Here is a 72,089-nt window from a genome sequence, read left to right as displayed (position 1 = left end):
ATGGCCCATTAATTCTAAAAATGGCCCATTGAATTTATTTTTTTGGGGCCCTGGGCCCATAGAGAATAAATTCTTCCAGATCACTGCGTCGGTATAAGGACATCATTCGTAAATATAGCTCAACATGCAGACTTCTTATACGTTCAGGTATTTCACATCCAATTTTTTATGGAAATATTCTTTATAAAGCACAAAAATGTCAGTATTCACCTCTGAAGCTAACAAAACCGTTAAATAGACTTATTAAGAAGGGATATAGTTACGATACTGTTGTCAGGTCATTAAATATTGCATATTTTGGCGTTAATATTGATTCACTTATAGGGTCTTTGCATCGGCACTAAACACATTTATTTAAAAACCAGTTGTTGGCATGACACGGGTTATGTTCTTCTCATATATGTTTTGATGGTATGATACTAAACCCCTAACGGGAAGGATTGTGCCTGATATTCATATGATGAAGACATAATCTTTCAATCAGTTTAATTGAAGTGTGGAGCTGGCATGTCAGTTAACTGCTAGTAGTCTGTTGTTATTTATGTATTATTGTCATTTTGTTTATTTTCTTTGGTTACATCTTCTGACATCAGACTCGGACTTCTCTTGAACTGAATTTAATGTGCGTATTGTTATGCGTTTACTTTTCTACATTGGCCAGAGGTATAGGGGGAGGGTTGAGATCTCATAAACATGTTTAACCCCGCCGCATTTTTGCGCCTGTCCCAAGTCGGAGCCTCTGGCCTTTGTTAGTCTTGTATTATTTTTAATTTTAGTTTCTTGTGTACAATTTGGAGTTTAGTATGGCGTTCATTATCACTGAACTAGTATATATATTTGTTTAGGGGCCAGCTGAAGGACGCCTTCGGGTGCGTGAATTTCTCGCTGCATTGAAGACCTGTTGGTGACCTTCTGCTGTTGTCTGTTCTATGGTCGGGTTGTTGTCTCTTTGACACATTCCCCATTTCCATTCTCAATTTTAATATTGATATTAAAAGACCTTCGAACACCCCTTTTTGCTAGGAGGTCTTTTAATGTCAATATTAACTTAATAATTGAACTAACTTTTACTGACTTCCAAACCGTCAAAACATAAGAAAAGAACACAAAAAACCACTTGCAGATGCATAATTCCCCTGAATTGGACGAGTCTAAATATATTCAATTTAAATGATAGTTAAACAGTATTCAGACTGATATATATTCAAATAACAGTAACCAAATTAAATTGGAAACGGACCGATTAAATGGCAGTACATCATTTAATTATTTATTTATTATAATTTTTGTAGCATTAAAATAATACCATAGGATAGTTTTATAAAATTAAGGGGTAAATTTATATTTTTGAATTCCAATTTTTCAAAATAACAATTTTTTATTCTATAAATAAGTAAATCAAAACCCTATACAACCCTCATTTACAACTGATCAATACATTTCTGCACAAAAACTTCTAGTTATATATATTTGATGTTTTTAATCTGTCAGTAATCATGAAATAGATTCGTAAAGACCAGACCATATGAAAACAGTAAGTAAACTCTTCCAACAATTAGTTAATTAAACAGCCCACTTCTAATCGAACAGACCTTGATGCATAATGTCCTTCACAATATTCAGGTAAATGTTCATTTTGGTTTTGATTCTGTAATTTCCTACACTACGTTACATGCAAATGTAAATAATTAGTGTTGTCTGTTCAGTCAAATTAATTGATAAATCTCGTTTTGTTTGTTTTATCTTTAAATAAAAAACTATGCCTGTAAACTTCAAAGAATAAAATCGTATCAAATAGCCTAAATGTCACATCTTTAGCAACAAGTTATGTAGGTTTGAGTGGCTCAATCAAAACGTGTATAGATGAGATATTTTCGCAAGGTTGAGCATCCTTCTTAAATTGAAATACAATGTATTATAGGAAAACAAACACTTTTATTTTCGTCGTCCGTCATTCCCATTTCGTGTCTAAATAAAGCATAAACACCTTAAAAAAACTTTTACCTTTCTTAGTTTTATAATCGCCTGACATAATCATATCTGATAAATCATAATAAAACAGTAGATAAGAACCATAGTAAAAAAACACATTTATAAATTTGTTTTTATAAGAGTTCAGTTATGTAATAAATTGGATAAAATAAAAATAACAAAAAACATATGGCAAATTTTGCACTATTATTGAGTGATTTAAATGGAAATATTACGTTATAGCATTTTACAAATTCTTGTCTTCGGGTACTATGTACATGGAATAATTGATGAATTTGATTGATTGTTGTTTGCTTTACGTCCATCGGCGAATATTTCATGCATGTTCATGACGATAACACATAAATTTTAAATAGAAAAAGTAGGTCTTGGAATTGGAGGTCGACAGTGAGGTTGGACGTGAAACTTGAATACCACTGGAAAATACGGGTAAATTGAGTAAGGACAGAAATTGAGCCGTGTAACAACTGCCCACATCCGGACCCCTCAAATAATTGGTGCAAGAGGTTTTTTTTCGCAGAGAGCGTTGATCCATGCAATCTACTCTGAAGTCGGCCATCGATATTTACGTGTAGTGTCCAATATCATTTAACGCGTCTAATTTAGGTTAGATAGTTTTAGCTCGCTTAGTAACTGTGAGCATTCTGTGAAACTGTATTGTTTTTTTTGTATGATATTCCATACCACCGCTCTCCTGGTCGGTCACGTGTGAGTGTGTTCACCTCGAGCGGGAGGTTGTTGTTTCGAATCCCGACCGGGTCAAACAAAGACGTTAACATTGGCATTTGCTGTTTCAACGCTAAACACGCGGCATTTAAGAGTAAGAGCACAGACTGGTCGGCTCGGAGTCAGAAATGTGTCCGGGTAGGGTGCCTTTTCTTCCTGCAAACTGTTAGCGTGTGAACTTACACGTTAAAAATCCGGCTCAGCGTGTCGGTCCAGCACAAAGCAGGGTTAATATTCATATTATATTTACATTTTATCGTCCTGAATATGCATTTCATTTGCCTCTGGACGGCATCCATAATCATCATTTTTTTACCGTTACTATACAATGAAGTATTTTTCTTCTACTAGTTTATATTAAACCTTCTTTAATTTCCACCGATCGAAATTAAAAAAAAGGCAGGTGATATTTTTCAACCAAACACTTGTGCCTGTTGGGATATCTTTGAACAAGATTATTAAATTAACTCTGTAATTTTGAGTCATGGGACGATTTTGAGCTTATTATTCTGTATGGGCATTTTTTCTATTACAAAAGACTGTATGTTGACTCTTAATGTTATGATTTATCTGTGTCGATCGTTGGGTTGTTGTCGCATTAATGTATACCTTTAACCTTTATCTCCGTTTATTCAAACCCAAAGGATTGACTTGGGTATAGAAATATTGACATCTCTAGACTTCTCCCGTCGACAGTATACCCTTGCTAAAGGGGTGTGTCCGTTAGGCTGTTCGGATGTATAAATACGCAGCTTCGTCTAGTCGAAATATTAATGTCGTATATCCTATGCCTGGAGTAGTGAGAGTTTCACGCTAACTATATGTTAAAGAACAATTTGAATATCTCTTTGAAGGGGAAATACGATTTACGCACACGTTAAATGATTGAAGCCTCCAAACAACAACAAAGGTCAGCTAAATCTTCAAATAAGTCGCATTGCTGATTTTAAAACATTGTTTGCGCCTTTTGCAAGGAAAATTGTAAATGAAAAAAAAATTACAATAACAAAACAGATCAGTAAGACAATATTAAAAAAATAAACGAAACGGACAAAGTAAGTTGAATCCGTATATAAATTGTTGCTAACATTTTTTTTTCATCCATTTTTGTTTTTCTGACAACTATACCAGATATAAAAAAAAAACTTGAAACAGCAAATTTTGTCACCTTAACGAGACTGCTTTTGCTGAACGCTTCAATATATGAGTTATTGTCACTCAATGAAGATTTTTGTCTGGATATGATACAATGTAACCCCTGATGTGGACTACGTAATTTAATGTTAAAAAAAATTAAATGCAGAGAAACATGAGGAAAGAAATGCTAAAATTTACGCTTAAAAATCAAATATATATAAAAATTGGAAAATTTAGCCAATCATCAACTGAAGACTACTGATTATACATCATTAAATGAAGCTGAGTAATTGATTGCTCCCTTTATGTCTAGTGGCAAATATGTCATGCATATTCACGACGAGATGCAAAATGGATCGACCTGTAGCAAATGATAACAATTTTAGAGTGACACTTTAATAAGATAGAGCGTTGGCTAGAGGTAAAACGTATGCCGTACTAGAATAAAGTTGAACCATGATCAAAATCGTTAAGTTAAGCTATTAGCCCCTCCTCCATCCTCTTTTTTCTCCACGGTAGACGAATGCCTAAAACAAAACGACATGAATTAACAATCAATAATGGCCACTATAAGGAAATGAGATATGGACTTATTTTGTAAATAAATCCCTATTGCAGCCAACATTTCACGGTTCATTTTTGGGACAGGTTTCCACTCAAATACCGTCTGATTATAGATCGGAAATATTAAATCAACTACAAGTTCTTTGATTCTCGGAAATTGTAAATTATGGTATTTTGCTTGCTGTTATTTTTCCCCGATCCTGATTAGGACCCCCTGATTCTAAGGGCGTATCTAATTAGTCATGCCCAAATAACTTTTAGTAAATTGAACCTCAACTAAAAGACCTACAATGGGTTAATAAGTTCGAGGTACAATAAGTAAACAGAAGAGATCCTTTATGAAATGAGATCGTCCCAGGTATCTTAGATAATTATTTTGCGTTGAATAACAATGAAAAATGCACGAACAGGTTTGTAATTTTGTCAAATGACTTTTATGACTTATTGAAGTCTTCTATGAAAAGAAAAGTGGGTGTTATAAGGCAAAGTGTTTTACCCTGTTTCATAGAAAAAATTCCAAAACCTGACTTAAGTACATCCTTAAATAGCTGATAAGTCTCTAAATCTAGCTGGCACTGAAATTCTACATATTACTCTTGTTGTGGTTTGGATTATTTCCTCTACTTCAGAGTTACTTTTATCGAAAATATCATCAGTCATATTTTTCCAATATTATTAGTTACATAGTGTGCTAGTGACCTAATACGATATATATGGGGTCAGTAAATTCCATATGGGGTGAGAGCGAGCTCACCCCATATGGAATATACTGACCCCATATATATCGTATTAGGTCACCAGCACACTGTGTAACGAATTTATCTTATCGACTAACATGTGGTATTTAGAATATTGGCCTATTAAGAACCTACTTCCATTGGTCTATATAGAAACAAATGCCAACAATAACAACTTGTTAGCTTTAAATGTGTTTTATGAATTTATTTCAATCGTTCATCATCAATTTCTTCGTCTGTTGAAACCTTTCAGATTTTTCCTCAACACCGTGTTGTTTTTATAAATGGACATAACACTACTACTAACCGTGTATGGAAATAAGCCCCGCCTACTAACCCAATATGAAATATACACGGTTTCCATGCGGTTGCTTTTTAACCAATCATATTCCTAGAAATGTATAGGAGGTAAGATAAACTATCATCTTCTCCCTCACTTACTAATTGAACATTCTTTTCATTTGATGCAATATCCTCATCACTTGATTTATTTTTATCATTACTTAATACAATTTCCTTTTCACTTGATTCATTATTATTATCACCTTTACTTTCTCTGTCAGAATTGTCTTCATGATATATAGATTTACCAATGTGATTAGTTCAGTGTTCTCAATAAATTTCTGAATAAGAGGAAGAATAATAAGTATTTGAGGCAATCATGAGGGTCGCAAGGCCCGAACCGTGCGTCACAAGCTCAAAAGGGGGTATCCCCCCTCTCGCTAAGGTGGGGGTTCGGGAGGATTAAACCAGCGTTTATGTAGATGTTGTACAGATCAATCAGATTTAGCGGAGTTCGTGAATTAAAATTGGTACTCTATTTGAAATCAAATTGTTTCCATGTTTTTGTATACTACTATTAACTCAACCAACAAGCAACAAATCAATTTTTTTACCTCTGGCCACGGCAACAGGAAGTTTTCGTCTGTTCTTAGATTTTCTCCAGTTGGACACAGAAAAACTAATTAGCTGATCACATTCATCAGACCACAAAGCAGGCCTATTGACAACTACATTCAGCAATACGTTGGACATATCATTCTTCAAACGGTTTCGAAGATTATTTTTTTATTTTTTTGACCCTTGACGATCCCCTTTATTAGGCATAAGATACTAGAAGTGTTAATATTACTTCGACCAGTCCTAAAAATCTAAGTGAGGTACACATATAACTATATACATGTTTACATTTCATTACTTCCCTTAAACACCATTCAAGTGCAGTCATTCCTTCGATCCCAGGAACTATGCGCTTTCTTCTTTAACAAATGAAATTTCAATAAATTCCACTCAGGCGTTAATTCTTCTAATTTGGAATCTGCCGTATGAAAAAAATTGTTCATGAATAATAGCGATTGATTCAACTCCGTAATTTCGAAATTTCTAGGCTCTCTTCACTGGAATCAAGAGTGGATTGAAGATATTTAAGGCCAATAAAATAGGAATATCTGGGAAACGTTTTTCAATGTTGTCAATAACGGCTTTTATGTAATAACATAATGTTTAGCCAAGTTGTACCTCTGCATGACTTCCAATACGTATGTCAAGGAGCTCTAATCTACCACCAAGTTTGAGTTCCTCTTTGGCCGCATTTATTTGAGATTTGCTTTCGGATATCTCCTTTAATTCTGATATTGCACACTCTAACGTAGGACTGACTGCACTGCAGTTAACATACTATTGTTGAAAGAGTCATTCTTCCTAGAATGGGCAAAATAGCATGCAGAATAAACACTAAACCAACAAAATGAGCTTCATTCATTTGTTTAAACAAACCATATGCTGCACTGTCACTTTCTGACAATTCGTTTAGAGTTTGAACAAATGGTATAAAGTCTTCCATAACCGCATTAATTGATGCCTCAAAACTCACTCATCTTGTCTTCTATGCCTTTTTCAGAATTTTGGTACATTTTTGCTTTACATTTGCTTCAAATAATATCTGTCTATAACCTTCAATGTGGCGCAAAAAGCATACCATTTTCATGTAGTGAAATAACTTCCATAGGTAGGGCTTGTGTGCCTCAATATTGCCTATTCATTTCAGGGCAGAATTTGTATCCGTACAAGCAAGGGCCAAACGATAGCAAACACAATGAGTTGCTTATATGTTTTTGTTTTCTCTTTTAAGTATAGCTTACACGTTTGCCTACATTAACGCTAGCTCCATCAGTGCATAATCCAGATACTTTATTCACATTTGATTTCATAGACTCTAAATTTTCCATCAACACAGTATACAAAGTTTTTGAATTTGCGGAGTCAGAATTCTCAGGTAAATTAGCAGTAAAGAGAAAAATCAACCTTCGCAGATTTGGAAACTGGATTCACATACCCTGAATGTATGTTTTCATTTGTTCTAAAGAAGATAAAAAATCAATCATCAATCCATAACTTTCTGTAGCTTTTCAATCAATACACTTTTTAAAGTATCAGAAATAGTTCAGGTAGATTCACTGTAGACCACCATCTTGGATTGTACAATAGCAGTACACAATCGGTCTAGTTCTTTGCCTAAATCTGCAAATTTTGAAACAGATTTGCAATTTATGTGTAAGAATGTTTATTTTTATAAAGAAAAATAAATGATTTATTGCATAATCCAAAATGTTTAAACAAATACCAAATATTTGTTTTTTTTTAGAATAATTTTTTTAACTTAGCTATTTAAGGGGAGATAACTCTTACAGTAAACATTTAATACTGGAATAATAGTGAAATTTTTATTTTTTACTTGTAGCAAGAAAATAAGTTCGGTGACACCCTTTTTTCTTTTTCTTTTCTTAAAGCATATTATAAACCTATCTCTTCATTTTTTATTTTAAAATTCTATCTCATAGATTTCTTTTTATTCACAAAAAAGTGTTTTTAATGGACAATCTATGTAAATTGAGCGATTTTGCACGACTTGTAGCTTAAAAAATAGCAAGGTGATCCATACTTTTTATTATATTTTTGATAAAAAGCATGGTAATTTTGGCATAGTATGAGAAAATTCTATCTGAGGAAATATATACAGATGATCTACCTTGAAATAATTTCTTTTTGTGATCCGTCTGACCTATGATTGAAGTACTTCAAATCGTGTACCTCAATTTGTTCTACAAATTGTAGAAATTTGTTAATTTTAATTTAGCAACCATCTGATCCATGACGAATAAAAGTGAATAAAAAGCTTGGAATAAAATATTATTCTGATTTTCTTTTTTATGATTTTTTTCTTTCTGGAATACTGACACTCCAAAATCTTGTACTTGGTGTTTCTACAAATACACTTGATTTGTTTCTCATGTTTTTCATATTGTGCTTTTTACATAGTAAACTGTAAATACCCTGGTCTGCAACAAATATGAAGTTCCATAACCTTGTCACATGGCAATATGACAAATCTTTTGATGGTAGCCATGAATGCTCAAATTTTTCCAGTGATTGAAAGAGAAAAGCTTAACAACAATTGTTTTGGTGAATTTTATTCAAGTCCTCATTTGGAAAAAGCTTTTCTATGATTTCACGTTGCTCTTCAAAAATTAAAAACTCCAAATATTTTTCACGAATTTTAAATAAATCTATGAGTCAAGCTGAAGAAAAATTTAAATACATGCGTGTTTCATGTTTCCCTATCGTCCATATTTTTTTTTCTCAAAAACGCCTACCCTATGGGAGATCTTCAGATGTCATACCCATTCAATGTAAAAATTAAAACCCATAACTACCTACCCCTTTTTTTCTGACATGAAACAAGGATATCCACATATTCTTTTGTTTGGCCTCACATATATGTTATCAGCCCTTTATTCTATGTATAGAGTACGATGCAGTCCCTCACACATTTTGTAGCACTTAACGAAAAGAAGGAATTCCGTTCAGAAGAAGAAGTAATTGATGTTCTGTACAGTATCAAAATTATTTCTCATTCATGACACATGTGATTTGTAGTGTTTTAATTGTAATATATTTTTTTGTGTATTGACTTCCATAAAAGGACACACTTAAATTACTGTAATTGTAATAAATAATTCTCATCAAAATTTACAAGACTAAACATAAAATTTCTTTTTATTCGCCAGTTTCTGTAACTTATATATGAAAAGTATTGTTAAAACTCAGAAGTGACGAAATTATGTTCTTGTACAGTTGCATTTAGTGCTTCCGTCTGCTATATCTAAAAGGGATTTGCCTTGTCTCAATGCCATTTACAACTTGTCTTTTACTTAATTTTACAACTATATTCTCTATAATCTGACCTTTACTCTGCTTTCGAGCCGCCGGCGCCGACCGGTTAAAGTAATCAGTTATTGATCTTTTGGACATACTTTGTCCAAAAACATTTTTTGTAACTTTCACTACAAACTGCTTGAGTCTGAAAAGAACATATTTGTGCTCGAGCACAAATTTTACTTGACAAAACTCGACATAATCTTTACAGTACTTAACTGTACTCGACTTTGGTCTCGACTTTACTTAATTAGTCTGATTGATTACTTGATAATCTTGGTACAGTCTGAGTACAGTTAAGTGCTGTCGAGATTATGTCGAGTTTCAAGTTAACTCTGTACTCGTCGAGCACAAAATATGGTCTTTTCAGACTCTGAGCAGTTTGTAGTGTTTGTAAAGTTTAGGTTCTTTCAAGCGCATGGATGACGAAAAAACTGGTTCTGCGGGCTGCTCTCACTACCGTTGATTATACTGAAGACTCGGGAACAAGGCGTTAAACAAAAGATGACTACCTATCCCGACCTCGTCGCCGATATTTGCAAAAATCGTTTTATAGATCAGAAATTTTATAGCCGGCAATAAAAAGTTAAAAGACAGCTGCCGGCTTTTATTGAAAACACTGAATCATAAGTTTCGGTTTTTTTATTGTCTCTTTTGAATCTTAATCTTTCTAGCTTATGATGTTGAATGTATTTGTCAAGAACACTAACATATTTTTTTCTATTTTTCTTTCTTCAAACCCCCCAAGGGTGACTGGGGAATAGAAGTATGGTCGCCATTGGTCTTCCTCCGACCGGCAGTAAAACCCTTGCTAAAGTGGGGCGTCCGTTTGGCTGTGCGGGATGTACAAATTTGCAGCCACGTCCGGTCAGAATGGGGACGTTAAATCCGATGCCTCGTGTAAAGAGAGTGCTACGCTCTTTGCACGTTAAGAACCCTTGCAACAACTCTTTGAGGGGTCCGTAGGTGACCTGTTGCAAGGCTAAATTTCTGTCCCTATCCAATATACCCTCATTTCCCGTGGCAGTCTAAATTTCTCCGACCTTAATCCCGGACGCCCCTATTACAGAACCTACATATTGTATTTATTGTTAATTTGTTCTCGTCCTGAATATGCATGAAATATTTGCCACTGGACGTTAAGCAACCAACAATCAATCAATCAATCTTTCTTCAAAGAGTTGCTTCCAGTTGCATTGTTCATAAGGAATGCCAATATCATCATTTTCTTTTTTGACTTACCACTTGTCTATTTTCTTTGTCATTTCGCGAATTCTAAGTGTCTCTTAATGTCTTAGATATTGTCTAACCAATGTGATGTCCACTATATTTTCAGAAAAAAAGGAATTTCCTCCTCCATATTTGATGAAATCTTGCCTTCTGTAAATTTCGTTTTAAATTTACTTTTGGTTGAAAACCGTCAACATCCCTGAGCAAAGTATCTATGAATAATGGTGTTTTACTCTGTGGCAAGTACGTGTAATGAAATTGTGGCAGTTTGTCATAGTCAAGATATGGTCGTGGAGATGGTGCACATAAAATTTCTGTTCGTGGCGGGTTATTTAGACAATAACTACATATTTCATTTACTTTTTGAATTTATATGTTTTGGAGTTTAGTATGACGTCCATTTTCACTGAACTAGTACACATTTTTATTTAGGGGCCAGCTGAAGCCCGCCTCCTCCCATTGGTGGCCTTCGGCTGTTTTCGGCTCTTTGGTCGGGTTGTTGTCTTTTTGACATATTCCCCATTTCCATTCTCAATTTTATTCTCCTTTTTTTATATTCAAAACATAAATCTGCCTGATAACAATGATAATTGATAGATGTTTCGATCTTTTGGAAATAGTGGTGACCAGGAATCTTTTTTTTTTTGTTGATCTTGGAGGCCTCAAAAGATTTTATAATAAATCCTTTGTCTTGGAGAAACTGGCATTCTGCAATAAAGATAGAAAAGTTTTAGTCTGTTAATAAATACAGGCTAGATGATACATTTTAACCTTTTAGTCATAGAATAATACCTTAAAATATCAGAATAATGATATGGAACGGTGAATACACCAACAAAGATATAACGAATAGTCATTGTGTCGTGACCATAGATTTATTACATTTTTTTGTCAGTGTCATTCAGATTTCCATTTTGAATTCTACATGTTGAAGACTTTGTGGTGACATTTTAATGCATATTTCTGTAGTTTTTTATGGTAGTATACTGGAACATTTGTATCATTCCCAATATCCTTACTTGTTTTATCTATGTGCCTATGTATAATTGTGTTTGAAAAAATCATTTATTGTGATGCTATTGTCTTTTCCCTTCTTTCGGTTCTGTCTTCGTGATTTAACAGGAATGATAGACGTTAGTTTTATAATACAATCCAGGCTTATTGGTTACATGTGGAATCATAAAACCTCCCGTAGGACCTTTCTGATCATCTGTCCTCAGTTTCACTTCATTTTCAACAGTCCAGGCATTCTTTTCCATGATACCTTCTTTGTAAAGCTATCTTTGAAATAGAAAGCAGAATCCCGAACTTTCGATGCAACAGACTGGACACCATTTGAACACATGCCTCTATCCTTTTCATCCTGAATTGTAAAAAGGTATGAATGTTCATGAACTATTCTCATATAGTCAGCTGCCCACAAACTGTCATTACTTGGAATGTAATATTTCGGCAGTAAAATTACAATGCTTTGATCATCTGCCTTTATCAACTATTCTTCACCTGAAAAAGTTATAAGTAAATGAAATTGATATCCATCTCATGTGTGTATCAAAATAGTTTTTGAGACAATATGAAAAAAATGATAAACTTTTGCTATGTGTATCATTATAGGTAGTCTACTGGGAGACTGAACCCATCACCTGGAACACATGATTTAATATACAACATCGATCATGCAGTTTTCAAGATAAACAAAATAGAACAAAACATACCCTTCATGTCATAGTGACAATCTACGTGTATTTATCACCATTATAAGGTTTATGCAATAAACGTTATACTCTTTAACATGTTTAACAAAGTTGTAAATTTTTTCATGAAAAACATGGCAGGTAGCTTATTGCACAACACTGCGGTATAACCATTGATTTCTTCAGTATTCCGTGTCATTATTCTGTAAGAACTTGGTGTCCAGAAAACATCAGGCTGTGCAAAGTCATGCCGTGGAAGCTTTCTACAATGTTTTTCATCTGTTACATCTATCATTGCAATTTGCTATTTATAAATTATATCAGGCTTAGCCCATGTTTTGGTTTACGCATGTTAAGTTTTTGTTTCGAGAAAACAAAGCCGTTTTTCAAAGCAAATTGCAAAAAATTAAAATTAATATATAAATACTTAATATATATCAAAGGTACCAGGCTTATAAACAAAATTAGGCCTTAAAAATATATCTGTGTTTTGGGAAACCTCACTATGCCTAGTGTAAAAAACAAATTGGCTCATTTTGGACAAGCACTGTTAAAGTCAGAATTTTCTCCTTACTATAAACCAGTCAAAAAAATTGAGAGAATGAAAAATTGTTTAACTACCAACCCTATCTTTTTAAATGCAAGTTATCAGAAACACCAATATTTTTTCCTTAGCCTAAATAACAATCAGCAAGACAAGATCTGCATTGGTACAGAAGCACAACTTTAATAAAAACTTAACCACCAGTTCAAGAGTTATTGCACTGAAATATCATACGTCTTTCTTTCTCTCTGTTTTGCATTTATCCTTTAAACTATATGTGATGCTCAAGATGGTTTTCATTATTGATTGATTGGTGTTTAACGCCACTGTCAGCACTATTGTGCTATTTCAAGGCGGTCAGTTTTTATTGGTGGAGGAAGCCGGAGACACGGAGAAAACCACCGACTTTTGGTAGGAGAACTGACAATTCTCGTCAATTAAGATTAGAGTCGAGTGCACCTGCACGAGCCGGGCTCGAACTCACAACCTTAGTGTTGACTTACTAGTGATTACAGTAGTTGAACTACTTAGACCACTCTGCCATCGAGGTCACGTTTTCATTATTAAAGGATGGTTATCTTGAAGCATAGGATAAGGGCATCTACAAATGTATACAAATGTATAAATATAGTGATACAGCCAAGACATTTCACTTGCCACTTACCATCTGTCCCAGGACGCAAGTATGCTTTGTCATCCATGGAAATCTCAAGGGAAATATTCCTTATATCTTCTGTATCAAACATGCTTTGGCGGTCAACTTTGACATTGGCCCTCTGATGGTGTGTTGTTTCATTCACGTAAGACTGTTTTGGATGGGTTTTTGAACAGATCAACCATTTTCCTGTAATGAAAAAAATATGTATATAAAAAAGAAAGGAAGCAGTTACAAACAAAAGCTTGTCCCCTCGTCCATTCTTATAGAACTTTTGTTGAGATATATATTAAATATGTAGAGAATAAAGATCAAGGTGACCGTTATCGTGTATATATTTTAGCACACAGATCTTTGTTATCCTTATATGACTGGTAATACTGAGATATTGAACTTAACCTTAAACTTTATCAAGGTCATTCATGTGGAAAATATAGGTCGAGGTGACCAATTTATTAGCATTTTTCAGAGCATTTAGAGGTGTAGACCACATAGCAACCATTGCATGTATATATATATTTGTTGTTGCTTTCGATGGAATGCTGATGCTTCGATGGTATTTTTCCATATGCAAATCTTTTGATTTTTACATGACATATTGCCTGAAAATATATGTATCAGACAATATGAGTATTTAGACTGTATGCGTATGGTCTGGATCAAATGCATATTATACCTAAATGTATATGGTCAGGAGTTAACAAGCTGGACCTTACAAGAATCCAGACCGCGTATATTTTGACAAATTCTGTAATTTGACTCAAAATTGTATACACTAGATCAGTAGATCAGTACACATTTGAAATAATGAAAAATTAAGTTGCACAAAAAGCAAGTTTGTGATTGATATTGATAACATTGATTTTTAAAAGGCTTGGAGACGATAACGCCATAAAGGATACCCACACAAAAAATTCATGTCTTGTACGTAAATTGTATATAGATATAAGAAGATGTGGTATGAGTGCCTATGAGACAACTCTCCATCCAAGTCAAAATTTATAAAAGTAAACCATTATAGGTCAAAGTACGGTCTTCAACACGGAGCATTGGCTCACACCGAACAGCAAGCTATAAAGGGCCACAAAAATTAATATTGTAAAACCATTCAAACGGGAAAACCAACGGTCTAATCTATATTAAAAACGAGAAACGAGAAACACTTATTAACCACATCAACAAACGACAACTACTGAACATCAGATTACTCATTTTCATTAAACTAGGAAAACATGAGATCAGCTCATTTTTATTAAACTAGGAAACATGAGATCAGCTCATTTTTATTAAACTAGGAAAACATGAGATCAGCTCATTATCAGAAAGGCTTTCATATTACCTGGAATGCTACAGCCGTAATCTTTCTGCCTAGCTTCCACAAGAGATTTAATAACCAAAAAATATAAGGACACATCAGGAACATCACAGGGAGGGGCAGAGTTTGATTGACCCGCAGGCGAAAAGTTTTTAATCATACACTCTGGGATTGAGACACGATCTGCATCATTCTTTATTGAATGAACAATGCAGATGCCTGACGCTAAAAGTACATAGCTCTGGTTCTGCAAAGCAATGAAGGTAAGGCTGTGAAAAGGAATGGAACTTAATGCTTCTCTGTAGCAGAAACATAGTTGGCCAATGCAAAAAACATATATCAGCTCTGATTAGGTTAGGAGAATACTGGTCTTAACCTTGGGAGGAGGAAAACAATACACTGGACGGAAACACAAGTAAGTTTGGCAATCATATATTGATAGAGTAGCACTGGCTTTCAACCTACTGGGAATTCCTGAGAAGTATATACTACAAATTAACCGCTTAGAGAATGATTTCAAAAATGTTTTCCATTGAACAAGCCTAAATTCCGATACTACCATTAACAACTCTTCACAAGACATCCAGAAAAAAAAACCAGTCTTAAGCTTCAACGTCCGAAAAAGAAAAAAATAACATTTCTATGACAACTGTAAAAACCAAAATATAAAGCTTGTACGCAAGTAACAACAACAACGCCGTCCGTAACAGACTGACAGGAAATGCAGGAAAAAGACTACGAGTCTTTCACAACAACAGGGTCGATGTCACTGACGGCGGAGGTTTCCTCCCCGAAGGTATCACCCGTTCAGTAGTGATAGCAATGAATTGTTTTAACAGTCGGATTCCCCTGATCCGTACCAGTTCTATGTTGGCTGTTAATCGTCAATAATTATAAATCAACTGGTTACAAAACTTCGATTTTCCTTTCCAGGAATAGATTACCTTAGCTGTATTTGGCAAAACCTTTCGAAAATTTGGGTCTTCAATTCTTCAATGCGCTTCACCTTTTTTGTCCTTTTTTGTTCGTGCGTCCCTTTTTTAGACGAAAAATTTTAATCTTCGTATCTTAACATGAGTTTTTAGAAGTATAATTTGGTGCAATGGAAAAATAAGCTGAAGCACATTTTTCTGACCAGGAAACTTATGATTTGCAAGATGGCCAAAGGGAAAAGCTTTAGTACCAATCCTTTCTGTTTCTCACAAAAGATACATCATGTTCATTTGTATTTGCACCTTTGAATAAACTTTTAAAAAGAACAGCTTTCAAACTTGAAATAACGATACCAGTGACCTACATCTTCATTTATCATTTAGATAATTGCCTAGTGATTTTGGTAAATCAAAAAATTATAAAGGGGGTGCACTTACTCAGCTGTAAAATAAGGAACATCAAATTCATTTTTATTTTAAGATCAAAATATTAAACAGCCCTCATCCGGCTACAGGCTTTTCAAAAAACTGCATGATGTTAGGAAGAGAGGTCAATTTGCTTCTTAACTTAATATGTAGAAGTCGAGACAAAAGAATCCACAAAAATGAAGCAGACTTCATTTCGACACTTAAGTCTCATTTCCAGTAAGTGTATCAGATAGCAAGAGAAAATCTCAAGACCAATGCAGAAAGACAAGAAACTTAACCATGACACACGACTAACTGACAACAAATATGAGATAGGGTCCGTGGTTTACAAGTTTGACAAGACCGTCAATAAGAATAATCGATCTCCATGGCTTGGTTCTTATATAATTACTAAGATCCTCAGTTCTGTTTGTATGAGATCAGCGACAAATCATGTAACGAGGTAATCCATCATGACCGTCTTAAACCGTGTAATGGAGACATGCCAGTTTGGGCAGAAGCAAGGTTGCACTAGGTTTTATATGATGCAACTCAACAGAACATTATATTATATTTTCTTAATCAATTTATTTTTCCAGAATGGCAAAAATGTTTCAATGCAGCAAATGTGATTTGGTTTTCAATAAAAGAGGGATATTGTTTCAATGCAGCAAAATTTTAATGTAATTTGGTTTTCCATAAAAGAGGAAAATTGTATCAACATCTAAGAGCAATGGCAGGAAAACCTCACAGAGAGGATTACTCTAAACACAGATGTATTATACGTAAAAGCCCATACCAAGTTGTAGTTGGAGAAGATGGTTTAAAGGTCACAGGTACCAAGGTAACTCAACAGAATTAAACAACAACAGAAAGTTAAGACATAATTGTGCCAATGTCAACCAATAAAAACAAACATACAACTTACTACACTGAGGAGGAGGAATTTGTGTCAAAGTACGATGAAGAAATTGTAGTGGTAAAACTGGTGGAGGTCATCCTCAATGAGAAGCAAGATCCAAATAAAGAGTTAGTCCATTAAACATCCACTGCACATACAACACCAGGAAAAGACAAAGCAGGAACTACAAAATGAAACAAACAAACTTAAACATTTGGATCAACAGGAAAGAGATTATCAAGAAAAATATTATGATGTACCATTTAAGAAGATGAGAAGCATTGTGACTCTGCTAATTCAAACTTTAATTCAAAATGTTAATAAGACTTATAAATATTACAATTATATGAACAATTAATTGTGGAACAAATATTCATTTAGTATGAATTTCAAGAACATTGATATTATATTGAATTTATGTTAAAAAGTTTATATTATATGTTATTTGATATTTTATTTGTGCATACCGATATTTTGAATGTATAAATTCTGCGGAAAGAATTCTTCATTTAATGGGAGGCAGTGTTATGCAAAGTTAGAATCTATTATTTTTATGATAAACAATTATTCCGTTAAATTTTCTAAAACTCCGCAATATATTTTCCGCAAATATGACATTCATGTCCCATTGTCGTCATGTTATTGTCGTCATGTCGGCTCAGATGTTTTACGTAGAAGTTCACTTGACAACATGTTTTAAAATGTTATAACATTCAATTAATTACCCTCCCAGATATTTATGACATAAGCTTTTGATTCAATCGTCGTTAATTTGTCCTTCAACGTTTTCGTTGTGTATTTACATGTTAAATGGAAATAGGGACTATGTAATAGTGTAGTTATTTTTGGCACAAGATGCTAAAAGAGTCCGACAGTTTTTTGGGTTTTTTTTTTGGTTTGAAATCTGACGTTTTCAAGAATAGTTCATAATATTATAGTCTAAAGATTTTTTATTTTTGGAATCAATGAAATTTTCAGAGATTGAAAGTGAAAATTAAGACAAAACTTTGAATAGTATGAGCACTAAGAGTTATTGAAACTCAAGATTCATTTTCCATATAAAAACACTGAGCACAAAAAGTAATTGAATCTCAAGGTGTATTTCACTTCATAAAATTAATGAGAATTAAGAGTTGTTGAAACTCATGGTGTATTTTACTCCATAAAATTATTGAGCATTTAGAGTTATTGAAACACAGGGTGTATTTTACTCCATAAGTTTATTGACCATTAAGAGTTGTTAAAAATATGTGTATTTTTTCTCAAAATATGTTTAAAGATTAAGGGTAACTAAAATTTAAAGTATTAATTCATTCTGCTTAAAATGAAAATAGGAATTTGAGACACAAACAATTACCCCTTCCTATGTTTTCTTTTAATTAATGAAATGGTTGGGTCCCCAAGAGCTCCCATGTGTAGTGTTAATTCCAATTTTTTGGACTTAACAAGAGAAAATAAAACACAATTAGTTCAAAATAGTGTATCAGGTGATAGTGGTATTTTACCTGATTCTTACTTCAAGTATTAATAATGTTTATAGTTCCATCGCTGGTCCTTGCGTTTTTAGCTTTCATACTGTTATTTCACCTAGTACTAGGTTAAACAGCCCGTACTTATATTCTACTTGGGGGTTACATTCAAATATAAGTCCTAAAAGTATTAATATATGAACTTATTCAAACCCAAATAATAGTAATGCTAATTTGACCTGACCAATGACAGCCGATTAGCCTATAGGTCAAATCTCGAACCTTTTTTAGCTCACCGTTCCGAAGAAGCTGTGAGCTTTAGCCATCACTTGGCGTCCGTCGGCGTCCGTCGTCGTCCATCGTCGTCCGTCATGGTCGTCCGTCGTCGTCGTCCGTCTGGTGTAAACTATTTCAAACATCTTCTCCGAAACTACTGATCCAATTCCAACCAAACTCAAGCTGAATGATTCTTAGGGTATCTAGAATAAAGTTTGTGTTTTATTTTTTTTTGTTTCGTCAAAAAAACATGGCCGCCATGGCTAAAAATAGAACAAAGGGGTGAAATGCAGTGTTCATTAGATGAAGTTCTATCAGTCCTGAAATTTTCAGATGAATCTAATAACCAATTGTTGGGTTGCTGCCACTAAATTGGTAATTTTAAGGAAATTTTGCAGTTTTTGGTTATTATCTTGAATAGTATTAATGATAAAGATAAACTGTAAACAGCAAATATGTTCAGCAAAGTAAGATCTACAAATAAGTTTTATATGACAAAAATTGTCAATTGACCCCTTAAGGAGTATTGCCCTCTGGGGACAATTTTACACAATTTGTTTAACATGTTTTCTAACTTTAAAAAATCTTCTCCTCTGAAACTACTGAACCAATTCCAACCAAACTTCAGCTGAATGATCCTTATGGTATCTAAAATAAAGATTGTGTTTTATTTTCTGTTTCGTCAAAAAAGATGGCCGCCATGGCTAAAATTAGAACATAGGGGTAAAATGCAGTTTTATGGCTAATATATCTCAAGCACTTAGGCAATTAGAGCAAATCTGATGAGAGGTTAAAATGTTCATTAGGCCAAGTTCTATCAGCCATGAAATTTTCAGACGAATCTAACAGTCCATTGTTGGGTTGCTGCCACTAAATTGGTAATTTTAAGGAATTTTGCAGTTTTTGGTTATTATCTTGAATATTATCAATGATAAAGATAAACTGTAGACAGCAAAAATGTTAAGCAAAATAAGATCTACAAATAAGTTAATATGACCAAGTTGTCAAATGTGTCTTTAAGGAGTTATTGCACTTTAAAGATAATTTTTCACAATTTGTTCATCTAGTTTGCGTACTTTAAAAAAACTTCTCCTTTGAAACTGCTGAATCAATTTCAGCCAAACTTGGGCTGAATGAGTTTCAGAGTATCTAGTATAAATTTTGTATTTTATTTTCTTGTACGTCAAGAAACATAGCCACTACGGCTAAAATGGAACATAGGGGTAAAATGTATTTCTTTGCTTTTGAAGAAAAATATGACAGATACAAAGAACATCTCAATGGAATTTTTAAGCCACTCAATAATATATATCAAAAAGCAAAAATAATCATTGATGAAAAATTTAAGCAAAAAATTACAGGTGAGCGTTTCAGGCAGGTTTGTGTAGATCATTTAATTTCACATTCAGATATATTGATGATGTTCTTTCAATCCGAACTTTTCTGATTGACTTCAATTAATATATATCCTCCAGAACGAGAAATTAAAGAAACAACAGACACGGCTTCCTCTGCCTCATTTTTAGACTTATACCTCGAATTTGACATAAGCGGTTATCTCAGTAAAAGATTCTATGACAAACGAGACGATTTTAATTTTGAAATTATCAATTCCCCCCAACTTAGTAGCAATATACCAATTTTACCTGCATATTGGATATACATTTCCCAACTCATTCGGTATTCAAGAGCTTGCAGCTGCTACTGAGACTTTGTATAACGTCACCAGTGTCTGAGCAGAAAGTTGATGAACCAGGGTTATGTCAAAGAACGTCTCGTCCTTTTTCAAAAAAAAGTTCATCGGAATATTCCAAGACCTTGTTGCTTAATATTCCGTATCAACTTCACAAATGATACACGATGGTCTTGACGTATAGGTCCTAGTTACTGACGTTATTATCATCTTAATTACATGATATTGTGTTCTTTTGTTTGTCTTTGTAAATTATTTCTTTAACTGTTTAGTCTATTTTTGGTAATATCCATTTGACTTGGCTCGGTACTTATACATGTACATCCTGTCATTGTGTTATTGTGCTATGGTAAATTTTTGTATTCTGTCTATATGCCTTTTTGTTTGTTTTATAGAGATTAAGATTATAGCACAATGTTGACTGCTGTACCCTATTTAAGACATTTTTACCTATTATGTCTGTTTGTTTTGTTCACACATTGTTGTCAATATAATGGAATTTTATGCGACTATCATACAAGTGAGAGGTTTAGCTAGCTATAAAACCAGGTTCAATCCACCATTTTCTACATAAAAAAATGCCTATACCAAATCAGGAATATGACAGTTGTTATCCATTCGTTTAATGTGTTTGAGCTTTTGATTTTGCCATTTGATTAGGGACTTTCCATTTTGAATTTTCCTTGGAGTTCGGTATTTTTGTTATTTTTTATGATGTAGATATGAGACTTTTGTTTTTGAAAAACGTGTAAATAGTTATTGAATAATATATTGAGAATATGGTTTTTGAGAAAAGATGTGCTATTTTATCAAACATCTGGAATTTGTTGTTCCAATTTGCGTTGTCGTACTATTCCAGTAAAACAGTTTATTACATGTACTATGTTGATGGGAAGCTGCTTTCGGTGGTGTATATTGGTAATATGGGATACTTTAGATGCCATATTGATTTGGCGCGAGAATAATTATAGGCTAATAGTCTTGATTGAAATATACATTTTGGTTACAGCATGTTGTATAAATTAAGATATTTTTTCGGAGAATACTGATTAATATTTATAATTGGTTGTACTTTCGTATTTATACTTATGTTTATATGGTACACCAGTATCGAAGATGTGCATATATTTATACGTAGGGTATCCTTCTGGTATAGAACTTGATAGGACATTTATCGGCTAATGGTTAGCCTGGTGTTGCAGAAGTCAGAACTTCATGATGTTTATAATTCCAGCGTCTGATAGAATCGAGAATCGCATATTGAACTTTAAATGGAGTATATTAGTGTTGTTACTGGATACAAAAATATACTTGCATATATTTTCGATGACGAACTGTACATAAGTATCAAGTATGATCAACTGTAAAAGGTATATTGAACTGTATGCTGAACCAGGAAGCGACTGTAATTGTGGAAACGGTCAACTGGTGACGATGATGTATTTTTTCTGATGAAGTTACTGAACTCGTATTACATATTATGAATCACATTGTATAGTAATGACTTACTAAGTTAGAGAAATTGTTTGACCGGATTTGAATTTATCTCATAGACGCATTATATTTCTCATTCGACAAAGAACACCCGAGAAAAAAAAGACTTCTATTTCTTAGATGACTTGCACGTAATTCAGAAAGTGTTATAGAAGATAAAGTTATGATGTCAAAAGATGATTTTCATTACTTAAGACATTTTATGTAACCAATATTGCTATAGTATTGAACTATTTTTATAATTTAGTGTATAAAATGTTATAAAAGATATTTATACATGCAAGAAAATTTTAATTAAAATGTATAAATTGACTTTTTTAATCATAAACAAACGGGGGAAACGAAGAAGACTCTTGATTTTGACAGTTTAGCAGTATTTGATATTAATGTACTTTGCACACACTGCAAGTTATTCAACACACATTACAACTTATTTACTGACAACCATTTATAATATCGGTTGGCGCTTCAAACAGTTTCTCAAAGAACCGTTTATTTTCAATTTGAAATAAATGCCACTTTCTCCATTCTTTATCAGCAATATTCAAATATGTAAGGTCAATCTTAAGAATAATTGGGGAAATACTAAAACTGTGTCTTTCGAATAAGGGTAAAAGCAGCATCAAGCTTTAATTTATGGTACGTGGCATTCAACGATATAACAGAAGATCATTAACTACATGGGTGTATGTAATGCTATATACACAAAGGTGCCAAGCAATTTTCTTAAATGAAGAATATGGCAGAAATTGATTAAATTAATTCACATAATTTAACAAAGCCGGTCTAAAATACTGTTGTATCACTTTTTATAGAGGCTTAAACATGCTAAAGAGGGTATTAAAATAAAACTTACATGTAATGAAGAGGGGGATCTTTACATTTTTCTAGTGTTATAAATAAAAGTTTTTAATATTATTTTCCTTGTTTAGTGGTTGGAAGTAGATGAACTTAAAAAAAAATCTTATTAAAATTATTCTTGACATAACAGACTAAATTTTCAATTTGAAATAAGTGCCACATTTAACATTCTTTATCAGCAATATTCAAATATGTAAGGGGTCAATCTTAAGATTATTTGGGAAATACTAAAACTGTGTCTTTCGAATAAGGGTAAAAGCAGCATCAAGCTTTAATTTATGGTACGTGGCATTCAAAGATATAACAGAAGATCATTAACTACATGGGTGTATGTAATGCTATATACACAAAGGTGCCAAGCAATTTTCTTAAAGGGATACTTCGCAAAAAAATGAAAAATTGATATTATGTTGATTATGTATAAAAAACCACAAATTCATAAATATTAAAGTTTAATTCTGCTAGATAAGAGATCACCATCGATTTTAAATTTAGAGTATCACGTCTCCACGTTCGGCCATTTTGACATCATCCCTGAAGAGAAACCACGATATCTCTATAAACCACAAAGGACCAAAACAAGCAGTAACCTAACGTAGCCGTAATTGAGTGTCGATATCTTGTCAAGCGTACGGTTGTTTTACCCGACAAGGAAAGCCTAAACAGTTTCCCGGGTCACAAAAAAAGATTATAATAGGCATGGTTGTGCATGCAACCTATCCTAACTAACTTGATAGGCGGAAAATGTAATTATATATATTTTTTTTTGAATAACTAGTACTATGGTCTGTCGTTTTAAAACTGTTTTTTTTTCTAAGTTTTTGAAATTTTAATGGAAATTAGTTAAAAAGTTCAAAGTGATAAATTAGTGTTACGTGTAAAAATGTTTTCGAAAATCTAGTGTGTTCATAATTCATTTATGTAATAATCTTATTTAAATAAATTCGGACCTTCCCTTATCTGATCACCAGTATGGCTAAAGGAATTGTTCCCAGAGGTATTGTGAGTTGACACGTCCAGGTATTCAAGCGATTTCCTGTCGAGCTTTAAAACTCTTATTACACAATTACATAAAGCAAGTTCGTGCATCACTTCACCTCTAAGGGTATTGAAAAGTGTACACGGCCGATAACTTGTAACTTTCCATTTTGATACTATCAGGTGAATATACATCTTTGTCTTGCGTGTGCGATAGTGATATGCTAGTCTTTACTAAACCATAGATATAATAGCCATTATATATATGACTAAACCCATACGCTTGTTTATAAATAACATTTATGGTGTAAAGAATATTTATGAAAATCTAAATAATTCCAAAAAAAGATTTGATAAAATAAAAATATATTTACATATTTTCCAAAGGTAAATTGGAGAAAATGTAAGTAATTACTCGTTGTCAATAATTATGGACATTTTGAAACGTACAAATATTGATTTAACAAAATGTTCGCACTTGTCGATCATTGGATTATACGCCTAGATAGACGGTCTCTAAAAACACCGCAAAGGACCTCCTTTGTGCACAAAGGAGCACAAAGGAGCACAAAGGACCACAAAGGAGTATGATAAGTGCACAAAGGACCTGAAATTGTTTATTAAATGGGGGAAAAGGCATTTCTCACGAAAAAAAATATTGTTTTTTTATTAAAATACGTGAGTTAAATCGGTATAAAGTTGAAGATTTACGAAACCGTGTTCCGTAACCGGTACGGATATGTATAAGAGTACGGCCATTTTCGATAAGATGTTAGTACACCTATAATTATATATTGAAAAGTATTGAGAAAACATGAACATATAAAAAAGACTGGACATTAAACCGGAGAGAAAAAATTAAGCTAACACTGTTTGTAAAGATTTCAATTTCACACAATTAATAAGTTATGTATAACGAGTACTTGATTGCGCTTGGGATGAACAAAGCGTTATATATTCTTACAGTTAATTATCAGTGTTCAAAGACCGTCTTTAAAAACAATAACATTGTTGAAAAAACAATTATATGTATTAATTTATTAAAAAAAAAAACACAAAAAAGACTTCAGACATATGCAAAATATACAAGTTTTCTAAATATAGATCTTACAAGCGGCGATCAAAGACGTCGTCTATTGAAGTTAAAAAAATGAGAAATATAAACCATTTTACTCAAAATCTTATCAGAAATAAAATAATATAAATAAGAGAGTTCTTCACTGAAACATTCAAAGCTATACAAATTCAACATGAATCACTCTCAATACAACTACGTGTCAAGTCTATCTAGACTTCAACAGGTCTACTTTTTTCAAGTTTGTTTAAAATTATGTTTAATTTGAAAGCAATTTATAAATTTTAAATTAAATATTTTATTTTCATCAGCATTGCTTTAAGGAAACTGAACTCCTTCTTTTTTTTATCAATCATCTCAATATATGATGAATCTAATTAACAAGCTACTTAGCGTAGATGATTCTTTATACGGTATTTATTTCTTTTCGTATAATTATTTGAATAGTTAATATGCAAAATATCTACTTGCTATTGCAAGTGTTTCTTTTCAATTATTTGAAAAGTCTAAATTTTGATATTGCGAATGTTAAAATTTTCGAAATGATATATGATTTTGTCAATTATATATATTAACAATTTATGTGTGAATTCAGTTAACACATACATAGCAGAAAGTAAATTTCAGAAATTATTTGTTAAAATAATTAATTTCATTTCAATATCCATTTTTTATTTCAAATTTTGATTATCCATTAATCAGGCTAATAAAATACAAATAAATAAATTGAGAAGATGTATTATATGTCAGTAACAAGCAACCTAACGACACAAATAACCAAATGACAGCTCTACAGACTTTTTTTCACTGTGCTGAGTATACATTTTTGTTCTGATTAAGATTCGTCAAGTAAGAAAATTTCGGTAAATACTTTGTTTTTGTGCAGAATAAAATTTGATAAAACAAAGTATATATTGAAATTTCTGAAAAACGGATAGCAAAATTCAACTCCATTTGCTACTTTTAGAATTACTGCCATACCGTTCCCCTTGGTGCCTTTAGATTCTTTCCGTCATAGCAACTTAAGATTCGTTAAGTAAGAAAATTTCGGTAAATACTTTGTTTTTGTGCAGAATAAAATTTGATAAAACAAAGTATATATTGAAATTTCTGAAAAACGGATAGCAAAATTCAACTCCATTTGCTACTTTTAGAATTACTGTCATACCGTTCCCCTTGGTGCCTTTAAATTCAACCCCTTTTCCTATCTTTAAAATTACTGCTATACCGTTCCCTTTCGTCATAGCAATTTAAGATTCGTCAAGTAAGAAAATTTCGGTAAATACTTTGTTTTTGTGCAGAATAAAATTTGATAAAACAAAGTATATATTGAAATTTCTGAAAAACGAATTGAAAAAATTCAACCCCATCCTATCTTTAGAATTACTGCCATACCGTTCCCTTTCGTCAAATAAATCTATTGTTCGTTAAGTAAGAAAATTTCGGTAAATACTTTGTTTTTGTGCAGAATAAAATTTGATAAAACAAACTGTATATTGAAATTTCTGAAAAACGAATTGAAAAAATTCAACCCCATCCTATCTTTAGAATTACTGCCATACCGTTCCCTTTCGTCAAAGAAATCTATTGTTCGTCAAGTAAGAAAATTTCGGTAAATACTTTGTTTTTGTGCAGAATAAAATTTGATAAAACAAAGTGTATATTGAAATTTCTGAAAAACGAATTGAATAACTGTGAGTCCATGAACCACCGGTTTAAGGTAGCACTGAACTGGAAATCACATCAATTACCAGAACTTTTAGACAAAATATACAATGTGATACAACTTCATCACACAGATTTAAGACGCAGTATAGTTGGAAACGGCAATTATGAACTTTTCGGAAATTTAAAAAAACACAGAATACAACATTCCAAATGGCACAGTCTTACCCAAATTGAAAAAGAAGTGCTTTACCGAAAGCTTGCCAGTGACAAAAAGTTTAGTGACAATATGTTAAGAGCAGCAAATGGTTTTGCAATACCAAAAATTAAACGTCTCGCCAAGAAGCCTGGTCAACGTCACCGGCCAAGGACAGCTGCAGTGAGGACAAAACCGAAATTTTAAATGTTATTGTTAAATCATATGTATTTATTTATCATGTTTATTTAATCTTATTAAATCATAATTGGAAATATAAAGTTTTGACTTTTTTGTTATAATGCAAGTATTCTTACTTCACTTAAAAATATTATCATACGTATAAGGAAAACAAAGTGATGATATATGAGACAAAAAAAAAAAACAACAACACATTGCTATCCTATATAATTTTCGAAGTTTTGGTAATGCTTTACCCTTGAAAAATTACAACAATAAGATACCAAGAATAATAATTGACGTTATTATCAGTTATGTTACATTTTAACTATTTAAAAATTCAAATACATGAACTATCACTTAACCCGGATATAAAGTCGGTTCCAAACCGATACCGGTGAAAACTACAAATCGTACATTATTAAAATCGCAATTTTTATTGAAATTGTTTGGTTTTTTTTACATTTTTCTTCATGAATTATAATATTTTTATGTTTTGAAATGAATTTCAGGTCCTTTGTGCTCTTATGAAACTCCTTTGTGGTCCTTTGTGCTCCTTTGTGCTCCTTTGTGCACAAAGGAGGTCCTTTGCGGTGTTTTTAGAGACCCCTAGATAGAAGGTTACGGAACTATAGATAGTCGCAATTTAGAATATATACATGTATATTGAATATACGGGAGAAACATCCAAAACCAATCTGATTTAAATACAGGTCGATATCTAACTTGCTTTGGTTCATCGAAGTTATGCACATAGTAAAATCACAGATTTTTATTTCAATTAGATTATTTTGAACAGTTTAAGAAAGTCGTCATCATCTCGATGGTTGTGTATTGTGTATAATGATGTAATAATGTGAACATGGTTCTATTATACCGGTAGTACCTCATGTCAATTTTCGTGTTCCGACTTGCATGTAATATATATGCCACTGGACGTACACTAATGATCCCCAAAAAGCTTATTTGAAGAAATACAGAAACTTCACTCCGAATAGACTGATAATAGATGTATTAACGTCTGGTCAGCTAGAGGGTTGATTAATTTATTTAGTTAGCTTAAAAGGGAGGGGGGATAAACCATTCCTAATATTGCACTTATGCATAAAATATTAAATGAGAGTAATATAAGAGAAAATTTAAATACGAAAAGTCGCATATCTGGTAAAAAAAGTCTCACTGGCAACTATAGAATTTCACGTACATTTGTCATTCTTAATCGAAATAACGGACAGTCATTAAAATACATGCATGTACACTTTGATAAAAAGGGGTGCTGCAGTTGCATATTATTCATCATAAATCTATTTCAAGTATATACTTTCCTGTCATTCTTATAAGTTAACGCAGAGACATGTAACTATACATCTCTAGTTAACGACAATCAACCATATAAATATTTGAATCTGATGTGACTTACCGTTCATCTCTTTCTTTTTCCTTCTTTTTTTTTGGATTTGGGCAGGTACACAAACATTGTAATGTTAGATATACTGTTCCCAGGTTTGGAGGGGGCGGTGGTTGGAGGTGAAGTATATCGAAAGTTACAAAATAAGAACGTTGTATTTATGAATTTACATGAAGAATTCTAATCTTGGGCGTAGGTTTCTTTTTTTTTAAGTTCAGTGATTTAAATTGAGAGAAAAAAATCTGTCAGAATTTAAATCGTACCGGCAATTTCCACCTAAGACTCCTCTAAAATCATGAATGGTCATGCTTCACAATCATCAGAATTTTCTTTGCATTGGTACATTCTGTATCGGTTGTGATTTACCTTGACATTTCCGGGTATAACAGAGCTACTTGTATATTACATGTATGTGGTTAGGTGACGTCCCATGAGGTCTTACGTATACAGGTTCACATTTATAATGGTTTCTGATATAACAAGGTTTCATGACATTCACACTCCTGCATGTTCTGTATACCAAATTCTTATCTTATTTTCAGACCAAACGAGGATGTGAATATTTTCCATGAAAAATATTGAGTATCACAGTATCAAATTAATTTCGGTTTTTTTTTTATCTTTCTTGGTATTAAATCACAGAAACTTAAAGAATATACTGCTTGTCCGCTTTAGGTGTATTCTTGTCGGTAAACGGACAGAAAGTCACAGGACAAAAAAATCACAGGATATAAAGTCACAGGATATAAAGTCACAGGATATAAAGTCACAATTTTGATAGGACAAAAAGTCACAAATAATTTGTTGACATTTGTTTGAATATATAAGAGAAAGATCTTGAAATATTTTATTTTTATTTCATATATCCATTTTTAGGTTTAGGAAATTGTTCATAAGCCTTAATAAATGAAAATTTATTAAATTTTAATCATGCAAAGTATAATTTCTTGGCACCATGAAGCCATTTAAGTACTAATCCACTTTGACATTTTGTTTCCATAACAATTATTTGATCATTATTGATATTTATTGAATAAATGTTAATAACAAAGTTGCTTTATATATAATAGTTCAAGAGATGCTAAAGAGGGTATAAAAATAAAACTAACATGTAATGAAGAGGGGGATCTTTACATTTTTCTAGTGTTTTAAATAAATGTTTTTAATATTATTTTCCTTGTTTAGTGATTGGAAGTAGATGAACTTAAAAAAAAATCTTATTAAAATTGTTCTTCACATAACAGACTAAAAGTAAAATATCCAAGTTAACTACCTCCTGATTTATATATTACATTGATCTGACCTGCAGGATTTCGTTGGTGACTCTTTTACTCACCTGTCCATAAATGCATCGTATATTTTACTATAAAACTTTTAACTTTAAAAATGTGTGTGGTTTTTTTTTAGACTGCAACCAAGCAATACATTTGCACATTGCTAGTAGCAATTTAAAGTCACACTGGGTCTTAACAAAATGCATAAAACGGGTCAAGATTACGTTCATCCAAACTATAGACCAATATAGGATTTTCTATCCGAAGAATAGATTACCATAGCTGGCAAAACTTTCTGATGAGTTTTTTTTTAATCTTACATATTTTGTTGATGTCTGAAAGAACGAATTATAAACTTTATCACATCTTATATAATAGGCTGGAGTCGGGTTGAACTGAAGGCAGATGAAACTAAACCTAAATCAAAACCCCAGTTGTTGAGACAAACTGTTAAAATAAAAATCCAGAGAAAAAAAAAGATAAAGTTCAAAGTACAAAAAAGAGGGACTTCCCGAGTATCCAGCCATCTTCAACCAAGCTAAGTTGATTTAGCTTGAGTGAAATGATAACAACACAACAGGTACAGACCTTGCATAACAAAAACTTGGAGTAAAAAACATACAATAATTTGTGAATTGTTAGCATGCATCAAAAATATTTTTGAAAAAGAATGTTCAAGATTTGCTGAAAAATCCAACCAGTTATTCTGTTATATTATTTTAATACCAATATTTTACACGATTTGTGTCCTTCTCTTTAAGTACTTTTATTTTCCAGGCATCTGCAATCATGATGAAGTCATACAGGCAAAATTAAAGGATTTGAATACAGAACTTTTAACACTTATGTGTCGGGCATTGGTGTTGATCCTATATGAATTACAAGAGTGATTCATGCCAGTCCAAATAAATTTTTTTCAGCAACAACAGGAAATTAGGAGTGCAGGAAGGGCTAGAAATGCATCTAAAGCTATTTTGTATCACACTTAGAGAGATATTGCCAGAAATATATCTGGTATTTTAGATGACATAATTGCTTACGGTAAATTTGTATTATGTTATTTCAAGTCAGGTCAAACACAGGATAAAGCCCGAGGCGTAGCCGAGGGTTTAAAATGTTCATAAAACATGACCAAGTATTGTCTGACCAATTTAGAACATATTCACACCTTCGAGTGACATAACAAAATTAGCTTCTCATTGTAATGATCAAACTTTGATATTAGCTCACTTTAAGTGTTAACATGTTTAGTAAAAAGGATGCAAATCATTTAATGGGCATTTCAACAGATGGATGGAAAGAGTAATGAGATATTTTTGTGATGACAAAAAAAGATAAATTATTCAAAAATTGAGATTTCTTCTGCTTAGGTACAATTTAATCTTATATATAAAAAATTCCTTCATTTTAAAAAGCACAAAATGTTATATAAATCAGCTTTTCTAAAATTATATAATTTTTAATAAGGACAAAACTTAATCAATAAATTTTAATTTACAATCGTTTCGACATCAGATGCTTGTTTTTTTTATTAATGAATAAATTGGGTTTTTTTTCAAAAACGCCTTTTGATCTTTTTATCAACAGTCATTGTTTCCTAAATCTTTGAGTTTGTGGGCTAGTATAAACATTAGATTAAATATTACATGTATTTAACTTACACCTTTGCCCCCTTTTCAATTTTTTTTTGGGGGGGAGGGGGGGGTCTATTTATGTACCATAAATAAAATATGCAATGTTGAAATCTAAACTTTAAACGCTTTTGTAGTTCTATTCTCCTGATTTCATGTATAATACCGGGTAATTAGACAAACAACAGTACTCATGATTTTTTTTTTCTTTTGCTCTTTCCCCTTGGACATTGCCTCGGCGAGTTGTACACTTCGTTAGTGCAATTTTTAAGAGTTCACTTTCATAATTAATCTTCAATAAAAAGGCATTCATGTGTAACATTTTATAGTGCATGGAAAGCAATGTTCTATGAAAAATAGAAGGGAAAATACTGATTTTCCATTGGACGAGAATGGGTGAGTATGTTCTAAGATTATAATACAATGTTGACTGCTGTACCCCTATTTTTGACATTTTTACCTATATGTCTGTATGTTTTGTTCACACATTGTTGTCAATATAATGGAATGCGACTGTCATACATATGGGAGGTTTAGCAAGCTATAAAAACCAGGTTTAATCCACCATTTTCTACTTAAGAAAATGCCTGTACCAAGTCAGAAATATGACAGTTGTTATCCATTCGTTTGATGTGTTTGAACTTTTGATTTTGCCATTTGATTAGGGTTTTCCTGTTTTGAAATATCCTCGGAGTTCGGTATTTTTGTTATTATACTTTTTTTTTACTGAAACTGGTGTGAATCTTTGTTCTACATATACAGCATGTGTCCTGAAATTTTCCTTTAAAATATTGTTTTCTTCTGGAAATTTTAAACATATCGTTAATGATAAAAGTTCCAAAATCATTCAAAATCTTAAAGTAAAAATATGTTGTGTTACATTGTTGAAGGCTTATTTATTAACTTAAAAATGCTTACATCTTCGTCATTAGGTCTCCATTGGATAGTTGTCGCATCTGTTATAATACAACATGCTTTCTTTGTTGAATTTATGCAAATGCATAAATTATAATGATTCAATAATATAATTAACGTATCTATCTAAGATTTATTATGGCAACTGTGTATCTGGACAGACGTAGTAACTTTGAAAAGGTGAAACGGTCTTTGGATTTTGTCTTGGGAATGGTGAGAATTTGGTTTTTATTTATGCAGATAGATTTTAGCTTATTTTTTAAAACATTTCCTAGACAGATCACTCATAGTTCCTGGCATAATAAGGGGAATTTCTTTGCATTTTTCTAGTGTTCTAAATAAATGTTTTTAATCATTACAGACTGAAGTAAAATATCCGTGGTCACTCACTACCTCCTGATTTATATTTTACATTGATCTGATCTGCAGGATTTCGTTGGTGACTCTTTTACTCACCTGTCCATAAATGCATCGTGCATTTTATTATTAAATAATAAAATAGTGTGTATTTTGTTTAAACTACAACCAAACAACACATCTACATATTAATTGTAGCCATTTTAAGGATGTACTTAGGTCAGGTTTAGGAATTTTTGTCAGATTTTCGGACTCCTTGGTTTTTTTTCTACGATACAGGGTAAAATATTTTGCCCCATAACACCCATTTATCATTTCATATAAGACTTCAATAGCTTATAAAAGGTCATTAACCAAAATTTAAGCAGATTCTTGATTTATTTTCTTTCGATTTGAGACACAAATAATACCTATGCAAATATAAGGTAAAAGTCCGGGTCAGCCTTTTCCCGCTATTTTTTAAAAATTAAATAACTCGAAAAGGAGCTCCATAACCTATCAATATTTTTAGCTTATTTTGTTTCTTAACTAATACTCTTCTGACTTATAGTATCAATTTCAAATATTACATTTTTTTAATTTCACCTAAGTGACACAGGGTCTTAAAAAATTGAAACCATCTTGAAAAAAGGTAGATCACTCTTAATCAAGTAATGAATACTTTTAAAACCACTTTGTCTTAATTATGTTGTGGCTTCTGAAAACATATTACGGCATATCAATGAAATCAAATAAGTGCAAAACTAATAATCCTAGCTGTATTGTGCCAACTTAAAAAAAGACCAATTTATTGCAAAAATCGAGTGAAAATAGTGAAGATATGGCTGCATTAACCTGCATGCTTTTATTTTTAATAAATGTCTTTATTTTTGCAGGGAAAATGGTAAAGTGTTAGGTAAATGGTGACAAGCAGATATATAACATCTAAAATTAATGTGAGTTCAAAAGAAACGCAACAAACCTATATCTAATAACTGGAGCTAGCAGTATATATGTACATTTTAAAAACAAATTTTCAATAATAAAAATGTGTGATTATGGGCAACAAAGGAAAGATCTTTTCCCCTGCAAATTCATTATATTTGTATATTTTTATTGCATGAGAGAGCGAGTTATGTTTGCGTATCATTACTTGTTTTTCGTGCTTAGAATCCTTTTGGTAAGTAATCTATTGTAGCAATTTAATGAATATATTGTTTTGTTTACGTTTTCGTAACGCCGTTTTTCAACAGACTATTTACGGTTCGTTGGCAGATATATATATATGCTAAAGATAAATGATAATATGTTAACCTTTAAAACTTATTCTTAGTAATATAACTTAATCATAAAAATCCCAATAGTACAACATCTATTTTAAGTTTTGTATTACCGGTTTATTCACGACAATGTTTGTTTATCTAACAACCTTTTGATTGGCTGATCTACTGAACCAAAAATTTATAAATAAAAGGTTTACAAAACAATTCAAAATCTTACAACTATTGTAAACCAACCCATCTACAATATGTCAGAACCAAAGTCAACTTTAACTCTGGTATGCAGTTTTTAACAGTCTCAAGAAAAATTGAAACTTCCAAGGTTTTCACATGGCTATTTGTTTTGTCAACCTTTGATAGTTATTATAATATGAAAGTCTTTCTGAAATCCTACTTCCGTTTTGGCAGAATAAAATTTTAAAAAATTATTGTAAGTTCAACTTTTGCCCAAATCAACTTTCCTGACCTACTTATTTGATAATTACGGTATCCTGTAAACAAATATAAATTTATTAATTATATATATATTTTGTAAATCAGTTGTATTGTTTGATAGATGGTATGAATTTATCTCAATTTATTTAAGTTCCTTATTTAAATTTGGTTTTATTTCAACCAAATACCAGATCAAAGAATCCGTGAAAACTATGTTCGGTAAAGCCTCTTATTTTTCAATAAATTATGTCCACCTGGTTAAAGGGGCTAAACCGTTACAGTATCAATTACCTGGTTGTGTAAAAACTATGTTTTCCAATAAGTTTAATTAAAATGTTCCAACAGATCTACATGTTGGAGAATGGCAATATTCATGAGCACACAAGGGAGTCCCTAGTCATTTCAGACTGAAAGACGAATGCTGCTCAAGTGATATTTTTCTATCTTTTAAAAAATGGATAAATATCTCTCCGCCATAGTTGCTGAAAAGACAGCAACACGTGAGATCAATTGGTATCAACAAATGAAAAAAAATATTTGAAAATTAAAAATAAAAATTAAGAAGATGAATTATGACAGCATAATTGCTTCACTATACGGAATTTTTTTCACCAGACGTCACCCTTAAAAAAATTGACAAATTGACTCACACTCTTGCTAATAGAAACAGACACATTAATACCGAGATGAGCTATTTGCTCTCCAAAAAAAGTACGTTTGGAAATGTTGCTCTCAAGCTAACCTTTCCCTTTGAAGACTGTTTTGATAAAGCAATCAAAGCAATAAAAATTATAGTTTCATGCTTAAATGGTAAGCATACCAATGTTCAACAAATCGATAATCACCAGTGCACATTTTGCTGCTTACAACACGGTGAGTAGATAGTAAGCTAGTGGATGATGATGTAACTGTCTGCATGCATGCGCAAACAAATTGCAAGCAATTCGATGATTGCAGGAAGGTAGCACATAGATTACATCTAGAGTAGACTGATAGTAAAATTCGTCTCTCTTCATCGCTTTTTATTTTACGGCGCAATTCTTTAAGTTGTATATTTCTTGTGTATAACATCATTTGTGACCGGAGCCTGTAATATAAATAGTAAGACTGCGTGCACTGAGTAGGCTTTTCACCTCACAATCAGAATGTTTGCTGTTTTGAAGTTATAAAACAAATTATATTTGCAGCAAGCAAAATCTGTAAATGCTGTAAAATCACACAACCACATATAAGATTTGGACAGAAACTGGAAAATGTGTATTCCGAGACTTTAAAAAAATATCTTCATCCATTTGTCGGAGGCCACGCTTTAACAAAGTTGCGTAGTCGGTGTATTCATGTTGGCACGAAGCAGATTTGCATGGTGCTGAACAAAGTGAAAAAGTTTTATAACTTTAGCATGTTTAGAGGAAGCATCTTACTATTCATTTATTAGTCTTTTATGAATCCCACATAAGTAACGCCGGGAATTCTGCTTCGTAAACCCAGGAACATTACAATATACACTTAGATAAAACTCTTGAGAGGTTTCATTTATGATGTCATCAATGTTTTGGCAGCCATGTTTAATCATATTAGGGAAAGATAGCAAGCAGATCATGAACTCTTTTTGTCTCATTAAGCCAGGTATGTCAACATTGTTCATTAGACACAAATGCTCTCCGACAATGGGATATATTTAAAGATGTTCGCTATTCAGTTTCAAAATAAAAAGCTTTTCACAACACTGGTAAATATTGATAGTGGATTGATAAAGGAACTAAAAGAGCGAAAAAAAATATAGGTCCGTGTGCTTTTTTTCGAGATCAAATGGAGATTTAAGCTATTGAAAATTATGCGGGAAAAATTTTTCTCTTGATTTTTCATAGCTTTATCATTGCCAAGTTTTATTACTTAGTCTTTAGTTTTCTATGTTGTGTCATCCGTACTATTATTTGTCTGTTTGTCTTCTTTCTTTTTTTTTTGCCATGGCGTTGTCAGTTTGTTTTCGGTCTATGAGTTTGACTGTCCCTCTGGTATCTTTCGTCCCTCTTTTATTAGGCAAACACTATTAAAAAATAACAAGGATTTTATAAGATTTTTACAAATGACTTCTTATCGTGCATGTAAAAGATTTATGAAAAGAATAATTAGAGTTAGTGGCAAAAATATTTTATGGTATTCAAATGGATAAAACTAGAAAAACATGACTAGCAAACATCCTTAAGAATTTTTTACTGTTAGAAAAAGGAATAAATACAAAAAGATCAATTTTAAAATGCTAAACCTGTTACTATTGATCTCTGTATTGCAGTAATCCTTCACTTAATAAGGTTTTCACTCAACAACTTCACAAGTATATCATTTGTTTGTGTCTAATACTTGTCAAATATTTTTTCCCTACAAAAGCAAAGGCAAGTTGGGTGAGGCCAGCAGCTAAAACCGGGATTTTTTTTTATCCTCATACAGGGTGCACTATCAGCTTGCATATAATCCAAACCTTGCATGAATTATATAAATATATATTAGGGGGAAGGATTGATGCCAAATATCCTGATACAAATAATGGTTTCATGTGTGAAGGGAAAACTTGAAGAGTTTTTGATTTTTTTTAAGGAAACTCCCATGTCCCCCTCCACACAAAAAAGATGAGTGGTTAGCAGCTTGCCTTTTTTCAGAGGTACAGAAATTAAAAGATGATTAGATTCTTAAATTCATGCATAGTAATTTAACAACCGAACCTCTAATTAACATATGATTATTCTGCAATCTAACGCAATCATCAGGCAATCGAACCGCAATATTCCTGATTAGAAATAAAACCGCATTAACAAAAAGATAAGGTTTGCTTGCACGCATACATGTGCAACAATTCTTCGCGGTTACAATCACTCAAAAATCGGTAGCATGCAAATCATGATTGTAGCATGCATGATCCATGTTTGCGGTTTTCGTTTGGATGGGTCAAATCATTTTTGCGGGACCCCTTTTAAAATTTTGAAATATATTCCTACTGTTAAATGGATGTCTTTATTGAAAAATATATATATTGTTAAAATATGCACATCTGAAAAATGGATGTCTATTTGCCACAATATAGACAAAAATTGATTGATAACTCTGCACCTGAAAAGAATAGCGTCAAAAATGGACTAGGTTAACCGTTATATACACTTTATGACGAATATGGTTGAAATTTCCAGTTGGCAAAGGGTAGAGAAAAATGCAGGCGCACAGACTTGCGTACAATGTTTCGCACTTGTGCCACAATTCGAATTGCATTACTGTTGAACATCTTTCGTTGTGAAGATTTCAACAACAGCCGACAGTCTTGCGTTTCTGCTCATTCCTATTTGGGCCTCTTAGATATCCTCCACCCATGCAGAGTGGAGTTAAAAATGGAAAATAATAACTTGGGTAAATCAGTATTGGGTACTTTTGTTTTTTGTCATTCTTGGGCAAGCAAAATAACTTGTATTAGAATGAGAGAAAAGGAATAAGAATAATTAGGAATTGATTAACAAAAATTAGATTCTTCTTTTAATATTTGGATGGTCAATTTGCATTACGATTTGTATAACTTATTGTTTCGATGGCAATGGTGGAAGTTTTGATCATTTCAAACGGGAAGTTCACATGGTGATTGTCGCAATGAATGGTAACGTTAAATCAAGATTGGTCCAGTGTTAGGCAACAGTAAATGTAACTGATATCCGTCTGATGTCAAAATGTTTGTTAAAGGCTACCAAAACAAATTGGTAAAAGTGTCTATTATGGAATGCATTCCAAACTTTGATTGGAAGTAAATATAAATACACTTAAATTAAGAAGCTTCAATCTTAAGCAAGGAGATTTTAAATCCTGGAAAATGTTTCCACTTTATATTCCCCAAGGAAAACAAATCAAACAAAAACCTGGTTTTCCGGTTACAAAAAGAAATAATGAATTAGAGCTTGGAAAATTGTACAAATAAAATACAATAAAGTTTCACCGAAATTTCATAAATGATCTTAGTGCATTGAGGTCAAAAGAAAGACAACTTTAAGCTGAAGGTTATTCATTTCTTGTACGCTTCAAATTCGGATATCTCATTAAAACGCACGAGCTGTAACTTAATTGACACCACCATTTCATAAAAAAAAATCTAAGAAGTATTTCGAAGGTAACCTTACGAGTGGCAACTGGCACTCGCAAGTCAAAAATGAAATGGATGCGTTCATGCTTGTTACCGAAGGAAACATATTAAGAAGGAAAAAACATTCCGAGAGAGATCAACGGCCCTCGATTTTTTATCACACCAGGAATTGACAGGAAGGTATGCGTTTCCACGTAAATGAATTTTGTCTATACCAGACATTGTGAAGGGTGATCTGGAAAGGTAAACATAAAGATGCCATGCAATTCCAGTTTTCAAACAGGTCTAATTCATAAAATAATGTAACACTTAACATCTCGCCAATGTAACTAACATAAAGCAACACCTACATGCCAATACGTCTAATAACACGGGGACCTTAATTCGCACCTTTTGCAACTCGTACCCATTACCATTTTTTGGTGTTGACGATTTTAAAAAACTAGAGAAGTATACAGTCAGTCACTCTTAACACATAATATAATATGGGCAACGTTTAACAGTAAACTAACTTATGCATTAAAAATAATATGCAATTCAACAGGCATAATTAATAAACTGAATGATGAAAAAAAGTGTCTTAAAAATTCAGTTATATATTCTTTCAAGGATCTGCTAAACTTCGTTATACCTTCCGTTCTAATAACTTTTACGTCGGCCAAAGAAATGTCTGCCTCTTAATGTTTTAATGTGTGTATCATCATTGAAAATCAGATTGAATCATCATGGAGTTCCTTCAAATTTGAAGATTTGAAGAGCTGATACCAATGCCAAAAATAATTAATCGTGGAATTCCATTATTGATTAAACAGCTGCGCCATATTACAATTGCAGCAATAACAAAATGGCTCTGTAGAAAAGCATGCCAGATGAAACATTTATTTTAAATCAAACAGTTTGTTATAAAGTTTCCACCAAATCAATCCTTCCAAAATGTAAAGTTTGAATCGTAAGCGTTTAAAAAAAAACAATTGCATTAAATGTAACAGTTACAGTTCCACCAATCTGGAGCCACAAACTGGAAATTACAAAAAATCAGAAGGGAGCTTTCTTGCATCAATTCCTACAATACTATTCAGTTTGGATGAAATCAATCGAGGAATACTGGAGCAAGTGCGCAAAAAAAAAACCTTAAACTTAACGGTCAAAGTTCCGTAAATCGAGAAGGAAAAAAATGGAAGCTTTCTTCTTTCAATTCTAATGTTGTGTTACAGTTAAATGAAAATACCATAATACGTCACGTCTAAAAAGGGCATATAAAAAAATAACTCGTGACTGAAAATTTATTCCTGAATTGTGTCAAGTCGGTCGTGGAACCATAAAATCGTAATAACCACATAATAGCGCGTACCTTTACAGAAAAGGTAAATTCATGCAGAACCTCCCAAAAGGCAAAGTACCAAAAGCAGCTAGTTCCTGTGGGTGTTAGAACAATAATGAAGGAGGGAAGATGTTACCTACCCGATGATACTATTTGGAACTTAAGGAAATCTAGACTTTAGATGAACGAACACTAGCAACAACAGAAAAATACGGGTTTATTTTGGTAGGGTAGGTTAGTGCTTTTTTAGGTAGGTATCCTGTTTATTTTTAGTTCGAGGACGAACCCTTTTAACCCTGGGTTTGAGGGGATGGGGTAGTGTGCCTAAGGGTAGTTGAGTTTGGTTGGTTTATATTAATCATGTTTCATTCTTTTTTTGAGTTGCTCAGAGAGTTCATTTCTACTTTCACTTTTGCAAGGAAAGGGACGATCATTTGATAATCATTGGGTAAAGGAGTATATCCTGTTTTAGACAAAACTATTCTTTTATTACAGCATGGCAGATTAAATCTCCCCGGTCATCTCCGGCACAAAGACCATATCAATTCCGTTCAATAGTACACAACACTCCACTCATTATGACCTCTGCAAATATTTTTTTATTGCCAAACTCTAAACAAAAATAAAATTGCATATGATGATTTTTCGACTTAAATTGTATGAATAATCATCATTATTATAAGGATAACAACATTTGCAACGATATCTACGTAAATACTGTCATGTTTATTGACGCCAAACTGATCGTCGCATACTGTTACAGATTTAATGGCCTGCCAATGAATGTTAACAAAGCTGTGTGCAGAGGCAATATTTTAATTTTCGCATAGGTCTATTTCATACATATTTCAACAATTTTGAATGGGTTTCCGTTTCTAATTTTAATATTGATATGTCGTGTAATACCTGCTTTACCATAAATCCGTAGAGATACCATTCTTTATAATCTGAAGTTTTTACATTTTTGATACGATTTCGTATCTGTTTACATTCCCAAAACAAAAAAGAAGCAACACTGCAATTCTTGCTATTGTTTGATTAAGAAAAATTTACAGGTAACTAAATTGCAGAAATTATCTACAATACATTCAATTGCGCTTGAGCTTGCATTTGTGTACATCACTTTTTGTCCCTAATTGTTAATCCATGTCCTTGGCATCTAATTAGTTCATGGGAGTGTAAAGGTCCATCCCTCTTTACCATCAAATGATACAAGGGATAAGGGTAAGGACCTCCTAAAGTTAGATGAAGTCCATATGATAAACCGAAAAATGTTGTTTACTCGGTAGTAATAAAGTAATAACTGGGACTAATCAAAATGCAGTTTTAAGAGGGGTGAGAAATATAGTTGACCAATGTTTGAACAAAGAACTTTCCAACAAAAACAGCCATGTACAGGTAATTTTGGCGGGGCAATGCAATTGAAAAATATTCTTACATATTGGTCTAAGCTAAGCTAATAATTGCATTTTCTTGCCAAACCACAGACACTAAGAAAGAAAGCAGGGTTTTTTACATTCGCAACAAACAAGTTCCTGCGGGCAAAACCCCAATTTTGCTTTCACCACTAGTTTCTGATTTAGTCTGGGAAATATATATTAATTATCATACTGCCAGAGTCATGTGCGTGATGTGAATGGTCTTAACTCTATGTATGCTGCTACAAAGCATAGGCAATATGTTGAGTTGTAGACCTTTAGGTAGAAAAAAGTGATACTTCGTTATCTGTGCAATAACTTGAAAACGCTTTGACGAAATATTTTTAAATTTAGATTTGTTGTTTCATGTGACTTATAGAAGGAAGGTCAAGTTCGAAATTAACGATTCTATTTTTTGTAGTTGATGAGTTATAGACCTTGAAGTAGCGTAAAGTGATAATTAGAGAGTTGTTCATGCGATAACTTGAAAAGGCCTAGATAAAAATATTTTAATACTTTTGAATGTTGTATGAATTTCACGATTTTAGCTTTCATCAATTTTGAGTAATACACCTACAAAAATCCGGATTACTGTTAGCAGGTCAGAAAAATCTGGCATGCTGGCATCAAGAAACTACTAGATAACTTCCTGAATATCTAGACGCCAGTATGCCAGATTTGTTTGACCTGTTGGGTGTGGAGCCCCGCACGCCGTCGCCAATGAGACAGCTGTTGAATGAAGATCCACCATCTGAGGCTATTATTCCATCTGATCAGCCATTTGCCAAATACCTTTCACCCGACACCCTTTCCATTGATATGAAACTAACAGAACCATCATCTTCAGATTTAACCGCATGTATAACCAACATTCAGGAACCAACAGAAACATCATCTTCAGATTTAATCACATGTATAACCAACATTTAGGAACTATAGAACCATCATCTTTAGATTTAACCACATGTACAACAAGCATTCTAAAATCCACTGACCCTTCAGCAATTATTTTAGATTTGTCCATAATTAAGACCAAGAAACCGATAGATACTGCTTCAATTTCAGAACTCGTCACCTCTTCAAGTACAAAACAATCTACCGCATCTACTAAACAGCCAACTATACAGGAACTACCACTTGATCTCTCTATTAAACCTGCTAAATTTAACAAAAAAACTTTCCAATCAAACTATTGCCACCCATAATAGACTGTACTATAAATCATCAACTATAAGAGCTAAAATCGTGAAATGCGAACTTGACCTGTTATTAGTCAAAGGAAACTAATATCTAATTCTTAAAAGATTTCGTCAAAGAGTTTTCAAATTATTGCACAGACAACGAAGTATCATTTTATTTCTACTTGAAGTTCCACAACTCAACAAGCTGACATCGTGAAAAATCAAAATTGACCTCCATTTAGTCACAGGAAACAACGTATCTAAATTTCAAAAAAATTTCGTCAAAGCATTTTCAGGTTAATGCACGTACAACGCTGCAAGTAATCGTTATTCGCTACTTAACGGTCTACAACTCAACAACGATAAAAGCTAATATCGTGAAAATCGAACTTGACCTTTATTTAGTCACAGGAAACAACATATCTGAATTTGAAAAGAATTCGTCAAAGCGTTGTCAAGTAAATGCAGGGCCAGTAAAGTCGGCCTCGGACTTGTCAAATTTTATTCTTCACAAGCCCGACGGGGCTTGTAGATTTTTCGGTAGTTGGTGCTTTCTTTTTGTCTTTGGTAATTAGTGACACTAAATATTCCGATTCTTTTAAGCGCTTTTTCACACGAATTAAACGTAGTGCTATCCTTACTGGATCGAGACATTGAGTTTAATGACAGACACAAATGTTTCTACGGCCTTGTACTGGTGGAGCCCGTTCGGGAAAGTAGTTTAAGCCCCCGCCGACGAAAACACAAGGAAGAGAAAATATGACGCAACACGGTCGCGTCAATTTCTTAACAGTTGGTTAGATGGTAGGCCATGGTAGTTCTATGATGAGGTGAACAACAAAATGTTCTATTCCTGGTGCACCGAAAATAAAATAGATTCACAGTTTGTGACACCAGGAAATGATAACTTCAAATTATATGCCATAAAACTACAGGAGAAGAACAAGGGTCACAAATTTATTGCTCTAAAATATGAGAAACATGCTGAACCATCACAGGCTGAAAAATGCTACAGCACACTAGTGAAAGCTGATTATGGTAGACTTGCCATAAAATTCAGAAACACACATGCTATTGCTAAACATCAAAAATCTTTCTTGGATTATTATTTCCTTTGTAAACTGGATCGTGCCAAAGGATTGGACATTAGGTCTAACTATTTAAATGATAAAGCAGCAGCTGCTTTTGTTTAATCTATTGCTAATGTAACTCGAGAATATGTGTGTGGAATATAAAAGAGGGAAGATTTTTTTAGTTTTACCTATGACGGTTCAACTGATTTTATGGGTGAAGAACTCGAGAATATTTATGTAAGAACTTGTCAAGATGGTCACATTTTGGACACCTTCCTTTACATTGGAAGCCCTGCGTCAACTTATTCAAAGGATATATACAACTTAATTGATTGATGCTTTGAAAGTTTGGGCCTTGCTGATGTTTTAAAAAACAAATTGGTTGGCTTTTGCCCGGACGGAGCTGCAGACATGCAAGGTATTTACATGTACATGTAATATTTAATAATTTGTCTGTTCTTGAGTGTTTTACCCAATCCAAATCAAGAATTAAAAGTTAAGATTAAATTGTGAAAAAATGACAAAATGTTTAAAATACTATCCATGCTTTCCTACATACATTACTTTCACACTTAAAATTACTTAATTTTATAGCTGACTATGCGGTATGGGTTTTACTCATTGTTGAAGGCCGTACGGTGACCTATAGTTGTTAATTTCTGTGTCATTTGGTCTCTTGTAGAGAGTTGTCTCATTGGCAATCATACCACTTCTTATTTTTATATTACATGTACGATACAAAAATGTATATATACATGATTATACAGATATACATGTACGTACACTGACTCAGAAAAATACTGTCATATATTCATGATATAATTGTTAAAAAATGAATTTTCTTTTGATAGGTCAGAAATCTTGGTTAGCTGCCCTTCTGAAGCAGATAGACCTGAACTTATTTCTGTTCACTGCCTTGCCCCTAAGCTTGAATTAAGTTTTAAAGATGCAGTTAAAACATCATCACAAAAAAATATATGATAAGGCCTTAACATTATTAATGGGACTTTATTACTTCTACCGTAAGAGCCCAACGCAGAAGAAGGCACTTAAAAGATCCTTCAAGTCTTTGGATATGACCATCATATTGCCCATCCGAATTGGAGGTACCAGGTGGCTACCACACATGAACAGAGCAATTTATGCATTTTTGAAAGGCTTCAAGGCCATTTTAAATCAATTTGAGACTTGTTCCCACACAAATGCCAACTCTGAGGGTTTTGCCAAATTAGCAACTGATGGACATGTTATCTGTTTCATCTTGGTTCTGAAGGTACTTAATATTCATTAAAGGTATTAGGTCAGAGTTCAATTATTATTAAAATGTTTTGCATTTTCCCAAACGACATGGTCAAAAGTTTTTTTTTAAATTCCAGATAAGAATTAATCATATAATTTTTTTCATAGTTATCAAATTTAATAAATGTATATATAAGATAACATGACTTAAAACTAATGATGCCTTTGCCTATATGTATATATTTATATGAAACTCACTTTATTTCATTTACTACAGGAATTGATAGGTCATCTGATGAAGCTATCATTGTATCTGCACCGTAGAGAGCTGTCTTTAACTGAAGCATCTTTAAGACTATCGGCAACAAAGAACATCTGGTCTCAGATTGCGGACATGTATGTATATCACCATGATTTGTCTCATTTAGTTTAAATTTGGAAGGAAAGCTTAATTTTTGATTTTTTAGGAAAATTTGCAATCATATTTGAAGTCTATACATGTTATTTAAAATATCTTCTGCAGACTAATCACTATTTTTGATCATATATAATGTCAATTAGACTTTTTATCGTAAAATTATTAAAGTCCCAAATAATTTGTATCATGATTAGGTAAAGGAGGTGTTGCAAGAGGGGAGCTTTCAAGACAGGAGATTAAGATTTGTGGGCACTAAACCATCAGCAAAGGCTGACAAAATGAGATCAAAACTGATGCAATCACTCGAAAATCGGTTTCCTTCTTCTCCGGTTATTAATGCAGTAGAGGCAACAGTCCTCAAGAGTTGGCCTTCTCTTGGAGCTGAAAGCTCAGGTTATCAATTGTTTAATGTTGCAACTGTTTGTTCATGATCTTTTATTTGCTGCTTGTTGTTGTTTGTTGCATTTACTTTCAGCGTTTTGTTTAAAATATCTGTTCTAGTAAGTAGTTGAGTTTCAGAATATATATAGATCTATTACTCCTCCATGATACTATTATTGAATATCATACATAAGTTAATCAGTAAATGATTATCTTTTGTATTCATGATAAATAATTCTTGAAAAATTAAATAAAGAATTAGATGAGTTAAGTCAACTTCTCTGGATTTAAATTGTGAATGTAAAATTAATTTGAAGGACAATGGACAGGGCTCTTCTAAATTAGGGCAAGCTGACCAAGGTTCGGGCAAGTACCTTCGTTCGGACGAGTTAATCGGTTTTTGTTCTGTTTATACAAATAAACTAATAGATTTATCCTTGAAATGTATGTTCCGATAGTTGTTATGGAATCACAATTTTGATTGGCTCATTACCGCTCTTCGGAATTTTTCGGGGGTTTTTGACTGATACTGATCTAAAAACAGCCTGCCAGACACATTCCAGAGAGGTGAGTAAGCGTTCTATTTATAGTTTCCAACCCACTGTTGGCATTCGAAAACCAGACAAAGTAAAACTAGAATGTAAATAATGGAGTTTTCTAATTAAAACCGATTCTTTTTAATAGAAAAATATGCAGAAATAAGCATTTTTACTGAACACTTTTTACATTTTCCCGCCTACATAACTTTTTCAATATAACCATGATTCGGACGATGAATGTCTATGGTTCGGACAGTAAATGTCTATGGTTCGGACGTCCGAACTATGGTTCATTATCTAATACAAAAAAAATATAATAAACACACACAAGTGCGTAAATATAAAAATATAGTTGGGCCCTTTATGAAATAGGAAACAAAGCCACATTACTATGAGGGTCTGGATGGAAATCCTTCATTTCTATATTCTTTGACATCTAGTTTCTCGATCATTTTTACCTTTATTCTCCATTCCGGCATTTTGACAGCACCATATTATTCAATATTTATTTCTCTTTTTTTCGCGTCCTTTTTTTTTTTTTGCTATTCATATAGATGTTTATGATGGTGTGGAAAAAGGATTATTAGGGAGGGGGGTACTAATTTTCTCAATTCTTTATTTCATAGCCCTTTATTAAAGGGGGGTCTTTTTTCTGCACATTTTCTCCGTTGTTCTCTATCTTCTCTATTCCGTTAACCTCATCGAGACCCTCTTTTTTTCCTATTTTGTTCTCCTTTCTTTTTATTCTCAAAAATGTCTACCGAATCCCGAATCCATTTACTTCAGTGATCAAGTATTCGTGATAAATTTAAGGTTTGTTTTCCTGAAATTATTTTTATTTGAAATTTTGTTTTGTAGATGAAAAAAGTAATTATATCTTTTGTATGGGCAGTAGGCATGAAACACTGGGGGCCAGGGGAGTTACAAGTAGGCTCAGTTTATTATGGTAACCATGAAATTACCAACCCAAAAGACTGTAATGCTGTAGCAGTATGTGAGGAAAAGAATTGTCGACGAACACTGGCATACCTAAGAAGAGGGACGAAAGATACCAGAGTGACAGTCAAACTCATAGATCGAAAACAAACTGAAAACGCCATGGACAAGAATAAAAAGACAAACAGACAAATAAAAGTACAGATGACACAACATAGAAAACTAAAGACTAAAGACTAAGCAACACGAACCCCCATTATTGCCCCGCTTCTTAAAGCAAATTTGATAGAGGGGCATTGCTATTTGAAGGCTAAGTCAGCCACTACTGTAACAACAGCCCATGAAAAGGCCGTGAAATGTCTGTGAAATATCATAGGGCCGTGAAAACCCCGTGAAAATACCCCGAGACTTTTGTAAAAAAAATATTTCTAAAGGCCGTGAAAAATATTTGATGTTAGAAAAAGGCCGTGAAATTTCAATATCCCGTGAAAAGGCCGTGATAACTTGTCCTTTCATGCTTAATAAAAAATATCACGGCCTTTTCACTGGTTGTTGAAACCAGTGAAAAGGCCGTGATATTTTTTCATGTCAATTTTTTCTTATCCTAATTCAGATTTAAAACATCCCATGTGATTATTGTAATATGGTCTAATCATTTCAACTCACATTTTTCTAAATATCCTATAAACTTTTCATTATAAATATATGTCTGTTTAAATATTGTTTTATAGTAGTCTCAGATGCAATACTACTGTACAGCACTGACTTTTAGATGGAACCATGATTCATTGTTATAATTAATGACTGTGTGCCAATAAATATTTTGTATTTAAAGAAAAGTATTTTGCTTCTCGTCTGTACATTATTATAAACAATGTAAACATTAATTTTAATAGGAACCGAAACATGTAAAAACGAGAACTTCCCGGAATATCAGACCGTATCCGGATTCGTGTTTCTTTTAGAGTAATTGTAACATTTCCGCACTTAGGTTGGAAATTTGAAAGACGCCGAAGGTCGATTAATATTTACTTTATAGATGCAAGACGAGTGACAGCAAGTTTGAGGTAAGTTAAGTTATTAATATTTTATTCTTTTATGCATCATATCACCAAAATGTTGATGACGTTTGTGAGCATTTCCTGGAATCCATTGAACTGATTTTGACTGAATTTGCAGAAACCGCGCAAACATGCATGTGATATATTCACTTATATTTGAGTCTGTTGCACTTGATTCCTTTAATCATTTCGGTTTATGTTTTCTAAGACTTATCGGATCCTTTAAATATGATTACGGTTTTGTTTTGTTTATGTATTTGGGGAAAAAGGGGGGTCCTTTTTCCCCACACTGGCCACATAAAAAAAAATGACATTTATGTACAGTACACTACGTAGACATAGACATATATAATTGGAAATGATTATAATAGCAATAAGTATCTCTGAAATGGAGTTCACTCTGATAATCACAGGCGTAACCCCCTTTGAATGTGTCAGGAGCTATTTAAGTATTTTCTGACTTGGCCGTCGGGACACAGAGTTCAAAAGGGATTAATCAGAGGCTAACAGGGAAAGTATTTAATATTTGTACGGCAAAATGTCCTTTCTAGAAGGGTTTGTGCCATATCATAAGAATAATTGGTATGGCAATGAGGTGTTTAAAAAATAATTGGTATGGCGAACGTGCCTGCAGTAAAAGTTGCTACGCCCCTGGCCCCCTGTAAAATAAATAGCTGTGACTCATTACGGCCACTTAGTCTAGACAAGTTTGGCTTTAGCCATACATATTATTACTTCAAAGAAAAATTTAAATTTAATAGTGTGTCTTAAAAGTGTCTTTAGTCTTTAAAAAAATCTAAAAAAAATAAATAATACAAAACAATAAGTTAACAATACAGAACTTCGTTAACTAATGATGCCATATATATTGGATAGGGGGCAGATTTTCTGGAAAATGATATGAAAATATGGGAAAACCTATGCATGTTTTCAAGTGGCTGTTCTGTTTCAATGATGTTTTTTAGTATTTTTCATACCATTTTCACCTCCAGTATGAAAATCTGCCCCTATTCAATATGGGGTCATTAACCGTGAAGTCCTGTATTGCATGGAATAATATTGTAGCTGTTTGAAGTACATGTATGTACATAAATGCCAAAAATTAATTTGAATATATAAATAGTTTTTTTATATACATGTATAATATATGTAATGTTTCTTTATTTATTCTAGGAATGAAGAGCAAAAGGATATAGCAGTCTTTATATAAAATAGTTCAGGAATACAGTTGGAAAGAAGAGCTTTTCAGTTAAAAGTATTTTCTGGGAATTAACAGGAACTTCTATAAATGTTTTTCTGGAATAGTTATTCAAAGGGGCAGTGAAGTGAAGGATTACATTAGACAATTATTGCTGAAGTGGTAAAATCAGACCCAAGAGGTGTACAAAATTTCTACAATACATGTTACTGCTGACTTTAGCTACTTAATCACATTGACATTTGTGTGCTTTTATGTTTTCTTTACATAATTACTACAGTTCTATTAAAATTAATATTTTTATTCTTTGTCACAATTATTACTAAAAAAATACAACATTTTAATATGGTTTTTCATAGTCTCACTTCCATTGTACTTAAATAAGTTGTCTGTAGATGTTTACACTAGGTTTTCAGGCATTTCACTTCACTTGATTGAAACAGCATTTAAATTTTTTGTTAAATTATGGCCTGAAAAATACATTTAACATTTTACAGGAGTTTTCACAATCAGTGAATGGCTGTTTATCACAGTAGTATATGTACATTTCACGGTCTTTTCACAATGGGCACATAATTTATCACGACTATTTCACGGTGTACATTTTTGTTTTCACAGGGTTTCTACGGTCTCTTTACCCAAGTTTTCAGTTGGCACCTTTTCACGGCCTTTTCACGACAAATAAAGGCATATAGTGTACTATATCTACATTTCACGGTCTTTTCACAATGGGCACATAATGCATTATCACGAATTTTTCACGGTGTACATTTTTTTTTCACAGGGTTTCTACGGTCTTTTCACCCAAGTTTTCAGGTGGCACCTCTTCACGGCCTTTTCACAAACTTTTCACAGCCTTTTCACGACAGTCAATCCACGGCATTGTCACGGATAAGTTTCACGGTCCACCGTAAATTAACCGTGACAAACACTGTAAAAATCACCAGCATTTTTACGGACATTTTCACGGCCAATCTACGGGGCATTGTTCCAGTAGTGAGCAGCGGAGGTATTTAAATACGTACTGGACCCCAACAGAAAATGAACGTTGGTTTCTTGTGTAAAGAATGCAATGTAGAACATTTAAAAAAAATACTTGCAGGACATAATGTTCATGTTAGAATATTTTAAATCTTGATTGAATTGAAAATTAAAATATATCAAATCTGTATTATATTGTTGTTTTATAACTTTTTTTTCATTTATGCCGAGTAGTAGAAAAAAAATTTTGGACCAAAGATGCTACGCGGGAGGCCCTAAGGGAAATAAAAGATAACCACATGTCTATAAGGAAAGCTTTGGAAATGTTTAATATACCAAAATCAAATCTGGCTGACAGAGTGTCAGGCAGAATTGATGTTGATGCCGAAGATGGAAAGAAACCGATGTTTAACAAAGAGGATGAGGGAAAACTTGTTGAGTACGCTGTAAAACGAACATCCCTAGGTATTGGGTTTGGAAAAAAACCTACCTTAGATATGCTGGACAGCTAGCTCAGAAAAGAGGGATCAATTTTAAAAACAAGATCCCATCGGACAAGTGGTGGAAACTTCACAAAAAGAGGTTTCCTGATACATTAACCCTCAGAAAACCGGAGGCGACAGCAGCTATCCGCCATAAGCAAATGAACTCAGAAAATGTGGGGTCATATTTTGAAGCTTTAAAAGAAACCCTATTAAAGCATAAACTAATGAATAGTCCAGACAAAAATTGGAATATGGACGAGATCTATCTCCCATTATCTGTAGATTCAGAATAAGTAGACTCGGTATATTTGTATTCTAGTATATATATTCTTTGATATGTCAATCACCCATACAGTAGAATTGGTAAATGATAAGTAATATAAGAATAAGGAGATGATTAGCAATTATGAGACAAATATACACCAAGTGCACGTGATTGTAAGCAATTAATTACAAAGGCAACCGTATGACAACGAGAAAAATCCATACGGTATAGTCGACTATTAAATTTGCCCCGAATCGACATCAAAAATGTAAAAAAAAATAAAACAAGAAAACAAACAACCAAATTTATAACAAAACAATTTACGAAAACAAAATATATGACGGACAAGAACCAAGGACAACCACAAAACTACAGGCTCCTGACTTGAGACAGTGGTATAACATCAAAACATAAGAACTAACTGTAAAAATCAGTTTCAGTTGGTTTAATTCAAAAGATCAATACGAAGAACAAAAAACTACTTACATAAAAACAATAGACACAAAGCGCCGAAATTAAGATAACTGGCAGTTCCTGGAGAGCCAATTACATCCTAAATAAAATCACGTTCTGCCAGACTTATTTATCAATCAGTACACATTCAATTATATTGTAGTAAAGGAGCGAGGCATGTGCAGAGCAAAACGGGTTTCAGAGAAAGTGTTACGTTAATTGCGTGTGCCAATGCAGCAGGAAGTGTACTACCTCCACATGTAATAGTAAAGGGGAAAACCAAAAAAGCTTTAAAATCATGGGACACCGAAAATGCCCCCGCAGGTGCATTAATGTCTGCATCTGACAGTGGCTGGACAAAGCAGGTTAGACCATTATAATGACAATATTCATTTGTATAGTAACTTGGAAATCAAATGTCAAATATCTACATAACTGTACTTGCAAAAGAGGGACGAAAGATACCATAGGGACAGTCAAACTCACATATCGAAAACAAACTGACAACGCCATGGCCAAAAATAAAAAGACAAACAGACAAATAATAGTACAGATGACACAACATAGAAAACCAAAGACTAAGCAACACGAACCCCACCAAAAACTGGAGGTGATCTCAGGTGCTCCAAAAGAACTCACGTGTTTCCTGCAAACGCTAAAGTGTTTGAGTTCGCAGGAAAATGTTCAAGTTGTTAATATAAATTATAATAATAAAAAAAAACATATAGCTAAACTTTTACCTACTTGCATCTCTATATGCCAAAAGAACAAATAAATACTTCATTTATGTACAAAGAAAAAACCATATTAATTTCTAATGAAAAATTCGGGAAGATAAAAAAAAAGTATACATACATCAAAGATTCACACGTTATTTATAAAGTTTCTGTGTTGGAGTTTTCTATGGAATAGTAGGGAACACGTAAATTTATTAGGATTTTAGAAATAAAAATGAAAAACACCCTTTTTTTTTTTGTATCTATCTCAATATGTAGAAAAATGTGCGGTGTACAATTAGTTATGAATATGGTTATTTCTAGGGTTTAGCAGAGCTTTGGTATACAAGCCTTCTTCTTCCAAGTATTGGACCAACACGTCCACAGGTGCTCATCTTTGAAGGACATAACTCTCACAATCATGTGGAACTGCTTGGTATAGCAAGACAAAATAATGTTGATTTTGTAGAACTCCCCGCTCACACATCTCACTGGTTGCAACCATTGGATAGGTACGATTTATGATTACTCTTAATTATATACTAGCTGCTATTGTCTGCCTAAACTACTAATTTAATAAAGCAATTTCAACTTTGCACTTGTCAATATAACAGATCGCCTCTACACCGGTTATTTCAACCCTTGCTGTGAATAACATGATGTGCATGGAAATTACCGCTAATGTCGCTTTGGGAATGTAATGGGTTAGTTGTTCACTTCTATATATTTTTTTTTCGTGTAAAGGTAATGTTCAAATATGTCACACTTAACTTTTCATTCATTTAGGACATACTTTGGTCCATTGAAGACTATTTGGAGACAGACCCTCAATTCCTTCACAGCAGAGACGGGCTGTCCTATCACACATGGAAGATTTTTCCATCTATTCAACAAAACCTGGACTGAAACCAATTTGGACAACACAAAAGTAATAAATGGGTTTAAATGTACGGGTATTTACCCATTCAATGAACATGCCATACCAGAAGAAACCTTCCTGCCAAATACCATATACGTTGCCGAGTCAGTTGATGCAACTTCTGGAGCTACAGAAACTTATCCATGTGATAACACAAAAGCTTCAGGTACCCTTAATGATCTTGCTAGCACTATGTAGCACTTTATGGTTATATATCACGTATGTTCATTCCTATCTTTTTCTCACCCGATCCTAGGCATGTTTTCTTATAGTTCTTATTCTTAACAATCTTAGCAGATTATTTATTACTTATAGATCAATGTAACGTCTTATTTGAAGTATTGTCTCATTGGCAATCATACCACATCTTCTTTTGTATATCCAACAGGGAGTAATAATGTAGATAACTATAATGAATGACGGAAGTCTGGACTTACTTATATTCTTAATTCAGGAATTGTCAAAGCAAAAATTCGACGACGAGAGATGTGCATGGCAAGAACACCAAAAATGCATCCAATGACTATACACTGAATTTTAGTTTAAAAGATTACTCCTCATGATTTCAATGTAACTACATGTGTATATATATTTTCTATCGTTTCTTTTTAGATGCATTGATAGAAGATATCTCAAATGAAGAATCTTTATTTGAAGTGATGGATCTGGGCATCACAGTTGACGACTATGGTATTATATCGTCAAGTTCGACGTTGGGGGTACATACTGGAACGTCTATACCTACAAATTTGACACCATCAGCTTGTCCGCCAGAATTAGCACTGTCTGCCCTTGAGTGTTCGTTTTTTTCTTTACAAAAGAGGGAACAGTACGAACAAGCATTCAGACATGGGAAAAATCTGAAAGAAAAGGTTATGAAACATGGAAACATTATAAACTGGTGATTATATTTTTAAGTTAATAATTAATAATACATAAAAGGGGGAATAGGAAATAACAAAAGTATTGGACAACACAAATGCCACAGCAACAATCCATCCCAACACGTCTCGTAAAAAGACAAACACATACAGACAAATAACGCGTGTTCCAGATAGCTTCATTTGGTGCTGGCATTGCATGTTTTTGGATTGTACCAGTCAACGTGCACTCATCAATCGTTTAAACTATGGGGTCTATATAGCAATGTTTTCTCGTTAAAGTTAAATAGAGAAGGACATGATCCAGTTGACAACGGAAAGACCACTTGCTGTCTATCTTTAATAACTTTACAAACAATAATTTCAAATGTATGTTCACTTTTACCTTTATTTTTATACATGTCATACCACATCTCGTTTTTTTCCCTGGGAGATGCACATTGATTGAGTTCGTTTTACAACCATATACACGTCAAACAAACATTTGTATGCCTGTATACTAATTACAGGCATGTTTTCAGTTCCATAAGTATAACTGAACTAGTAAAAGAGTAAACTAGCAAACGGGTTTAAAGGTTGTTTCCAACATTTATTTTAGGTAAATAACGAAAGTCTAATGGAAGATGTGCAGAACCATTCTGTTATACCTTCAATTCACGACGACAGTGACATTTTCAATATCCCCCAACTAAGTCAAAAGAAAACTGAAAAAAAGAAGTACTTCGTTTTCACCTGCGAAGAAGCATATAAGGAAAAAGTGAAGGAGCAAGAAGAGAAAAAAGAAAAGGAAGCACAAAAATTGGCAAGAAAAGAGAAGAGAGAAAGAAGCAAGCAGAGATGAATATCATAATTACAAACAGATTTAAATGAAAAACATTCCAAGCTTAAATTTGACTACACGATATTATTTGGTTGAAAATGTTGATTAATGGAACTGAAATATGTACTAAAAGCAATAATATATTTATAATAAACAAACTGTTAAATATAACTGATTACATATATATATATATATATATATATATATATATATATATATATATATATTAATGTTTCACTTTTATTTTTATCCTGTACCCGTCTTTCTAAAATGTAAAATTAGAGGTGTTTGCTGTTTTCCAAAGTAATTCAAATAAGCAATAGGATTGCACACATTATATATATTAAGTCCTGTCTCCTGACACATTCAATGTACATGCATGATCATGATGATGAGAGCAAAACATATGTAGTCAGAAGTGGATTTAGGAGGGGCATCCCCCCTGATGGAGGTTAACATATATTATTAATGCAAAGCAAAGACTTTTACAGACCTACTTCTAACGTTGTATTTAGTACCCACGCCCCACCACAAAAAGGAAGAGTCGCTTTAAGTTTTGCTACAACTTTCATAACAAAGAAAGACTGGCAAGGAAAAATAAACCAGCGACAAAGGTAAAATTACAAACTTAATTAAATCATTAAAATATTTTCATGTGACAGTCTTGATGAAGGGGTGGTCTGTGTAGAGTACGGGATCATTGAGATGAAATTGCGGGAATCGGGAGTCAGGGTTGGAAACCAGGAGTAAACGCGGAGTGATGAAAGGGAAATACTAAGAAAAACATACATGATAGACTTGCATTTAACATATCATTATGCAAGTGTCCGAACCATAGTTTGAGGTGTCCGAACCTTAGTTTTAGTCGTCCGAACGACGATCGATCTACAATATCTACTTTCCACTGGTTTCAGGTGTCAAATATCGAAACGTACCGGAAAATGTATTAGATTCTTAGGGGAAACCAGTTGAAAACATTCAACCAACGGTAAGGTCAAAGAGATCCACATGCAAGTTCAACGGCAAGGCCGTAATGAAAAGTGATACTGTCCGATCCTTAGTCAGCTTGCCCTAATAGACAATTTAAGAAATCTTCATTTCATTAGATTCTATAAAAGTTTGCTTTTATTTGATGTCTTTACTTAAACTATTTTTTAGAATTTGTGAATGGTAATATCAACAATTTGAAGAACCACTTCAAAAGAAGTCTTGAGTCTGCTAATGTTGAGTTAGATGAGCTGATGAACGAATGGATGCTATTGAAGTCTTTGGTGTATCAAAAGTAAGTTAGATTGAATATGTATCGGTCAATAGATAATATAATGAAGAAATGTGGAATAAATGTCAACCAGACACCAGACCCTCAAATAATTAGATGTAACAAACTGTGTCTGATACAGAGTTGTCATACAGTGCCTTACCATAGTTAACCCTGTAAATATCCTATATTCTTTGCCTTAGTTTTGTGTGGTTTTGGTATTAAAATGCATTGTACTTTTAAGATCTCTACTATCGATTGTTATTTAATTGCAGGAATTTTGTTTAGTATTCTCATCAATGCACTACTCTCTATTTTCACAAACTAATCAGTATTGACAGAAATCTATTTCTGTGCTTTATAGTATATTAAAATTACTCTGTATTAAGTGTTACTCATGTTGTGCACCCTTAATTATTTGCAGAAAACAACTTCGGGAAAAGAAAAAACGTAGAGTTGCTGTAGAGCGTAAAAATATCTTGAATTAAGTTGTGGTAATCCAACATGGTGATGTGAACCTGGTAGATGAGAATATTCCTATGGTAGAGGGCAACAATGATACTGAAGCATCTGCTACCCCTAGCCAAGATCATGAACCTGAATCAGCAGCTACCCCTAGCCTTGATGATGAACTTGAAACTGACATAGCCGATGTTGATAATGTTGGTGTTTCATTGCAGCTACCCAGGCTTTCAGCTAATTTAGAAGAGAAGGTATACCTTAAGTGCTTAAATGAGACCTGTAGTGATTGATCATTGTATACTGCCTGACATACAGAGACTCAGTAAAGTACATTTATCCTTCATTCGTTTGAACACTTTACAATCTCTATATGTGCATCTACATTCTGGTAGTTTGGTGGCTAGTCGACATTCATTTACTTTATTTGTTTTCGATAGTTTTTACTTTAACTTGTTGCTGATCTTATTTACCTTAGTTTTGTATTTTGTTGGATTTAATTACCCCAATGTTTACCAATGTATCCCAATTATTTTTCTTTTAAAACATTTGTATTAAAGAGTTTTAGACTAGTCTTTTCTTATAAAGCCTGCTTTATTATTAGATTGATTGATTGATTGTTGGTTGCTTAATGTCCAGTGGCAAATATTTCATGCATGTTCAGGACGAGAACAAATTAACAATAAATACAATAGGTAGGTTCTGTAATAGAGGCGTCAGGGATTAAGGTCGAAGAAATTTAGAATGCCACGGGAAATGAGGGTATATTGGATAGGGACAGAAATTTGGCCTTGCAACAGGCCACCTACGGACCCCTCTAAGAGTTGTTGCAAGGGTTCTTAACGTGCAAAAAGCGTGGCACTCTCTTTACACGAGCCATCGGATTTAACGTCCCCATTCTGACCGGACGTGGCTGCAAATTTGTACATCCCGCACAGCCAAACAGACGCCCCACTTTGGCGAGGGTTTTACTGTCGGTCGGAGGAAGACCAATGGTGACCATTCTTCTATTCCCCAGTCACCCTTGGGGGTTATCAGATAGCAACAATGTCTCATCTCTGGTCACTTATTTATATAAACTGGATAAATATTAATGTGTATTTTTGATGCTTTCTAAATCATTATCAGTATATATTTAATGACAGCCTTTCATTTGATAAAATTTCAGATAGCCCAGTATGCCAAAGGCAACCTATCAGACGGAGACGACTATTCAGATGATGATGATGATGATTAGGCATGAACCATATTGACACTTTCTGTGGAGGGGGGGGTTATATCAAGCCAGATTTTTTTTATCATGCAAACCGAGCAAGAATATTTTTTTTCAGCCAATCCAAAGCAAGAATATTTTTTTCCAAAATTTGTAAAGACAAAGGAATAGAACATATATAATATATATATATATATATATATATATATATATATTAATGTAGAAAGTCTTATAACAACAACACTGGAGGGACTGCTGCAGAAAATTTATTGATCGACATGTTTCGGTGCCTAGGGCACCGTCATCAGGATACAAATAATACATTGAACATACTTAAGTGTACAATCGGGTTGTCTTGTGACAACGTCATAGTATAGTAGTTGTTATGAAAGGGAAGTAATAGTGAAAGTATAAATAGAAAATGTATATAAATAGATTGTCAACATGAAAATGAAAGTAAATTAAAATTGTTTGTATATCAACTCTGTGTTATTATTGTCTCAGCTAAAAATGTTATAAATAGAATGTACAAACACATGTCTGTCCCATAGTTCTTCCGGTAGCTCATCTAAACATATGGTTTCATCACTGCTGCTTGTTGTCAGGTCTATGTAGTCTTCCTGAGTAAGGTCCATGACATAACCGTAATCGTTTGTTATGTATTGCGGAGTGTTATTTAAAGAAGAGTCGGAATCCGACAGGTACAGGTCTTGTTCCAAATCACTTGTTGAGGGTTTTTTCGGTTTTGAGGTGGATGATTGGTGATACTCATACGGTGATTTAGCTGGTATTGTCCTGAATGTAGGTGTTTTCCCGTTCCATTCTTTTTTCTGTACGGCTTCAAATGGTGGTCTCCATTTTTCTATTGCTTTGGCCATTTCACGAGGATTTTGTTGGAAGCTATTATAATCTTCTCTGGCTTTATCTGGGTGTTTTGATTTAAGGTGTGTTACGGCATTTGATTTTCTAGTGAAGGTTGCAACACAATGTTTGCATTCAAACATTGTTGCGACTGGTTCGTGGCGTTCCTTATGGTGTCTTCGTAAAGTAGAAATACTGCAGAAAGTTTTCGGGCATTTTTTGCAATTAAATCGTCTTGTGAAAGTTCCTGTAGTTTCTTTTCTTTTGGTAATCTTCGTATTAGCCATATCGTCTGTTAAGGCCCCAGGGTTCGGTGCTTCCAAATTTATGTATAAGAGCTTCTTCCGTTCTTAGTCTGACGTTTATGTTTTGTTCTGTGGTTGTTATGCCTGTTATGGTGACGTCGTGTTTATTGTGACCATTTGAGGTGAAGTGTTTCGAGACTGGTTTTGTATTATTCTCAGTGTTGATGTCCTGTAGATGTCCCCTGAATCTTTCTTTTAGGCTATTTCCCGTTTGACCAATGTATTGTTTTTTGCATTGTTTGCATTCTATTAAATACACCACACTTTCTGTGTTGCATGTAATTTCGTGTTTAATATCTATTTGGTAACTGTTTACGGTACTTTTTGCAATTTCTGCGGTTTTCATTAATCTACAGAGATAGCAATTCTTTCCGCAAGGGTGGCTACCCTTACGGGTTTGTTTGCGTACAATTTCGGTTTTTACTAGTATTTGTTTGATTGATAAGGCTCGTCTATATGAAACAATGAGTTTTTGTTTCGCGAGGGTTTGAGTTTCAGGAGTTCTTTTGAGGATATCTTTCCTCTGGTTGATGGTTCCGTTAAGATTTTTTATTTTTGGATGGTAGTTGATTACTAATGGAATCATATCTGGCTTCACGGGTTGGTCAGTTTCCTTTGGTTTTAACAAATCATTTCGATTTAACGACTTTGCTTTTGAAATTGCAGAATCGACAACCTGTCGGGGATAACCCCGAGTCAGGAGATGTTCTTTCAGACGGTTTGTGTGAAATTCGAAATCATTGATTTCTGTACAAATTCGTCTTATTCTCAGTGCTTGACTGAATGGAATACTTTCTTTTTGGTGTTTCGGGTGGCATGAGTTGTAATGTAAGAAGAGGTGCGCATCTGTTGGTTTTGTGTATAGAGTTGTGTGGAGTTTTCCTTGGTTATTAACTACCGTTGTATCTAGGAAATTGACCTTTTCTGTACTTATGTGGCTTGTGAATTTTATACTAGGATGGAATTGGTTGAGGGCACTGATGAAGGAATCTAGATCCTTGCGTGTATGTGGCCATATGAAAAATATGTCGTCTATATATCTCCACCATACTAATGGTTTAAGTACTTGTGTTTTTAGGAATTCTCTCTCTAATTTGTCCATAAATATAATGGCGTATTCCGGAGCCATAATTGTTCCCATGCTTGTTCCCATAATTTGCATGTAGTATTTATTGCCGAATTTAAAACAATTTTTGGTTAAGATAAAGTGCATAAATCTAAGAAGTATCCAAGTTGCTGGTGAATTTTCTTGTCTGTTGTTCAGTATTTCTTTTGCTGCTAGTATTCCTTCTCTGTGTGGAATGGTTGTATACAGTGAGCTTACATCTGCCGTTACTAGAAGGCTGTTGGGTGGTATATCGCCTAGCGATTCGATTTTTTGTAGAAAATGTGTGGTATCTTTAATATACGACGGTATATCTTTGATGAAAGGTTTTAGATAATGGTCCACAACTTTTGACATATTTGCAGTAGGAGAGTTTATTTGTGAAATAATTGGTCTACCTGGATTTCCTGTTTTGTGAATTTTTGGGAGAAGGTAAAATAGTGGCGTTCGCCAGTGTTTTTGTAATAAGAATTCGTGTAGAGTTTCGGGTAGTTTGTGTTTTATATCGAGAATGAATTCTTTTATTTCTTTGGCGATTTTGGGGTTGAGATCTTTATTTACTTCCTCGTAAAAAGTAGTGTTAGAAAGTTGACGGTCTGCTTCTCGCATGTAATCTATGGTATCCATAATAACGATTGCTCCTCCTTTGTCTGCTGGTTTAAGTGTAATGGTCTGATCATTTTTTAATTCATTTAAGGCTCTAAATTGATTTCGGTTGAGGTTTTTTCTTATAAATCCTGTTTTCGGAATTTGTGAGATATCATCAGAAGTAAGGTTTAAAAATGTATCCAAATCTTTATTTCTTCCCGCTGGTGGTGTCCATCCTGTAGGTAATTTAAACGGGTTGGGAGTATATGTGCTTTCACTGGTATCGTTCTTTTTTTGAAAATGGTGTTTCAGGCGTATTCTTCTATTAAAAATTAGTGTATCTCTGAAAAGTTCTAACTCATTTAGTGGGCCTGGTGTTGGACAGAAACTTAATCCTTTTTGTAGCACTGAGTGTTGGGCATATGTTAATTGTTTTTTGCTCAAATTTATTACGGCACATGTATCCTTTTGTGGTTTATTCTTAATTTTCTTATAAATGTTGTGTTTAATGAATTTTCTGGTTCTCGGCATTTTCGGGGGTTGGGTGATTTATTGTTGCTTAGCTGGATTCGCGGGTCGTTTGCTAATTTCGTCTTCGACGGATAGCTTTGTTTTCTGTATTAAACTTGTTATGTGTTCCATTTCAGTGTCAGTTGTTTTGTCTTTTAATCTAATTTCCATAGTTGCAATTTGAGATGAAATTATTTCGCATCGGTTGTTCCAATATTTAATTAAAAGTTTCACTAATGTTCTGCCAAATTCTAGTTGTGCGTCTTCCCATTCGAAAAGGAATTCGGGAGTTGTATCGGGTACTTGGGGTTGTATATTTGATTTAAGTGTCTTGGGTACCATATCCCTTATTTCACATCGGGTTAAGTAAGCCTTATGCTGTTCACAACGGACCAATTTAACATTTAATTTACGGTAAGTTCTAAAAAGTGAAACATTCTTTTCTTGAATTCTGGTCGGGTTTATTCCTGTTTGAAAGGCTTCTTGTTCGATCCTTTTTCTTTTGTTTGCCTGGATGGTACTGGCACTTCTGGAAGGCTCCAATGGTGCCTCAACAAAATCTTCGTTATTTCCTTCGTTCAAAGACATAGCTGCGGGTGGCTGGGAAGGTCAGCGCTGCTGGCAACGGCGGTTCCAAAAGGAATGCAAGGGGTTCACGATAAAACAATAAACAATTACAAACGAAAGTGAACCAACGCCTGGTGAGTCTGTAGTGAGTTAGAGTCCCTGAAGTGGATACCTCGGGTATGCAGGGTCGTTATGATGAAACACAATAATGTAGAAAGTCTTATAACAATAACACTGGAGGGACTGCTGCAGAAAATTTATTGATCGACATGTTTCGGTGCCTAGGGCACCGTCATCAGGATACAAATAATACATTGAACATACTTAAGTGTACAATCGGGTTGTCTTGTGACAACGTCATAGTATAGTAGTTGTTATGAAAGGGAAGTAATAGTGAAAGTATAAATAGAAAATGTATATAAATAGATTGTCAACATGAAAATGAAAGTAAATTAAAATTGTTTGTATATCAACTCTGTGTTATTATTGTCTCAGCTAAAAATGTTATAAATAGAATGTACAAACACATGTCTGTCCCATAGTTCTTCCGGTAGCTCATCTAAACATATGGTTTCATCACTGCTGCTTGTTGTCAGGTCTATGTAGTCTTCCTGAGTAAGGTCCATGACATAACCGTAATCGTTTGTTATGTATTGCGGAGTGTTATTTAAAGAAGAGTCGGAATCCGACAGGTACAGGTCTTGTTCCAAATCACTTGTTGAGGGTTTTTTCGGTTTTGAGGTGGATGATTGGTGATACTCATACGGTGATTTAGCTGGTATTGTCCTGAATGTAGGTGTTTTCCCGTTCCATTCTTTTTTCTGTACGGCTTCAAATGGTGGTCTCCATTTTTCTATTGCTTTGGCCATTTCACGAGGATTTTGTTGGAAGCTATTATAATCTTCTCTGGCTTTATCTGGGTGTTTTGATTTAAGGTGTGTTACGGCATTTGATTTTCTAGTGAAGGTTGCAACACAATGTTTGCATTCAAACATTGTTGCGACTGGTTCGTGGCGTTCCTTATGGTGTCTTCGTAAAGTAGAAATACTGCAGAAAGTTTTCGGGCATTTTTTGCAATTAAATCGTCTTGTGAAAGTTCCTGTAGTTTCTTTTCTTTTGGTAATCTTCGTATTAGCCATATCGTCTGTTAAGGCCCCAGGGTTCGGTGCTTCCAAATTAGCGACCCTGCATACCCGAGGTATCCACTTCAGGGACTCTAACTCACTACAGACTCACCAGGCGTTGGTTCACTTTCGTTTGTAAATATATATATATATATATATATATATATATATATATATATAACTTTAATTTTCATAGTTTTTTGGAATACAAGACATGATTTTGTCCATAGCCAGGTAACGGCTTTGGTCCATTTGATATTTTCTGTAGCCCAGTTCCTTTGCTGTTATACTCTTTCGACCCATCATAGAGATAAAATGTTCCGTTCATTCTGACATTGCAGTTAAAATGCCCACCATTGCCTTAAGTAATATATGATGGCACACAGAGAATATCTGAAATATTACATTTTAATAGTATATAATACTAGTACCTATACAAAATGACATATTGGTAAGAACGCACATTGTTCAATGATTTGGTAAAAATAAAACAAAATAATACAAAGTGGTACTCTATTTCATAAATGTATGTATGTGTTTTATAGCTGGCTTGAGATGTTTCCTTTTTATTGAAAGTTTTGTTGTTCATCTTCAATATGTTTAATTCATAATTAAATAAAAGGTTCAATTTTCTGGAATACCGGTATGTGTTCCTTCACAATATTTATAATACATTTGATGTGTTCTCTGAGTTTAAAGTCTCAATGTATTTGATTAATTCTGGTATGCAATGTCAATGTCCTAAAAATATCAGATTACTAGAAAAAAAAAACCGTGGAAAATTGTCAGTCACGTGTATAGTTAGCTTTAACCCCTGCATGCCAATAAGGTCAAATAGTTCTTTGTTGCAATTTAAAGTTGAAATATGCTTTATGCATGTGTTATGTTAGTTAAAGTAAGAAATATCTTTAAACACATTAATTCTACAAAGTATGATTTTGTGCACTTAAATTCACAATTATTTTTTATGTTTATACTGGCGTCTGTGTGCTTAGAATTTTTATCTTTAAAAGGATTGCTGGCCTACTTGAAGTATTTCTACTACATTCATTGATTGTATATTGCAATTTTGTAAGGACAGAGAATAATAAGGTCTATGCAAGAAATGTAATAAAAATATAAAACAGATAGGGGCAGGATTTACTGGGGTCGCAACCGTAACGGTTAATACATTACATTGTCAGGGAGTACAGAGTATAGGGGAAATTCAGGTTAATGCGGACATCAGGTAATTGCGGACACGTCATGTCAAAAAATTATTGAGTCTAACGTAGAAATAATTGTTTCCGGTTGAACTTATTTCTAAAATTAGATCAACTTATGTTCGTATGCCTGTGTATTTTTGGTTGAATGTTCTATAAAAGAACATGTTTGTTGAGCACTGTCTGTAATTTTTTGTAAACCGTAAAATGTTGTGCCCAAATGCGCACAGCACTTTCGGCCAACAATTTTGTGTACGTTCGGGATTTATTTTACTTTAAAGTCATTTGTACTGTCTGGTTGTGGTCATAGTTTTATATCTCAAGATTATTCTTTATTTTTTTTTTTTTACCATTAAACTGATTTTTTACAACAAATTCTTACATTTGTATGTCCAGTCCACAATTTCCCTCATGTCCGCATTTACACTCTTGTGGCAAGTGTGCATTTATTTGATGTTTGAGCTAAAATTGACCAATGAAAGATGTGTTTATTTTGAAAATTTCAACCGGAAATATCTGCATATTCCAAACGTGTACATTGAAATTGACCTTCATTCAAAATTCCCAAAAATTTTGGAATCATTACTGTATCGTATGCCCTTAACAATGTTTTTACATGACAGGGAGTACATGTACAGTGCATAAATATCGGGGCCGGGAGTAGGTTGTTTTTAAGTTCGGTACAGCCTGATTAGTGTATAATGGGGCAAGTACTTTGTTTCATTATGAATGATGCTATATATACTACTTGTTCTTTTACATGTTAAACTGCTTACATTAGACCGGAAATATAATGACATAACTAAAAGGTAATCGCATCGGATAGTTCCGGAACTTATTAATTTGTCTAATTATTGCTTATTGTTTCAAACAGTAATCGATGTAAAAGGGTGAAATTTTCAGTATACCCTATCAAGTATATATACCCTTATATAAGTTTGACTTGTAGCTTTTTTCGGTTATACGTTTATTAGGTGAACAAATAGTTATCAAAGGTACCAGGCTTATAATTTGATACGCCAGACGCGCGTTTCGTCTACATATGACTCATCAGTGACGCTCAGATCAAAATAGTTAAAAAGCCAAACAAGTATAAAATTTAAGAGCATTGAGGACCAAAAATTCCAAAAAAAATTGTGCCAAATACGGCTAAGGTAATCTATGCCTGGGATAAGAAAATCCTTAGTATTTCGAATAATTCAAACTTTTGCAAACAGCAAATTTATAAAAATGACCATACAAATGATATTCATGTCAACACCGAAGTGCTGACTACCGGACTGGTGATACCCTCGGGGACGAAACGTCCATCAGCAGTGGCATCGACCCAGTGGTGTAAATAGTTATCAAAGGTACCAGGTTTATAATTTGATACGCCAGACGCGCGTTTCGTCTACATATCATATGACTCATCAGTGACGCTCAGATCAAAATAGTTAAAAAGCCATAGTAACAAGTAACAAGTATAAAGTTAAAAGCATTGAGGACCCAAAATTCCAAAAAAAGTTGTGCCAAATACGGCAAAAAACGGTCTTTAGATTTAGTAGTATAGATTCAAACAGTAATCGATGTAAAAGGGTAAAAATTTCAATATACCCTATCAAGTGTATGTATACCCTTATATAAGTTTGACTTGTAGCTTTCTTCGGTTATACGTTTATTAGGTGAACAAAAAACGGTCTTTAGATTTAGAAGTATAGATGTGGACATGTAAGAGGTACTGAGTATTTTTCCATTTACATGTTTGTGCAACAAACCATTCATTTTAATAAGACAAGTAATACATATATATCAATAATGAATAGAATGGGATATGGTGAACAAGATCCTGACACAAAATCAAAACATGTACACGCTTTTATTGCTGTTCTTCATCTTGAAAATTACAGTGAGATCTTCAACATGGAGAAATCATTCTAGCCTCAATGTGTAACAAACCTTATATTTTAATAAGACAATTATATGTAATAGATATATATCCATTTTGAGTAGAAAGGGATATGGTGAACAAGATCCTGACACAAAATCAAAACATGTACATAATAAATTTGCAGCAAAGAAACAGCGCCTTTATTGCTGTTCTTTATCTTGAAAATTACAGTGAGATCTTCAACACAGAGAAATCATTCTCGCCTCAATGAAAGTTTCAAGACAGCCCCTAGCACCGGTTTGAGCAGAATTCTTTCTTGAAGTCATTATCGTCATAATTGTACCATTGAAGACGCAAAGATGCGAGGCAATATGAACAATTTAATATGAATAGCTGGCAAAGAATCTAACAAATACTGTCATAGATTGCCCGACAATTTCACTTATACATTAATATAAAACGAGACAAATATAAAGTGAAACACAGGGTAAGTTACTAGATGTGGTACATATAAACAGTGGTGGTTTTTATACCCCTCACAAATGAAGTTTTAGGTAGTGGGGGGTATATAGGATTAACCAAGTGTGTCCTGTCCTGTCTGTCGGTTTGTCCATAGATCTTGAAAGTGAGGTACTAGTACACTACAATGTGTGGATGATCTTATTAGCGAGCGAAGAAAAAAAATACATCATACATGTCATACTTGCTGAAGATGAAGTCAGAATATTTTTTTAGCAACTGAAAGGCCAGATTATTTTTTTTCCAAACAAACCCATATTATACTTCACGTCAAAATGCCAGATTTTGATTGGTTAATACGAGGGAGACAATTTACTCTATCCCATGGCAAATACTCTATTACCCTCCACAGAGACGCTTGCTCAAGTTTGCACTTTAATAATACGGATGATTGTTATGAACAAGACGACATAGTTTATTACTTTGAATTTGAAATTTAATAGACAGTAATAACAGAACATTCAGTATAATAAATTAAATAACACATATCTGAGAGGGTGATAGAACAGATTGTTACCCCTCGAAAAGACATTGTAAACCTTGGCTTCGCCTCAGTTGACAATGTTTTCTCGGGGTAACAATCTGCTCTGTCACCCTCTCAGCAATGTGTTATAAAGTGTTATTTGGCCTGTCTCGATGGGCTCTACGGTTACCCCAGGGGCTAATACAAGCTATGCTTAGTGTGAGAGTGCCCTTACCTTCCTACTAGGTGTCAATCCCTGCTAACCTCGTCAGGTCCTATATCTCAGGCTCCTTGCCTTGCTCGTTCCGCGGCAAGAGAGAGATGCACTCGAAGTAGAGGCTGGAATCACCCGACGGTTACCCTTGTGTCATGTGTCCCTTCGGATCCCTCGGTGCTGTACCAGTACCCTCGTGACAGACTCGGGAAACCCCCTAGAAATACAGGGCAATTACACAACACCCCCCTCCATCTTAAAAAGGAGGAACTACAGTTACGACAAAAACGACTGTATAATCACAAAAACTCCCCAGGGGAAGACTGGCAGCGTCTTTTTCTAACTCAACCATGACACAGGGTATCTAAAATATCTACCCCCTAAATCCTTGATAAGGGGAAAATTGAACAAACTTAATCTTTCCCTAAGAAAAAAAATTATTACCCCTGTAAACTTAAACATACAAATGAAAATTCAGGACTGAACAGCTATCTAGCTATAGAGTATCCAAACTCCCAACAATTTACACACCAGAGTTGCCAGAGGGTGCTAACCTAAACAGGTTCTTCAGGACAAATAACAGCCGAACTCCATGTCGACCATAGCCATATGCTACTCCAACTTATCAAGTCCTGGAAACAAGTCTCATTACAAGACAATAAACTGCGTGCTCAACACGTCTAAAATCCCTGACTCTGTGTAACGTTCACATGCATGTACATGTATCAACTGTTCAGACCTGAACTGACGGAAACATGATACTTCACAATATAAATGTACAATATAAAACAATCTCAATGTCCAAATGACAAGTTCATTAATACCGCCCTGAATTTCCAAATGAAACTAACTAATATGTATACCCTTATACATAATTTACAACCGACAAAATAATATATGTCTGTAATCCCATAACAGGGAAGGATGTACATGACCATAAATAATTTGACTCTTGTCAAAAATCCCACCTATATAGTGCCTCTATATAAGGATACATTTAACTATTTTACTACTGTTATAGTAAATATAACTACAATTTACATAATATCAGGGTCATGACACCGCTCTTAATATCGGTTGCAACTATTTAACATATTTGTACACTTTTCATGTGAGAGTGTGAAGCAAATAATTAATAAAAATCACATAAAAAATAATAATGGTTCACACTCAGCACAATTTCAAAGGCGTTAAATCCCAATCTGGGAAAACTGTTCTGTTATGACAATTTTACTACTGAAGGCGCCTCACCTCAATGTGAGGACGGTGACCTAACAAGTCAAAGCGTACACTGTTATCTAAGACTGTTCCTTCACAGGTCAGTGAAACATTCCCACTTTCAGGGAACCGTTCTGTAACCACATTGTACAGTTCTGCCATAGAACTAACTCTTGCCATACACTGCAAACCTTCATACTGTATAACTACAAGTATTGGAACTTGAGGGCTCTTGATCGGCTTGACCTGCGAAGAAGAAGGCTCTAACTGGGATTCAGCTAGTTGTGAAACTTGGCGTCCCAGGAGAATTGCGGTTTCATTCTCCGGAGTATGGTGTGCATCTGTGTCATTGTCTGCAATACTGGACTGTAATTTTCTCTTTTTGCTAGACGTGTCAGTGTTCAAACTTTCACTCTCGTAGTGAATTTCTTCTATTTCGTCCATTACTATGGTACGTTCTTCTTGTTCAGACTGAACATTGTCCTCCTCCCCCCTTTTTGAAGGATTGCTGACTCAACTTGAGTTTTATTAAAAAAACACTGGCCAGAAACTGGCATTTATCTCAGCAAGTTCCTCAGGTTCTGGAGGATTTCTAGGATTGTAGTTAAATCCTTCGGCTACCATATCTTGTTGTTCAGGGGTTAAAAATTGAAGAACTGAAGTGAGGACTCTCCAGTTGAGTAAACAAGCAGAGCTGTTTACCTGTCTCAAGCTATATCTGAAATAATCTGTCCACCCCATCTCTTTACACACTGTACGATGAATTTGCATCTGTATCCCTGTAACATGCGTAGAACGAGGCACAAAAGACTTCTCATTAAGGAAGTTCACCAAATCCTTGGCAGTTACTGTTTCCTGCCTGGTTAATCATTTTCCTATCAGCATAACCACATAAGCTCTATATTGGTGAAATCCCTTGTCGTTCATGAGTCTTTTGGAATGATAGGTCTGAAAGATTTCAGAAAGATGTTCTTCAAAACAATGTCGTTTTACGTCTCTTCTATCTACCACTACTGGGCAGTTCTTAACAGGACATTTACGGTCTGTTCGACTTTGAACACATGTCCTCTCCCTTTTCCCACTTTTGGGACAAGTATAAAACCCAAGGCTTTCTCTTGATTCTACCTTGTTAGTACCGCACTGATCTTTATTGTCTCTACATTGATCAGGCTCTTCCTGTGTTCCTCTTTCACCAGATACGTGTGTAGATGTCGAAGCCATCATGCCTAGGTTAGACTCTACTTGAGATATGACTGTTTCAAAATGAAAATCAGCACTTTGCCTGCTGAGATGTGTGGCTGGGAACCTCTGTGTTGACCCTTCTGTACTGGGTTTCTCATCAGATGATGAATCTGAAGTGTTCGGTCCATGAACAACATTGACATTAGGTTCATGAGCAGTATTATCATCCCCTAGGAATAGTGGCATGTTCCTGTTCTGTACAGTGATAAGTAATTCTCCAAAATTCATGACACATTTGTTTTGCATGAAAAAGTCACATCCAAGTATCATATCACATAAAACTGGAGCTACATACAGTTGTTGATTGAACTGCATATGTCCAATTTTGAACTTGATAGGACTAGTGAGCCTGCATGGCATTGTCATGTTGGTACCAGCACCATACATGGTGGTCTCCCTGATAACATAGGGATAAGGCTCCAAAGTGTCAAAAATTGTGTCCTTTAGAATAGTTACTTCAGAACCAGAGTCAACTAGATCAAGTAATTTCTTTCCTGCTATATCTACTTCAACTCTGAAGAGTTTGGCTGCTCCTAGTGATCTCACTGTACTTATTCCTGATACTACTCCTTCAGATTCATAAAAATCATCTTTGTTCTCACTAAAAGATACTTGTTGAGATGTTGGCTCTTTCTGTTCTGACTGTCGACAACCAGTATCTTGTACATATAGGTCTGGACAGTCTTTGACATAATGACCTTGCTTGTGAAAATTAAAGCATTCATTATTATAATAACCACGTCTGGTATATCTCCAGTCACCCGAATGATTCCAACGCCCACGTCCTCGGCCATAATTACGTCTAGGCGAATAATTGGAAGATTTGTTGTCTTGGTTAGGTGACCTAGAGGTGGTATTGGTTCCTTGTGTGGCTGATTGTTCTTGAACCAAACTGGTTACTGTTGACATCATTTTCTCTATATATTCCTCTATGCGGGAGAGACGGTTGTCTATGCTGGACTTGGTGCTTCCTACACCAAGAACTACTGGTGAGTTAGCTGGCTTCTCTGAAAGAGACTCATCTGTTTGCTTGCCAGTTTTTTGAATGGCACTGACAGCCTTTCTAATGTGCTGACACCATCGTATCATATCCAAGGCTGCGTCCATGGACTTAGGTTTAGAGATACAGGCTTCTGTTCCAGCAACTGTATCATTGCAACCCTGGCAAAATCTCATGATTGCCTGTTCAGTCATCAGTTGTTCACTATACCTGCTATAGGCTCTAGTGGCGAGAGTCAACACTCTTTCTGCCCACTTCTCCAAGGTCTCTTTTTCGCCTTGGGCACTTGTCTGGAACTGAACCTGTGAGGTTTCTGGCAGTTCTTGATGACCAAATCTTTTGTTCATGTTGGATATGATGTCGGTAAAACTGGCTGTTTTATTATTTTCTAGGAGCAAGGTGTAGTACTCACTTGCTGCATCATCTAAACACCAGCATAGCTGTTCCCTCTTTTGTTCATCTGTCCACTCATCAATTTTAGCATAACCAGAAAACTTGGTATAAAAGGCTTTCCAGTTGCCCTTCCCACTATAGCGCTATAGCGGAGCGTTCTTGGGATCGAGGACAGAAATTGTCTTTTCTCTATTTTCTCCTTCTTTCTACTTTCCTGACTGCTTTTAGAACATCGCCCATCTGTGTCAGATTCTGATTAGGAGTCACTAGACCATCTGGACCTTCTAGGACTATTACGAGTACGATGTAATGGAGAACTCCTTACACTCCTTATAGGTGAGAAATCACGCTGTTGATCCTCACGAGGTCTGTTGTACTCTGGTCCTGACCTTCGCTTATTTCTGGTTTGGCGGTATGCTGAAACATCTGACGTGTCAGAGTCACCTGTATATTTCTATCCAGGATCACTTCTTCGTTGTCTCATATAGTAATCACTATTATATTCCTTCGGTCTTGCTGAAGGTTGGTTATAATGTGGCTGAGGTGCTCCTGATGGTGGAGGTTGTTGCTGTGTGCCAGGTATAGGTAACTGTTGATAAGGCACGTGTAATGGTTGTGGCTGATAGACTGAAAGGTTAGGCTGACCCAAACTTGGGTACGTTAAACCAGATATGTATTGTTGGTTGTAAGGCGTTAAAATTGTTGGTGCCTGTTGCGGTGGTCTACCTCTAGGAGGCTGGAACATTGATGTTGGGTGACCAATCATCTTAGGTTGTTGGATCCTTTGTACAGAACTTGGCGGTTGAAACCTTGGTTCTGGATAATTTAGTTGTTGATGAACAACCGCACTAACCTGTTGTTGTTGTTGTAGCTGCTGTTGAGGCAAAGAAACCGGCGCTGCAGCTGGATGTTGTTGTCGCACAGGTTGTGCATAGTTATCGACCCCTAGTTGAAGCTGGTCTAGCCTTTGTTGAAGGCCTTGCACTTGCTGTTGCATTTGCACACTTTGTTGAACTGGCAACAAAGGTTGTTGAACTTTGTTGACGCCTTGTTGTTGGTTGGTGGAACAACTATTTTGCTGTTGAAGATATGATAACTGATGGTGACTATGTACATCAGTCTGACTTTGTACAGTTGGTTGTTGACTCTGGTTGACTACCAGTCGGTGTGGACTGTTGTAGCCATGTTGGTATTGGTTGACATCTTGATGACTCTTCTCAAAATTTGGTTGTTGAAGGTGTGCAAAATTTGACGGTGTTGTAGGTTGATGCTCAACACTAAATGACTGGTAAAGAGGGCTGTTGACCTCTTGCTGACGGTGGTACTCATGTTGTACACTTGGTGAAAAGTGAACATGGTCAGA

General features: G+C 34.0%; 1 protein-coding gene and 1 pseudogene across 1 annotated transcript in view; both read left to right on the top strand.

Annotated features, from left to right (window-relative positions):
- LOC127723648 (uncharacterized) overlaps positions 1 to 12,235 on the top strand; it is an 18,378-nt gene extending 6,143 nt beyond the window's left edge. The window contains exon 3 of the mRNA XM_052230404.1: positions 12,216 to 12,235. Within this exon, the coding sequence (XP_052086364.1) occupies positions 12,216 to 12,235 (20 nt within the window). The remainder of the gene's footprint in view (positions 1 to 12,215) is intronic.
- Positions 12,236 to 16,882: 4,647 nt separating this feature from the next.
- Positions 16,883 to 44,995, top strand: LOC127723585 (uncharacterized; annotated as a pseudogene).
- Positions 44,996 to 72,089: the final 27,094 nt, after the last annotated feature.

Source organism: Mytilus californianus, unplaced genomic scaffold (assembly GCF_021869535.1).
Source record: "Mytilus californianus isolate M0D057914Y unplaced genomic scaffold, xbMytCali1.0.p SCAF_1, whole genome shotgun sequence".
Lineage (NCBI taxonomy): Eukaryota > Metazoa > Mollusca > Bivalvia > Mytilida > Mytilidae > Mytilus > Mytilus californianus.
Note: the sequence above shows the minus strand (reverse complement) of the source record. Positions and strands in the feature narration are given on the sequence as shown.